This window comes from Nomascus leucogenys, chromosome 16 (assembly GCF_006542625.1).
Source record: "Nomascus leucogenys isolate Asia chromosome 16, Asia_NLE_v1, whole genome shotgun sequence".
NCBI classification, from domain to species: domain Eukaryota; kingdom Metazoa; phylum Chordata; class Mammalia; order Primates; family Hylobatidae; genus Nomascus; species Nomascus leucogenys.
In genome coordinates, this window is record NC_044396.1 from 54,759,377 (window position 1) to 54,830,985 (window position 71,609).

Genomic DNA, 71,609 nt, shown 5'->3' on the forward strand with positions numbered 1-71,609 from the left:
ATTTCGAGACCAGCCTGGGCAACATGGCGAAACCCTGTCTCTACTAAAAATGCAAAAACTAGCTGGGCATTGTAGTGCACGCCTATAGTCCCAGCTACTCAGGAGGCTGAGGCAGGAGAATCACTTGAGCCCAGGAGGTGTAGGTTGCAGTGAGCCAAGATCATGCCACTGCACTCCAGCCTGGGTGACAGACTGAGACTCTGTCTCAAAAAAGGAAAAAAAAAAAAAGAAAGAAAGAAAGGCTACTTCAGTCCCCCAGTAATGTCCCAGCATCCTCAGTTTCCTCCATGAGCGTAAGCACAGGCCTTTGAGCAAGGATGGCAGCCAGGACTCAGTCAGCAGGCAGCTCTGCCTAGCAGCTGATGTGGAGAAGATTTCAGGCCAATGAGGTTTCCCTGGAATCCAGTTTTGGTTTTTCTTTCCATCCCTTATTCCCTTCTCTTCCTTCTCTTGTCTGGCCTGAGGAGCCAGTTCGTGGTTCTTTGCTATGGCAGCCCGAGCAAACAGATACAAACTCTTTCCAGGTGGCTCCAGGATGGGCCCTTTCCCTCCCCTGCCCTGCCATGGGCATTAATCATGAACAGGAGTTGTATGTGTACCATGGAGAGGAAGAAGACATCGCTAGACAAGAGAAGTAATAAGAGCAGACATAGGCATTGGCAAGATACTCTTGCAGTGGGGATGGGAGGTGGGAGTTAGGATAACAGTGCTAACTAACATTTATCGAGCACCTTCTATATACAAGCTAATTCCAATGCAGTGTGTCTGCTCACCCCTGAAACAATTCTTTGGAGGTGAGTCTTAATATCACGTCCATTCTATCTACACCCGAGAGTAATGGCTTGGGAAAGTTAAACTTTATGTCCAAGATTAGATAAGTGGGGAAGCCCATGGTTTGAACCCAGGATCACAATGGTTTGTTTTCAACTTTCCAAGCACAGGAGAATAGAATTTGTGCCTTAAAGCTCACCCTGATCCTCCCTCGGGGGTTTAGCCTGGGGCTGGGTGGAGCCTCCTAGGATCAGCCTGACCTGAAGTTGTTCTTGCCTGTTAACCTCCATCCCAGACATGGCCACTGGGCAGGTCCAGGGCTAAACCAGCCAAACCAGAGCAGAGGAGTCAGGGCCAGGGCCAAGTTCTTGCTCCAGTCCTCTCCCACAGTGGCTGCTGGCCACTGCAGAGACCACCTAGGGTGCCTGTGCACTGGCCAAGAGATGCAGGGTGGTTTCGGCATAGCCACATTTACTCCCATTAAAAAGGATTTTCTGCACAGCTGCTAAAGAAAGCCTGAAAACAAAACCAAACAATCTCCCAAAATGTTCTGATTCCGAAAAAAAGGCTGAAAGCCTCTTCACTCAAGCAACAGCCCAAGGAGAAGGAGCCAGCTTATAGCTCCAGCTTCAGCTCCTACCAACAGTCAGGGACTCAGCTGTCTTGCCTAACTCTGGAATCTTTATTATCAAATAGCACATGTGTCACTCCAAGAACCGTGCCTATGAAGTCCTGTATGAGAACTCCCTTTTTTGCCCTTAAATGCAAAGGTCCCAAATAGGTCAGTCTTAAACGCAGACAGGATCCTTGTGGCTGTTGAAATACAGACATCGTCATTCTCATAAACACTTCGACGTGACAGTCACTCTGTGCCAGGCATTCCTATGCTTCCTATGTGCTAGTTAATTCCAACCTCATACTTCATTCTAACTTGCCCAAAGTCACTTAGCCAGTTATTGTTGGAATTAGGATTTGAAAGCCAACAGTCCAGAACTTGTGCTTTTAACCACCACTCTATGCTACCTTTCTTAAAATATTTGGGGAAGTAGGGCCAGGCGCACTGGCTCATGCCTGTAATCCCAGCACTTTGGGAGGCAGAAGCAGGCAGATCACCTGAGGTCAAGAGTTCGAGACCAACCTGGCCAACATGGTGAAACCCCATCTCTACTACAAATATAAAAATTAGCCTGGCATGGTTGTACTCCCCTGTAATCCCAGCTTCTCAGGAGGCTGAGTCAGGAGAATCTCTTGAACCTGGGAGGCGGAGGTTTCAGTGAGCCGAGACTGTGCCACTGCACTCCAGCCTGGATGACAAGAGTGAGATTCCGTCTCAAAAAAAAAAAAAAAAAACAACTAGGGGAAAGAGATTACATTTTACTCCTTGAGCATGTGTAACATCCTCACCATTGCAACTAGGTACCCGGCAGCAATTGCCAGTCCTATGTTCTTTCTTCTCTAGTCTGCAAAGCTGCTAAGGACAAAACTCTGGGGGCTGCTTGCTTCCCTGCTCCCTGCAGCACCTCCCAGAGGGCTTCACCCTCCAGTTGTCCATCCTACACGTAAGATGCTTCAGGTGAGAGGAGTAGATTATCACCACGAAATATTTGTGAATCCCAAAGTTAAGGCCTTAATTCCAGAAGGCCTCATGAGTTATCTAGATGGTGTCACTGCAATGATTAAAACAGTGGTTCATAACCTTTACTTTGTCTCCTCCAGCTCAACCATGGCTCTAGTGGTGTTTGAAGGGGGAAGCAGATGTAGCTTGCTCCTGTGTCTGGATAGACCAGGTAGACACTACCAGCCACTTTGCATCAGTGCTTCTTTGTTCAAGGTCCAGTGAGCTTGGATTTGGCCCCTCTTAATTATGCAAATATAAGGTACTTATTGTCAGGGAGGAAGAGTTTAGAGTTTTTTTTGTCCTTTAAAGTCACCTCTTTCAATACATTTTGATCTGCAGAAGTGGCCCTTGGAAGGAGGGAATAAGTTCACTCAGAATCAGTCTCATGAGACAAAAAGGATTGTATCAGTCAGGATACGTTATATAAGATATAAGTCAATGTTATGCTGCAGTAACAAATAATCCCTCCAATCACAATCACAATTAAACCAGCAAGGTTTAATTCTCACCCATGATTCCTTGTCATAGTTGCTCCAGAACTAAGGCTGACTAGCCCCAATATTGCTGGTCACCATAGTAGAGAGAAAGTCATTATTTCCATTCACAGCCCATTGGCCAGACCTCCCAGACACAAGGAGGAAGCACAATGCTGCCTTGTGTCTGAAAAGCAGAGTCTCAAATATGTATATATATTTGTTTTGTTTGTTTGTTTGAGACAGAGTTTCACTGTCATCGTCCAGGCTGGAATGCAATGGCACGATCTCAGCTCACTGCAACCTTCACCTCCCAGGTTCAAGCAATTTCCCTGCCTCAGCCTCCCAAGTAGCTGAGATTACAGGCATGCACCACCATGCCTGGCTAAAGAATCTGAAATATTTGATGAGCTCAGCCTTATGACCTCTGTAGAGATGGGGACTTAGGCCCCCTTTCTGTTTGAAAATCATTGCTATTAGAACCACACTGGCAAAGAATAGAATGGATGTGATGAATGGAATCAGAAGGCATCATGGCCGGGCCATAACTCCAACCAGCAAAGCTGACTAAAGCCTTGATTGAATGTTCCTGGTTGAACTAAATTTGGGAAGAAAATATATAATCTCTTAGAAAAATCAAAGTGAACAAATCTAAATATGGATTTAAAAAAGGACCATCATGATTAATGATATTGTTGGGAATAGAGAGAGGATTCTGAATCTGATTTATGTCCATAGAAGGACAAGCTTACTCTGGGGATAATTAGAGAAAAAAATGGATTGTCACAAATAATGCTTGCAAGCATGTAATGAAGGAAAACTTTGTTGAGGATAAAGAATATTCCATGACCAAGAAATACCTCAGTGCATGGTTGAAAAATATGACTTCCTATTGGCTGGGAGTTGCACTTTGCACTGGGCATAATGTCCCTTTGTGACATGGGCTAAGAGTATGGGAGCACTCAGCTCTCTAGGAAATTTACCAGATGCTAGAAATAGGAACTTCAGACCAGTTTACAAAAGACTGTTGTTGGTGGGCAGCTGTGGTGGCGCATGCTTTTAATCCCAGCACTTTGGGAGGCTGAGGTGGGCAGACTGTTTGAGCTCAGGAGTTCAAGACCAGCCTGGGCAGCATGGTGAAAACCCATCTCTATCAAAAATACAAAAATTGGCCTGGCTTGGTGGCGTGCATCTAGGGTCCCAGCCACCCAGAGGCTGAGGTAGGAGGATCACCTGAGCTTGTGGAGGATGAGGCTGCAATGAGCCCTGATGGCACCACTGCACTCTGGCCTAGGTGATAGATTGAGATCCTGTCTCAAAAAAATAAAAAAAAAAAGGAAAAGGAAGGAAGGAAGGAGAAATGGAGGGAGGGAGGAACGAAGGAAAGAAAGGGAGAAAGGAAGGAGGGAAGGAAAGGGAGGAAGGAGGGAAGGAGGGAGGGAGGAAGGAAGGAAGGGAGGAAAGAAGGAAGGAAGGAAGGGAGGAAAGAAGGAAGGAAGGAAGGAGAAGGAAGGGAGGAAAGAAGGAAGGAAGGAAGGAAGGAGAAGGAAGGAAGGAAGGAGGGAAGGGGGAGGGAAGGAAGGGAGGAAGGAAGGGAGGGAGGGAGAGAAGGAAAGAGGAAGGAGGGAAGGGAGGGAGGAAAGAGGGAAGGGAGGAAGGGAGGAAGGGCAGGAGGGAGGGAGGGAGGGAGGAAGGAAGGAAGGAAGGAAGGAAAGAAGGAAGGAAGGAAAGGAAGGAAAAAAATACTGCTGTTGGTGTATTATAATGGAATAATATAGACTGACATGTTGACCAATGCTATGATCCTTCCCAAAATTCATATGTTAAAGTCCTAGCCCCAGTACCTCAGAATGCGACTGTATTTAGAAATAGGTTTCAAAAGAGTTGATTAAGGGTAAATGAGTTCACTGGAACAGGCTCTAATTCAATATGACTGGTATTGTTAAAAGAAGAGATCAGGGCACAGACACAGGAGGAAAATCATGTGAAGACACGGGGAGAAGATGGCCACTCACAAGGCAAGGAGAGAGGCCTCAGGAGAAACCAATCCTGCTGACATCTTGATCTTGGCCTTCTAGCCTCTGGAACTGTGAGGAAATAAATTTCTGTTGTTTAACCTACCCAGTCAGTGGTTCTTTGTTATGGCAGCCCTAGCAAACTAATACGACCAGTATACCAGACACTCTTCTATTTTAAAAAAAGGTAATCAAAGCTTAGAAGTTTCAATACTATTGTCCCAATTAATAGAAATCTCTAGAATCTATATGTTCATTGTTCCTCTGACTTGCCACTTCCCAAAATATATTGTCCAATTAAAGAGCTAAAGTCAGCATGGAAACTGGACTAAACTGAACATTGTCTTCATTTCAGGGCTTTGGGGTCTTACTGCCTACTCTGTAGAAATACTTCACTGCCTGTAATATCCATTGCTAAGTCTGTGTTAGCAAATTATCCCAAAATGTAGTGGCTTAAGATAATTATATACATTTGTTATTTATCACAGTTTCTGTAGGTCAAGAATCGGGGATGGCTTAGCTACATTATTCTGGCTCAGGGTTGTCAGAGGTTACAGTCAAGATGTCTGCTAAGGTTGCCATCATCTGAAGGCTTGATTGAGGCTGGAAGATCTACTTCCAAGTAGCTGTCTCACTTGGTTGGCATCATGGTGCTAGCTGTTGGCAAAAGGTGTAGTTCTCAGCATGTAGAACTCTGCATAGACCTGCTTGTGCGTCCTCACAACGTGGAAACTGGCTTCCCTCAGAGTGAGTGATCCAAGAGGGATCATGCTGGAAACAATAATATCATTTATGAGGAGTCTTGGAAATTACATACCATCGTTTCTACACCATCCTACTGGTTATATAGATCAACTCTAGTCAAAATGAGCAGACACTACCTGAGGATGTGAATATCCAAGAGCAAAAATTATTGGGTGCCATCTTGGAAATGAGCTGCTTCATTGCTTTATCCCAATTTTGTGAACATTTGGAATTTGACCTTCCTCCCTAACAGGGACCACAACATGGCAATTTCTATACTGACGTCAGATTGCTGCCCCACCTATAGGGGCCTTTTCTGTCTTAATAATTGATCTGAGTTGTGGCAGTGCAATACCCACCATTGATATTTGGGCAGCCCTCTTAATGTTTGAACCCCCTCCCTCCACTGCCAACACCCCCCCAACACACACACACAGAGTTTTCAAGCCTAATTCTGTCTTGAGAAACAGGTTAGATGAGTGTTATAACCTCATTGTATAGATACCGAAGCAAAGCTGTGAAATAGTTAAATTACTTACTTAGCTTACATTTGTAGCCAGCATAGAAGTGATACCAGCAGGATGGCCCCATGACCCTAAGAGAAGCTTCTTTTCACAAGGCCACACTGTTTTACTTTGTCTAGTGGTAATAAACACTCAGTGCTTGTATTTATCTTTTCAGTGAGATTGTGCAAACTAAAAGGGTGCCTTTTTGAAACTGATATTCAAGCTTCACACAGCTTAATCAGAGAAATAGGAAACTGCTTCTACCACAGCCTGGGTCATCCTTTCTTCACTTCACATTATTTCTTAACTTTTCTTCTCAGAATTTTATATAGATTTTTCTAAACCCAGGCTGTGCCTCCAATTTAGAATTAAAAATTAAATTCTTCCAAGAAAATGAAAGAAAGATAAGGTGTCACCTTTTTATATTTTGGGACATTTTCTCCCTTTCAGCATCTTGCTGCCAAGCTGGTCAATCAAGGTCATGCAGGGATTGTTGGCATCCATAGTAGAGAGCCATGAATTTCTAATCTCTGTCAAGATCAGGATGCCAACTGGCAGGGGAAGCTTAAAACAACAGACGGCTCCATTTAGTTTTATTCCTTCCGTTAGAACAAGCCAAAGATGAGAGAGTTGTGCTTCCTTGGAATTCTGTGTCTGTCAATTTGAGGCCGCATTATGTGGGCAGACCTGGCACGGGTGTGGCCTGATGATTTCCTTGGGGCAGAGATGTTTTTGTCACTCATGCTGATCTTCATTCCCTTGGGCTTTTGAATTCCTAGAGCTCTGGGCATAACTTTATATCATTTTTAGCCCATGCTTGATGGGGCATCTGAGATTGGGCACTTTATCATGAATGAACTAAATTCAGACTTGGAGAATTCCCTGAAGCTGGGATCATTATAAAGAGAACAAAGGGATTTCGGTAAATTGACGAACTCAGTTCATACATTGGAGGCTTCTATGGTAACTCTACCCAAATGTATGCTCTCTAATTAAATGATGAGTACTCATGCTCTAGCTTTCCTCAGCAAATGGCCATGGTTTCATGCTTTATGCTTTCCTTCCCATTAGATTGGCCTCTCTGCAATGAGATTTACTGTAAATGGGTTACCCAAATAATTACCATACATAGGTAGAAATGTGGGCACCCTGGGTATCAAAATTCTCTAATCATCCAGTTCTAGGTGGCTTCCCTTTTTTAGAATTGGCAGCCACCCTCAGTGGGCATTCTAAAGCATCCACTGCCATGCGTGTGTTCCTAGACACGGGTGCTGTAATGGTGCCAGCAAATATCGAATGCATTATACTTTCCAGGGGCTTTTGTGTACAAAATCTTATTTGAACTCGTCAGTAGCTCGATGAGCTGAGTAGGGCAGGTGCATTTAGCCTCATTTTTAAAGGCAGACCCAGACCCAGAGTGATAAAGCAAGTTTCTTAAGGAATAAACTAGTTATCAGTGTAACCAGGACTAGAATCCAGGTGTGGTGTTTTCTTTGTTTTTGTTTGAGACAGGGTCTCATTCTGTCACCCAGGCTGGAGTGCAATGGCGTGGTCACAGCTCGGCAGCCTCCCAGGCTCAAGTGGTCCTCCTACCTCAGCCTCTAAGTAGCTAGGACTACAGGTGCGTACCACCATGCCTGGCTAATTTTTTATTTATTATTTTTATGTTTCTATTTATTTATTTTTACTTAATCCCCAATGTGATGGTAATGCCGGGCTAATCTTTTCTTTCTTTTTTTTTTGTCCAGATGGGATGTCCCTGTGTTATCCAGGCTGGTCTCGAGCTCCTTGGACTCAAGCAATCCTCCTGCCTTGGTCTCCCAAAGTGTTGGGATTACAAGTGTGAGCCACCACACCTGGCCCATGGTGGGTAATTTTATGTGACAACTCGATTGGGCCACAGGATGCCCATATATGTGGTCAAACGTTCTGGGTGTGTGTTTGAGGGTGTTTCTGGAGGACATGAACATGTGGATTGGTAGACTGGGTACAGCAGATTGCCCTCTCTGATGGGGATGGGCCTCATCCAATCAGTTGAAGGCCTGAATGGAGCAAAAGGCTAAGTAAGAGGAACCCTTGATGCCTGACTGCCTTCGAGCTGGGACTTTATTTTTTTTTCCAGCCTTTGTACTCAGATTGAAACATAGACTCTTCCTGGCTCTTGAACCTGTTGGCATTTGGACTAGAACTACACTATTGGTTCTTCTGGGTCTCTAGTTGGCTGACTGCTGATCTTGGGACTTCTCAGTCTCCATAATTACATGATCTGATTTCTTTTATTCAGTTTCATATAAGGAATACATATGTATATATGTTCTGTTTGTTCCATTGGTTCTATTTCTCTGGGAGAACCTTAATATACCAGGTCTTTTAATTTGATCAGTACTCTTTCCCTGATACTGACACCTCCAGGGCACAGTTACCTGTGTAAAAAATTAGAGGCAGTGCTCTTTGAAAATGAACTTTGTCATTTCTCAAGCTCTGCTTAAGTTGGTCAGCAAAATGCCAGGACCGGATTAAGGCATCAGAATAAAATTCCCTTAAGGTGTTGCCCAGAAGATCTCGTCTAGTTCCAGGGCTCTGCTGATGTCCAGTGCCCTTGCTGGAAGTCTCCATTTCTGTCTCCGCCTTATTCTGAAAGTCTTCTAAAGAGAAAGGGTAGGGTAAGAGCCAAGGCAACACTTTTCAGCCCTTCCAGGCTGAAGCATTAGACTCACACGAAGGGCCTTAGTGAGCCTAGTGTATGTCTGTCTTGATCAAATTTCTTCCCTGCCCCCTTAAAAATGCAATGAAGAGAATTCAAATGCCATGAGACTCTTTAAGAGTTTGGAAGGTGGAATAAATGGTCCTTCCAGTGCTAGCAAAGAATAATGGGAACAAGAAAAAGGCAATCTTCAGCTTCTCATCTCCTTTTTCTATATCCTGCACGTAACAACTTCCTAGTTGTTCTCCCTCCCTAAAATCGCACAGGCCTCTTCTCGGCTCAACTTTCAGTTTGGCAAAATTGTTAAGCCTGTGCTACGTGTCAGGGACTGTGCTAGATGCTGGTGATGTAGCAGTGAGCTGGACCCACAGGGTGCTTGTCCTCATGAAGTTTTACAGTCAAGGGAAAAAAGACATGAAGTAAAGGGTAATAATGATTATTATGACAGTGGAAATGTCAAGGTAAAAGGGCAGGGAAGGCCAGGTGCGTGGCTCATGCCTGTAATCCCAACACTTTGGGAGGCCAAGGTGGGTGGATCGCCTAAGGTCAGGAGTTCAAGACAAGCCTGGCCAACATGATGAAACCCCATCTCTACTAAAAATACAAAAATAAGCCAGGTGTGGTGGTGGGCACCTGTAATCCCAGCTACTCGGGAGGCTGAGGCAGGAGAATCACTTGAACCTGGGATGCAGAGGTTGCAGTGAGCCGAGATCACACCATTGCACTCCAGGCTGGGCAACAGTGAGACTAGGTCTTGCAGGGGAGGGCGGGAAAGGGTTGGGGGGCAGGGAAAACATTCCCAGCAGAAGACATAGCACATAGGAAGGCTCAGAGCTTGGACACAATGTAGAGTACAAGATGGAAAGTGGTGTGGTGGGAGGTTGGTAGAAGCCTAAAGGTGCATGGTCTTCTAGACCTGCTCGGTCTACTGCAGCAGCCACCAGCCACCTGTGGCTACAGAGCACTTGGAATGAGGCTAGTCCCTACTGAGACTAGACTAGATTTCAAAGATTACCACGAACATTAAATGTTTTTTAAATACAAATTCTAAATTTAAATATAAACTTTTTTTTTTTACTTTTTTGATGTGGCTACTAGAAAATTTCAAATTACATATGGCTCACATTATATATCTATTAGACAGCACTGTTCTAGACCATGTTATAAAACCTAGACTTGACTCTGAGAGCATTGGGAGATTTCTGAAGTGTTTTAAACAGAAAAGTGACATTATCAGGTCTGCATTTTCAAAAGACTCTGTTGTGAGGAGACTGGATAGTAAGAAGACAGGACAGAGGCAGGGAGGCCAGTTAGGGGTGGCTGCACTGGCTTGAGTGAGAGATGCTGGATTAGACAGGATGGCAGCAATGCAGGTAGAAAACACTTTAAAAAAGTAGTTACTAATACCAAACAGCTCTCATTCCAGTGAGAAATGATAGGTTGAACCATATAAAATTTTCATCTTCATTTATTAAAAATGGTTGAATACTGAAAGACCTAACAAGGGCCAAAGATGGAACAACTGAGTCACAGAATAGTAAGTATAGTGTTAGAACTCAAAGAATGAGATAAATATTCAAGTCCATGCTGACATTTAAAAAAACTGAATAAATGGAGAAGAAACAACTCTTACAGAATTCCAACTTAATAAATAATGAGGGAATTAGCATATCACAGTAATAATTGCCCCAGGCAACATTTCCATAAGGATACTAAAATAAACGGGGAAACGTGTAAGTAGAAACAGGTTATCTGCATAATCTTAAAGTATGTCCCTCTACATATTTAATAATTATAAAGAGAAAAATGGTAAATTTACAGTGGAAAATTCCAACAGATATCACCCTAGCCAAAGTGAGTGAGGTTAGCATCACCAGTAATGCATATGGACACCATGTGTTTGTGGGTAAGATGTGCTGAGAAGGGCATTATCACTCTGGGGCATCTTTCCCACATACCCCATAGCCTCAATCTAATCATTAATAAACATCAGACAAACCCACATTAAGGGACGTTCTGCAAAATAACTGACAAGTAATGTTCAAATGACAGGACTGAGGAACTACTACAGATTGGAAGAGGCTACAGAGACATGACAACTAAATGCAGTTTGAGATCCTGCATTAGGTCCTGTAACAGGAAAAAGTAGAAAAGCTAGTAAAAAATTAAGCTAGTAAAAAGGTGTTTCTGCTTCAACTTTTCTTCATTTTAGTATCCTTATGAAAACTTAATAGTATTGTACCAGGTTTAACTTATTAGTTTTGGGCGCCTGTAATCCCAGCTACTCAGGAAGGCTGAGGCAGGAGAATCACTTGAACCCAGCAGGCAGAGTTTGCAGAGAGCTGAGATCATGCCACTGCACACCAGCCTGGGCAACAGAGCGAGACCCTGCCTAAAAAAAAAAAAAAAAAAAAAAAAAGAAAATTAGATCCTGCTTCAACATTCAACTCAAAAACACTAACTCTATTTACAAGATTCCTAAGGAAAGATCTCAGATACCAACTAGGACTGCAAAGAATACAGCCGAAGGGTGGCATAGTTTCATGGGCCACATCATTACAAGGGACTGGGCATTGGGGGAGGCAGAGAATATTTCAGTCATCTTCCTCCATTCCCACTTCTGGAGACCTGCCACCATGAAAAGCTCTAAAGGAAGAGGATGGTCCAGGTGCCCAACACCAAAGCTACACCAGAGGCCAGAATGGCAAAGCCTCTCTCCAGCAGTGTGTCATACTCATGTGGTATTAAGTTTCCAAGAAAAGTAGCAAGAGGTGTACAGATGTCCCGATACACTTGTCCTACAACTGCTGCCAAGTGAGTACACGGTCTCTTACCATGGTGTTTGTTCAACAATGAGGCAGACTCTAGGTCACTGGTTAAGTTGGGCATTGTGGAAGATGTTCTCCTGACCACAAGGGGATTTCAGTGCAAGCTAAAATAGTAATCTACAAAATTATACTCTATGCACCAAGTAGCATTTACAGCCCTTAGTTCTTTCTACTGATGAGCGACTAACAAGTGTTTCTCTTCAGAGGTGGATTACTTTTCATGAGGCTTAAGTACCAATATGTTTATCGCATTTAAGGTATCACTTAATTGTCTAACTTCTAGAGGTAAGCAATTTACTCGCTATTAAGTCAGCCTTTTCATTTGCCACAGCAGTTTCATTGCTTGTAATTATTCACTGAGGTGTTCCCTTTAACTTGAATACTACTTAACAAGATTTTGGTTTTTTGTCCTTGCGATAGTTTGCTGAGAATGATGGTTTCCAGTTTCATCTATGTCCCTACAAAGGACATGAGCTCATCATTTTTTATGGCATCATTCTCAGCAAACTATCGCAAGGACAAAAAACCAAACACCACACGTTCTCACTCATAGGTGGGAACTGAACAATGAGAACACATGGACACAGGAAGGGGAACATCACACTCCGGGGACTGTTGTGGGGTCGGGGGGGGGGAGGGACAGCATTAGGAGATACACCTAATGCTAAATGACAAGTTAATGGGTGCAGCACACCAACATGGCACATGGATACATATGTAACAAACCTGCACATTGTGCACATGTACCCTAAAACTTAAAGTATAATAATAATAAAATTTAAAAAAAACAGAATGTAAAAAAAAAAAAAAAAAAAAAAAAAAGATTTTGTTGAGAGCTGGGGCTATATTTCAACCCCAAATCATCAAAATATTCAAGAATGTTTAAAAATTAGCACTTTGGGAGGCCAAGATGGGCGGATCACTTGAGGTCAGGAGTTTGAGACCAGCCTGGCCAACATGGCAAAACCCCATCTCTACTAATATAAAAATCAGCCGGGCATGGTGGCGCACACCTGTAATCCCAGCTACTCTGGAGGCTGAGGTAGGAGAATCACTTGAATCTGGGAGGCAGAGGTTGTAGTGAGCTGAGATCATGCCACTGCACTCCAGCCTGGGCGACAGAGTGAAACTGCGTCTTGAAAAATAAAAAACAATGTTTAAAAATTAAATGTGTTTTCTTAGAACTGGCTGGTTCACATATTACCTCACCAAATAGATATTTGGCCTCACTTTGTACACTCTCTTAATGGATTCATGTTAAAGACATACTCCTACAGTTCTAAATTTGAATGAGACCCTTAGAGAAATTCAGACACTAAGTCCTTGGATAATATAAATGATCAATGTCAAGGTGAGAGTTGAGAATGGTTTTTAAGAAATGCAATGACCATTCTATATACCAAAGGAAATTCTTTATTGTAAACAAGATATAAAGTACAACAAAAGAAATATTGTGCAAATTGTAAGTCACAAGGATTTTTTTTAATTAAAACTTTTGTTTTCCAAGGGTCCAAGTTTTGATGTCAGAAATCTACACCCAATATACAAAAACAATGTTAAATGGGAAGATATAGTGATGTTTTTCACTATATATTTGAAGCAATTTACTTGTTTTGCCACTGTGTATATCATCCACTATATAACAGAATAAAAGAGAAATACTGTTAACAAAAGTGAATGTTCTAATAATTTTCCTACCCAACTACCTCCACATCCCCAAAAAACTCCTATAAATTAACAGGACAACATTTGTCCACCTGTGAATAATGGTCACTAATTTTCTAATTCAATAAAGCACACATTATATCCTCATAACATAAAGGTACTTTACTGATGACATAAGCCATCTTTTTCAAGAAGTTATCTAAGATTCTTAATATCCCTTCTTTACAATATATATTTCATCTTCAGATTTTTTTTCTAAACAAAGTGCAGTATATCTTAGAGTCTACAGAAAACACATTGGTATACAATTTTCAAATCTACACAAGAAACTGCAGGCAAACTAAAGTTCAAAGCATAATGAAATGCCTAGATACAGTCATTTGTTAAACTTTCAAAACAAAAATGCAAAAACAAATTGTAGCTATGCTTCAAAGCAATTAAATTAAGGAGGATTCCAATTCTTTGGGCCCTCTTAGCAATATACAGTCGTTCAATTCCAAATATTCACAATAGTGTAAAAATGATAGTTCTAGATATATTTAATCACTACATCCACGATGTTGACTAGAAAGACTAGGAGTAATAAAGAAGATAACTCTAGAAAAAGATGACAATATTTGTAATAATACAAACTGATTTTACATCTCCATGTCTGTACCGTAATGTTTATTTCCTTCCAGCCTCCATATTCTTGAAACCAGTGCTTTAGAAGAATCACATTGAAAAGTTGGTCTCAAGTATAAACAGCAAAAGTAAAGTAACAAATATGCACACAGATTCAAAATCTGTGCTACCTGTGTTGACCTCATCTGAAACCTTCAAAAAATATTCAAAGGAATAAAAGCTTTCTCATCTCTCTTATGTGATAAGAAATGAAACCTGCCTTTCTGTGACCTGCCTGTGGCCGAAGCCCTTTTAGTCACCCAACCCAGGCGGGGCCTTCGCGCCAGGCTGTGGAGCTTCTGCTTTAAGCCCACGTTGTGGGGCCACAGACTTGCAGTGGAAGCATTTTTACATCACCACTGGCTCCCGCTGAGACCAAAGTTAGTTCTGACTCTTCACTTTCCGGTCTGTCACTGTGTGGGAGCAGGGGTTGGAGGTAGAGCAATGTCATTTAACTTGCTCACTTCCATCTGCCAGTTTGGTAGCTTCTTGGCTGACAGATGGCGCCGGGCATGCTTGGTCAAATGGTCACTCCTCATGAACCGCCGGTCACACATGGGGCACGCAAATTTCTTCTCACCCGTGTGGGTTCGCCTGTGTCTGGACAGTTCATCAGAACGGGCAAACCTCCTTTCACAACCTTTCCAGCTACAGCTGAAAGGCTTTTCTCCTAAAACAAAGACATACAAATCATTGTTATGCATAAGATTGCTATAAATTATATGTTCAATTCTATCTAAAAGTATATGAGAAGATACATTTTAAATAATAAAAGCTAATAAATCAAACTGTCAAATGAATATGAGATATGTATTGCTCCAATTTCAACTTGTCACTCGATCACATTTACAAAACTCTTCCCCTCATGAAATAAGGCAGCCAGGTGGGGTAGTATGCACCTGTAGTCCCAACTACTCAGAAGGCTGGGGCAGGAGGATAGCTTGAGCCCAGAAGTTTGAGACCAGTTTGGGCAACAGAGCAAGACCTCATCCCTTAAAAAAAGCCAAAAATGAAAAGACTTCCTGACTTCAACTATGATTCAAAGACTTTAAAGATGCCTTATTAAAGTAACTACTCAGACATCTACAGAATCATCATTTGAGAGACTGAAACAAAAGCACATCAATAAAGTGTTTACATACTTATTTTTAAATTATTTGTAGAGATGAGGTCTCAGTATGTCGCACAGGCTGGTTTTGAATTCCTATGCTCAAACAATCCTCCCACCTTGGTCTCCTAAAGTGCAAGGATTATGGCACTCGTGAGCGGCCTCCAATTAAGTCTTTTGGAGGACCTTGCACTGGTAAATACCATCCTCTAAACTAGCTAAGGCAAGTTATTCCTTATCATCCTGGGTTTAAATGTGTGATCACAGCCAAAACCTCTTCATTTAAACACTAAAGACATAAGTAAGAAGTGGCTGGTACCTGTGTGTGTCCTCGTGTGGGCCTTCAGATGGGAACTTTTAAAGTATGTCTTGCCACATCCTGGGTGGCTACAGATGTGACTCCTTATCCTTGATGAATCAATCTGAGGAGTGACTTTTGCTGCTGAAGGGGAAAACCCAGGAGCAGGGGCAATGGGAGAGAGTCTGGTGCCATTCGGGCTCACCACTGGAGGCTTTGAACTCTGCACAACAGGCTGGGGTACCACAAACATGACAGCGCCTTTGGGGACTTGTGTGCCCATGAACACAACAGGGGGGCAAACGGCTGGTGGCTGGCTGGGAGGAGTGCTGGGAACGACTGTTGTCACGACAGGGTTGTTGGCAGGAAGGGGAACCATCTGGCAGATGACCGGCATAGGTGGCACTCCCCCTGCAGATACTGCAGGTGGAGAGACCAACACTGACTTCTGTTGTGGGGACACAGGCGCTGGCTGAGACCTGCAGATGACCGTCTCTGAGGAAGGCACGGAAAAGTCATAAAGTGCAGCACTTGCTTTCTCATCAACATCTGCCACTGTGTTTCTCTCACATTTGGATCTGTTTGGTGACACAGCGGCACATGGTATGTTCTTTCTTGCAGCCTCAACATTTAGGTGGGTTCTTCTTCTAAAAGAATTGTCCTGATAGTTGAGGATGCTGGCTGCTTTCACTGGGCAGGACTGGTGGTTACATAGCTGGGCATCAGCTGTATGACGAATCACACTTGTTGCCTGAGCTTTGGGGAGTTTGGGGGCAGATACTGGGCTCTTTTCTTCCTCTTTGAAAGGTGCAGCAATGTGAGGTTTGGCAGTATCTGAGAGTGACTTGAAGTGTACAGTAGATGGCGCTGGTGCCATCAGATTTGACACTTGAGAGGGTTCAAAGTCAGAAGGACTGTAAGGTGGAGTCAAACACTAAAGAAAAGAGAAATATATAAGCATGAGAAATCTACAGTTTATTATGTAAATTTTAAGAAATTACATAATTTACATCTATCTTAAAAACAGTAATACTTACAAATGCTGGGATTGTATGAAAATCAGGTGTTCCCGGAAGCAGATTCTCTTCCTCTGACAAATCAGATACTGGGGTAACAGGTCTGTTTTCAACGTATTTCTTAAAATCAGACTTCCAACTGCAGCTCATTGACATAAGTGCTTCTACAGCTTCAAAATCACTTTTTTCTGCAGTTTTGTTCCAGGAATACATACTCTCTTTTGGCCTTTCAGAAATCATTTCCATTCTTTCCTCCTATAAAAACAAAAGAGGAACGCTTATAAGCATATTTTTTGTCATCCAAATGACACACAGAAAAATAAGTAAATATTACTATTATTTTTTTTTTTACAACTCACACACCTTTCCAAATTAAAATCAGAAATAATTTTCCTCTCACACTTACTATGATACTAAGGAAGTTCAGCTACACTTGTTAGGTAGGTAACCCAAAACTCACAGTAGAGGCAATAAAATCTTCCTCATTCTTTCTCTTAACATTTAGACTTTAACACTGATATAGCGATATCCGTTCATGGGAAAGAGGCACACCTATTACCATTAAGGGGACTAAGATGAAAATTATCAATGCATTTGTGATCCAAAAAAAGTATTTGGCTAAGAAGAAAAAAACTGTTTTATATAGACTTTCCAGAGTAGCTACCTGCAACTGGAGTCGGACAAAATAACTAAGGGAGGGTGCTGCGAAAAATTGATCTTTTTAAATATTACAGGTACGGTATGAGGTCTTTTGAGGTACAAATTGCTGATAGAAAATAAAAATAGCCAAAACCTTCTAATAAAGACAAAATGTAGTAGAGCTCTGGCCTGTTGTTATGGGTCTGATCTTTGGAAAGTCACTTTGCACTTTGGGATAAAAATCAAAAGATAAGGGATCCTCAGGGTATCTTTCAAGTTAAAATTGTATTATTTAAGATCTAAAATTATTTGATTATTTGATTATGGTAAAGAAAAATCAAGTGAAATACTTAGAAAAAAATTGTTTATTTTGATTAACTTTCAATCTCTTCATATTTGTACTCCCATTTACTGAATCTATTTGACACAATGGTTTGCCATACATAACTACAACATAGCTAATGCAATATTACTAAAAACTGGATAATCAAAAAATTTAATATTCTACTTGGAATTTGCAAAAACCGACTTTAAAAAGTCAGCATAATCAAAGTAGAATCTATTTTAATTCCTTAAAGAACTGCTTGATGACAAAATAACAGCACACGTTTTGCACTTATTTGTAGAACTCATACCTAATGTTTTATAGTAAAGTTCTTTGAACTACGCTAAAAAAAATGGTACTACTCACCATTTCTCCTATTTTCCATTAAAAAAAAACTGTCCAGACTTGTTTGGTCAAAGTAGAGATTGTGTAAAAATACCAAAAAACCTTCTTTACGTTGCAAGGTATTATTCTCAATACTAGTTTTTCAAAAATGCATGATGCCTTCGTGTTGAAATCCTAAGAAAACGAGCCATTGCTCTTGAAATATCGCTAACAATGCAATTGCATAATCGCGCCCGCCTTTATGTAAGCTGCAATGGACAGCGCGCGTGTGTGTAACAGCCCCAAGACGCCAATGCAAAGAAAGGAAAAAAGAAAGGCAGGCGGCAGGGAAGGAGAGCGTGAGCTGGGAAGGACAGGAAGGGAAACAGGGAGGGGAGGAAAGGGAGTGGGGCTGGAGGCAGGAAAGGGAAGCGCGGGCGGAGGCGCGGGCGGGGGAGGCAGACGAGGGGCGGGGGCGGACGGCGGGGGAGATCCTAGCTGGCGGGGACCGACGGATGGGGCCGCCCTAACCTCAATGGGGCTCGCGGGTGAGTCACTGGGAACATTCCTCGCCACTCGCACGTCCCCGCGCCGCTGCCCCCGCCATTGGCCGGCCGGCTCGGCGGCCCGAGCCCGGATTGGCTGTGCGGCCCGCGGCGGGGGCGTGGGCGAGGAGGGGGCGAGGCATGTGAACAAAGCGTGATCAGCGGCTGCTCCGAGAGGCGCAGGAAACGTGAACTGGGAATTGCCGCGCCGTCACCTTTCCCCTACTTCCTGAGCCTGCGGGCCCCCGCCCGCGCCCGACCCGGGGGAGGGGCCGCGGGCGCCGCCGCCAACCGCCCGGCCGTGCGCGCCGGGCCCGCGGAGAGGGGCGGGGCTGCGGGCGCCAGGCTCCGGGAGGCGCCCGCCCCTTCCAGCTCCCCGCGAGCCGCCGTTCCCTTAGGAACCGACAGCGGAGCCGGGCCTCGCTCCCGCCCCTGGCGGAGGCCGGGGCTGGGTCACTCGGGGACGAGAAGCTCCCCGGGCGCACCCGCTCCCGGCCCACCCCCGGCCTCCGCCTCAGATGCGGGAGGAGGAGCCAGGTCCCCGCGGAAACCCGGCCGCCGCCCTCCTCCCGCCGGCAGCCCCCGGGAACCCGGCCGAGCCCTCGGCACTTCCCGCCCACGCGGCCCACGGGACCTCAGACCACCCCGTCTCTCCCTGCAGACGCAGCGCCCCCTCCCCGTGGCTTCCGGCAGCTCCAGGCCCCTCCCGCCGCGCGTCTCCACGGGTTCCCAGACGTGCAGCCCCCACAGGCCCCGGCTCCAGACGCGCGGCCCCCGCGTCTCGCGGCCCAGCTCCCCCCGCCCACCTTCCCGCCCCAGCTGCTGGGTCCCGCTTCCCACCCTCCCGCCTCTTCCAAGGAGTCGTCAGAAGGCGGCCACCTGCCCCTGGGGTAAGAGTCCCCCTCCAGACGTCTGGGGGAGCAAGTCGTTCTCCAGGGCGGTCGGCGGACCCTCGTGTCATCCCCCCGCGCCGACGACAGGCGCCCCTTCCCCCAGCCCCGAGCTATCTGCTGAGCAGCCCCCGTCTTCCAAGCGTGGGTTCAGACCCCCAGGACGGGTAGCCCACTCGCCTCTCCTGTGGACACCCCGCCTCCCGAGTGCTTGCGAGCAGCCCCTTCCTACCCTGGCTCGCGTTCCTGAGCCAGACCGGGCATCTCTCCTCGGTGCCAGGTGAGGGTAGCCCCCTTGTCCCTCCCGCGACTCCCCTTCCACACCGTACCCCAACCTCGCTGCAGGGCAACGGCCCCCTCCCCACTCCTCCCCCGCTCGTCATCCTCCTCCTCACCAGCCCTCTCGGGTCTCCATGCGGAGTGGTCCCTTCCCCTCCTCAGTACATCTAGAGCAAGACCCCTGTCCCCGTCTCAAGATCCCAGCCCCCTGGTTCGACCCCCTCCCCAACACACACGCCCTCACTAATCCCCATAGTCTGCAGGCAGGAAGCCCTTTCCTTCCCCACGACTCCGCTGCAGCCCCGATTCTCAGGCATGGCTGATGTCAGGGGCTCGGGGTTCGCGCCCCCTTTGGCCCCCCAGACAAGACCAGGCGAGGAAGCACAGGGGCATCCCCAAATGACTTACCGCAGTCTGCTGGAGAGAGGCACCGAAGTTGAGCATGGTTGGCTGCTTGGCCGCCGGCGGCAAGCTGACTGGCTGCTAGGCTGCTGACTGCCTGGCCACAGACGGGCGCCCGGAGACACTCGACGACGCTCCCGCCGCCACCGCGCTCAGCGCCGTCTGCCCCCTCCCCATTCAGGTAGCCGCTCAGCCTGCCCCGCGCCGCGGGCGGGGGCGGGGGCGGAGCCTGAGGCCGGCCAATCAACGGCAAAGGTGTGTGAGGCGCCGGCCAATGGGCTCGCGGGGCCACGCGTGATCAGCGACTGCCCGGCAGCGTGAAGCTGGTGTCAGTGGAGCGTGTACACAATCCCCGGCAGCGTGTTCCCTCGGCCCTGCCCCAGGGAACTCCAGAGGCCACCTGATTGAGTGACGCCCCCCGCCCCTCGCCCACCCCTTGTCCACTCCTCGCCCACTCCTTGCCCCTCGTCCCCCGCCCCTGCCTAGAGAGGCGGTGCCGCGGCCGGGGAGGCGCGGCGACGGCAGCGCGCCCCGGCACTGCGGCGGGCCGGCCCCACGTGGGGGGTGGGGAGGGATGCCCGCTCCGCCCCGTCCCTTCCGCGCCGGGCCTCGTCTCAGCCCGCCACGGAGTGGGCGGGACGCCAGGCAGGCGGGGGACGCGGCGGCTGCCAGCCAAGGGGCCGGAGCCAAGAGATTTGCATTGGAAGCGCCATCCTCTTGAGCGGCTGATGAGGAAGCAGAACCCGGTGACCGGCTGAGCTGCATTTCTGAAGCATTTGCTGGGTTTTGCCTCGCTAAGCCTTGGGGAGCAGTGGGGCGCGGGATGGGGGACCCTGTCACGGAGCCGACACCTGCTCGCGCGCCCCTCCCCCGCTCACGCCGTGTCGCGGGCTCGCCCTCCCCATCTGCAGCGCCCGCAGCGCCTGCCCGCCCCGCCCATCCTTCCTCCTGGGCAACCCAGAGGATGGCGTGAGGACTCCTGGAAGCCCCGAGGACCGGACCAGGGGCGTGGTGGGGAGCCGTAGACCTGAGTTTTTATCCTTCTCTGCCGCCGACACTCGGCTGCGGAATCGAGTTTGAGCTCGGTGTAGCTGAAGTTTAAATTGTAGCTGTTTCAAAGGTAGACCCCACCTCACCCCCACCCCTGGACCAAGACCTCTGGAAACGTCCTGCCTGGAAGCCGCTTGTGGGGAGGGTTCTCCTAGGGTCTTCAGGCTCCCGCTGGAGCACGCCTGGAGGTGGGTTTGCCGGCCGTCCCCTGAAACTGGCACCACTACCGCCCCACCCACCCACTCCAGCTGGTGGGAGGCAGGCTGGGTTTCTGAAAGGAAGCCGCCCGTGTTTTGCGCCCGGGGGCTGGGGCTGGGCCTCCTGATCAGGAAAGCCCATGCCCCTGCTTTGGCACGGATTTGCCCCCGTTTGGCCATTTGTGCGCGATCACAGCAGCTGTTGTTGGAGAGGAAGGCAGTGATAACGGGGCTTAAAGCAAATCAGAGATCTTATCCGATTTGGACAGGCTGAATTTAAGGCAAAAATCAGTCTCTTCTGTGAGCACTCACGTCTCTATAACTGAATGAAAGGCTGGTAATGCAAATAGCATTTCTATCCCAATAATCACAGAATGAACATAGGAAGGGAATTAATTGTTTTAGAAACTGCCAATGCTATGCGTATCTTCCGATGGTTTTTTTCTAATATATCTAAGGCCCAGGCTAGCGAACAACAGCAATAATAATGATAATAATACTGTTGGCCAGGACCAGAGAGGCCCAGGGCTGCGGGGATGAGGACGGAATGGCCTCCTGTCACCGCCCCTCCTGAGTCTGCTGGAGAGGCGCCAGCTCAGCAGCCCGGCAGCTCTTCCTGCCTCTCCCCACCCCATGTCCCTGCTTCTGTCTGCGGGGTGTCCCTCACCACAGGCTTCCTTCCGCCTGGGCTGTCCCATCCTGTTGACCCAGCCTGAGGGCTGGAGCAGCTGGCCCTGGACACTGTGGCAGGAGAGGAAGCTCCTGTATGCCCCTCCGGCAGGCCTACCTTCCTTCCTGTCGGGCTCTGCCCTGGGGTGGCTTCTGCCAGACCCTCCAGGCCAGAACCCTGTCCCTTCCTCAGGAATGTGGGGCCTGCTGTCCTGGTTCCCCAGCGGGTTGAGAAGCAGGGAGCGGTCTTGTGAGAGTGATTCAAAACAGGAAAGAAAAGAGAAAAGGGGTAGGAGGAACAGTGTGGTGGTGGCACAATTCCTAGAGATTCAGAGAAAGATGTTTCCCGGGCTCCTCAGACTCAACATATCCAAAACTAGAATTGCTGTTTCTACTCCTTCCCGGATGCATGCCTTGTCTCCTTCCAGCCTTCACCTTCTTTCTCAAAGCCCTGGATCTGATTGGTCCCCAGGACCCAGCAGTTTTGCCTCAGAAATGTCTCTGTTCTCACTTTCCATTTCTACTCTCCAAATGTTGCACTAGATCAGTCTGTCATCAAGTCTTGCTCGGATTAAACAATCTGAAATCCCCCCACCCAACCTCCACCCACACTCCCGCTTATTTTCCACTGCCCAAGTCCACACTGTGACTGGAATGGCTTTTTAAAAGTCATGATCCAATCATAACATTCTCTCCTTAAAAATGATCCATGGCTCCTGTTGCCAGGAGATGAAAGGCCATTCAGTTCTGAGCTATCCAGTCCGCCTCCAACTATAGGACTCTCCCAACCCTCCCCACCTCGTTTTCCACCCAGACTTACCCTTGCCCACAGCCACAGCAAACCGCTTGCTGTTCCTCAAACATATGGTGCATTTTCATGTCTCAGTGCCACATCCTCATTCAGGAAACACTATGTTGCACATGCCTTTGTTCGTTTATCCACTCCATTCGACAACTATTTGTTGAGCATCTACTATGTGTTCCAGGCACTGTTCCAGGGACAGTAGTAGTGAACAAGACAGGCCAGGGGAGGCAAAGATAAGTACACGTCGAATATACACACACAGACACACACACACACACACACACACACAAAAGTACCATGAAGGTGGGTAAGTTGACTGCAGTGCACCAAATTGTAACAGGGTGATAAGACTGTGACTGGGCAACTGGTTTGGTATGAGATATAGGAGAAGCTTGCTCCAAGGAGATGTTTAAGCTGAGAACCTCACGAGAGGATAGGAGGATCCCGGGCAAATGCACCTAAGTAGAGGGAGTAGCTAAGTCTGTCTTACAGCAGGAAGGAGCTGGCCCCGTGGGGTGCAATGTGGCTGGAGGTGCAGAGGGTGTCAGGGAGAGTGGGAGGGGATAAGGTTGGAAAGTAAGGCAGGAGGAGCTAGACTACTGAGGAAGTTATAGGTCATGGTTTGAAATGGGGATTTTCTTTTCTTTTTTTTTTGTTTCTTCAGACGGAGTCTTGCTCTTTCACCAGCCTGGAGTGCAGTGGCGCGATCTTGGCTCACTGAAACCTCCATCTCCCAGGTTCAATCAATTCTCCTGCCTCAGCCTCCTGCGTAGCCGGGACTACAGGCGTGCGCCACCATGCCCAGCTAATTTTTGTATTTTTAGTACAGACGGGGTTACACCATGTTGGCCAGGATGGTCTCAGTCTCTTGACCTCGTGATCTGCCTGCCTCGGCCTCCCAAAGTGCTGGGATTACAGGCATGAGCCACCGTGCCCGGCCGAAATGGGGATTTTCTTTAAAGTGCAAGGGGAGGCCATGTACAAGAAATGTACATTTGCAGCCGGGCGCGGTGGCTCACGCCTGTAATCCCAGCACTTTGGGAGGCTGAGGCAGGCGGATCACGAGGTCAGGAGATTGAGACCACGGTGAAACCCCGTCTCTACTAAAAAATACCAAAAAAAATTAGCCGGGCACAGTGGCAGGTGCCTGTAGTCCCAGCTACTCGGGAGGCTGAGGCAGGAGAATGGTGTGAACCCGGGAGGCGGAGCTTGCAGTGAGCCGAGATCGTGCCACTGCACTCCAGCCTGGGCAACAGGGCGAGACTCTGTCTCGAAAAAAAAAAAAAAAAAAAAAAATGTACATTTGCATCCCTGAAGGCCCCCTTTGCCTTCTTGGCTTTCAAGGTCTTTGTACCACTGTCACTTTGTTGAAGGCTTCCTTCATAACGCCAGGATGAATTGATGGTTCTTCTTTGCTCTCAGCGTACATTGTCCACACCTTCATGCTGGGAGTGGATTAGTTATTTTGCAAGAAACAGTTTTTACGATACTGAATCCTGCCCATGCTCCATCCAGATCTGAACTCCTGAGATGGTGATCATGTATAATCATCTATACTTTTGAACTAGGGTCTTGCACTGTCACCCAGGGTGGAGTGCAGTGGGGTGATCACAATTCACTGAACCCTTAGCCTCCTCTGCTCAAATGATCCTCCCACCCTTGCCTTCTGAGTAGTTGAGACTACAGGTGTGTGCTACCACACTTGGCTGATTTTTTTTTTTTTTTTTGAGACAGAGTCTCACTCTGTTGCCCAGGCTGGAGTGCAGTGGCACAATCTCAGCTCACTGCAACCTCCGCCTCCTGGGTTCAAGTGATTCTCCTGCCTCAGCCTCCGAGTAGCTGGCATTACAGGCACCTGCCACCACACCTAGCTAATTTTTGTATTTTTAGTAGAGACAGGGTTTCACATGTTGGCCAGGCTGGTCTTGAACTCCTGACCTCAAGTGATCCACCTGCCTTGGCCTCCCAAAGTGCTGGGATTAACAGGCGTGAGCCGCTGCACCCAGCCTTGGCTGATTTTTTTTTATTTTTATTTTTTTATTATTTGTAGAGCTTAGGTCTCACTATGTTGACCAGGCTGGTCTTGAACTCCCAGGCTCAAGCAGTTCTCCTGTCTTGGCCTCCCAAAGTGCTTAGATTACAGGCATGAGCCACCACACCCAGCCTATAATCATCTTTTTGATCCAGTATCTGTTCTATACGAAGCACTCAAGATTTTTTTTTTTTATTGGAGAAAGTAATTGTAGATTGTCTCTGAAGACCCACTGGAGTTACAGACAGGATATGTGCAAACGCCTAGGTGGAAGTGTGGGTCCTTCTATGCCTTTCCCTTAGCTTGTGTCATTGCAGGGTCAGACATGGAAAACTGTCATCTTGGGCGTGTATATGGTTTGGATGTGGCTTGGCTCTGTCCCCAAATCTCACCTTGAATTGTAATCCCCATAATCCCCACTTGTCGACGGGGGATCAGATGGGAGGCGACTGGATCATCAGGGCAGTTTCCCCCATGCTATTCTAGTGATAGTGAGTAAGTTCTCATGAGATCTGATGGTTTTATAAGGCGGTTTTCCCTGCTCTTGCTTGTGCTCTGTGCCTCTTCCCCTTCCACCATGATTGTAAGTTTCATGAGGCCTTCCCAGCCATGCAGGACTATGAGTCAATTAAACCTCTTTCCTTTACAGATTACCCAGTCTCGGGCAGTTCTTTATATCAGCGTGAGAACAAACTAATGTAGCATGAGTAAAAGAAAGCTCTTGGGCAGTAGTAAGTAGTACCTCAGATAGATGCTGACCCTTCCTGCTGATGGTACTGGTTTCTCCTTAGATCAGAATAATGAAGGAAGTGAGAGGGGAGCCGACATGTAAAGATTTCTCAGGTCAGTTACAAATGTTAGAACACATTGTACCGACGAGACATCTTCTCTTTGCTCCTTGCAGTCAGTGGGTCTCATCACCATTCATCCATTTGTTGCCCCACCATATGCCAGGTATTAGCTGAACACTGAGGAAAAACCATAAAAATGACACTGTTCCAGTGTTGAAGGAGCTTCCAGTATAGTGGGAGAAGTAAATAGGAGAGCCAGCTGTCACTATAGACTCTGACAAATGCTAAGATAAGTACCTGCCGGTGCCTAGGGAAGGGTCAGGGAAGGCTTCTCCCATTTGATCTGTAAGCTGGGGAAGTAAAGGGATAGAGGTGGAGACTGGAGAGAGCCTTGGGGATTTAGGATGCCCTGGAAATTGTCTGGATCACAGATCTGAGAGGCAGGATGAGGAACTTAGGCTATTAAGGAAAGCAGCCCAGAACATGAAGTGCCTTTGCATGCCATGCTAAGGAATGTAGAAGTGGAACTTTTATCCTAAGGAGAAGGGGGACTTGCTGACAGGTTATAACAGGGATGATGGTATAGGAAGCTCATTCTGGCCCAGCATGGAGAATAGACCAGAGGAGTGAGGGTCTGTCGCCATTGAGAAGGCTTTTGCAAGCAGCAAAGATGATGCTGGGCTAAACTAAGAAATGGTGGCAGGTCTGGAGAGGATGGAATAGAGATGCCAAGAGCAAGCAGGATTCGGTAATTGATTGGATGTAGACATAAGGAAGAGGGTAGTATTGAGAACTGCCAGGTTTCTGGCTTGATTCACTGTATGAAATAGAAGAGGGCCACAGAGAGGTAGTGGGCTTTGATGGAAAGAAAGAAAATGCCATATTTCAGGTCTGGAGCCCAACAGAGAAAGATCTAGGCTGGAGATTAAAATTTTAGCCGGGTGCAATGGCTTATGCCTGTAATCCAAGCATTTTGGAAGGCTGAGGCAGGAGGACTGCTCAAACTCAAAAGTTTGAGACCAGCCTGGGCAACATAGGGAGACCTCTGTCTCTACAAAATATCAGAAAATTAACCAGGTGTGGTGGTGCGTGCCTGTAGTCCCAGTTACTTGGGATGCTGAGGCATTGCTTGAGCCCAGGAGGTCAAGGCTGCAGTGAGCTGAGCACTGTACTCCGAGCACTGTACTCTGAGCACTGTACAATACAGCAACACCCTGTCTCAAAAATAAATCAATAGATAGAAATAAAAAACAAAATGTAGGTGTCATCAGAGTCTAGGTGGCAATTGAAGCCAAGGGAGTAGATAAAATCCTGCAGGAAAAGAAAATAATGAGAAAAAAGAAGAGAACTGAGGGTGGGCCTCTGAGGAAGAAGCGGGCTGAAGGGGGCAGGCCTGTGGTGAAATGCTGGCAGAGGGCGTGGCAAGGATTTCTTTCCTGTGTGCGTGCTCAGGATGTCCTGGCCTCATGGCATGCAGAGTGGGGATGAGAGGCAAACTGGGGCTGATTTAGAAAGTGAAAGTGCCAGAGTAGAAAAAAAAAATCTCCTCTGGTGAATATTATTAGTTATTTTCATTATACTAATTACTATGGTTTTTAAGCTCGTTAAAAACTTTTTTTTAATCTTAAACTCTATTATGGGGAAAATTGTTTCTAAAGATGCCCACCACAACCCTTCCTGTCCCATGTAACCTTTTCTGCTGTGACTTTGCTATTTCTGCGTCAAGAGGTAAAGTCTGTTTCCCTACCCCTTGATTCTGGGCTGACCCTGCCTGTGACTTGCTTTGACCGGGAGAATCTGGGGCAGTGCTGTGGGACTTCCATGCCTAGATCTTAAGAAGACTTTGAAGTGTCTGTGTTTATCCTCTTGGAAACTAGCCACAAGGCAGAGGAGCCCAGGCTAAACTACTGAATAATAAGAGAACATGTGAAAGGAGAAGGGCCACATGGAGAAAACTAAGGCACCCCAACGAACAGCCAGTACCAACACTCCAGCCACGTGACCAGGGCCACCTGGGACCCGCCATCCCCAGTCACGCAGGCCCAGCTGACACCACATGGAGCAGAGATGAGCCATCCCCACCAAGCCCTGACCCACAGAATCATGAACAATAAATAGAAGAACAGCCCAGGCATCACTTCCTGCCTCCCCTCCACTCCACGGTCCCGCTTCTGTCCACAGGAGTGTCATTGGGTTTTGGGGTGGTTTGCTATACTGTGAGAGATAACTGAAATAGTCCATGTGTGTTTCTTTCAGTTCTGGAGGGACAGCTACAGTTTTCAAAATATTCCTTTTTATAAGAGTACTTTTTGTTTTCCTTTTTTTAAAAAAAGAATCTAAAATACCTTGGAGAAAGCCCCAGGAAGGAGAACTAGAAAAACTAGTAAAGTAGAAAAGGAAAAAAAATCAGAGCGAGGAAGAAATACATTTTTTTTACCTTACAGAAATGGGAAGTGGCTGGGCGTGGTGGCTCATGCCTGTAATCCCAGCACTTTGGAAGGCCGAGGCGAGCAGATCACCTGAGGTCAGGAGTTCGAGGCCAGCCTGACCAATATGGTGAAACTCCGTCTCTACTAAAAAAATACAAAACTTAGCCAGGCGTGGTGGCGGGCACCTGTAGTCCCAGCTACTCGGGAAGCTGAGACAGGAGAATTGCTTGAACCCGGGAGGCGGAGGTTGCAGTGAGCCGAGATCGTGCCACTGCACTCTAGCCTGGGCAACAGAGTGAGACTCTGTCTCAACGAAAAAAAAAGAAAAAAGAGAGAAATGGAGATCTGGAAGAAAAATATTCCACGCCACCAGCAAGCACTCTCTTGAGTGCTTTGAGATGGAAATAAATGTGTAATAGGAAGAAAGGGAGTTCACCTTGATGGAGCACCTGCTATACACCGGTTGTTACTTGGTGCAGTAAGAATCTGGAGGTCCTAATGTGGCCCACTGTATAAAGTCCATGATATAACACTATAGGGATTTATTTTTGTAAAAAAAAAAATTAAATTCCTCCACTCTCCATTTGCTCTTTTTATCTCCTCAACAGGTGAGAAGCCAGTTAAGTGGTTAAGTGGCTCTGCAAGGTTCCAAGTAGCAGTAAAATATAGTTACTTAACATTGTGATTTTTACCAAATGAACGCAGCTGTGTTCCCTTATTTTTTTTTAACAAAGGTAAAACATACTGATCGTTAAAAAAATACAAAAAGGAATAAAAAGATGAAAATCCCCTGTAATCCCACTTCCAGAATTAACCTCTACTGACATTTTGATACATATATTTTCAGGGTCTTTACTCTGTCTTCTCACTCCCCTCTGTATATATGTTATAAAACATGCTATCTTGTAACTTGCTTTTTCTTATTTTACTTAACCTATCATGAACATCTCTTTGCACATCAATAATTGTAAAGGTAGGGTTCTTACAGCTTCTTAAAAGTAGGACCTTTCATTTTCTCTGGATAGACCCAGTGACTTTTACCTGTTCCAGTGTCAGAATTCTGGTAATCTTGCCTAGCATCATGGGTGAAAGGAGGAGTGTTCTTTTTCAAAGGCCAAACATCTTCCATTTTCTTTGTGGGTTATAATCAAGATTATGATATAAAGCTGTAGAAGGGTGAGCAGTCAGCAAAAGCTATGGCTGCTGGTCTCTCTATTTAGCACGTGACATTTTTTTAACTGAAATCTTCTGAATGTTGAGACGATCTTCCAGAAGGAGGGCAAGGGTCATGCATGTTCTTCCTTGGGGTTCTTAGCCCCCACTGCCACCAAGCCTGGCTGTGCAGTGGAGTGCCGTCTTCTCAGGAGAGTCTTCGTTTCACTCCTGAAGACAAGCATATAGGCCCCTTTTGGTTTTAAGTGCTATGTTGCTACTGATAAAAAAAGTAAAATAAATCCGAGGGTGACATGAACCAACCCAAAACAACAATCAAAAACAGACTGGAGGATGTGATGAAGGTTGCAGAATCTGAAATGGTCCTTTTACAGGTTAATGAAACCTATGAACTCCTTCTCAGGATAATGCTTTTGAGCTCATAAAATGAAGTTCGTAAGATTACAAATGAAGCCATTATATTGATCACACATTTATGCAAATATAAAAAAATAGGCTGGATGAGGTGGTGCACGTTTGTAATCCCAGCACTTTGGAAGACTGAGGCAGAAGGCTCACTTGAGCCCGGGAGTTTGAGACCAGTCTGGGCAACACAGGAAGACTATGTCTCTACAAATAATAAAAAAAAAATTAGCCAGGCATGGTGGCACATGCCTGTAGTCCCAGCTGCTCAGGAGGCTGAGTTGGGAGGATTGCTTGAGCCTGGAAGGTCAAGGCTGCAGTGAGCCATGATGGTGCCACTACACGCCAGTGTGGGTGACAAGAGAAACTTTGTCTCTAAAAAATAAAAAAGATTACATATGTGTGTGTATATATATATACACACATATTCACATACATATATAATGGTATTTATGGTATTTTGGCATTATAGTGCTGCTTTAACACATTTGTTTATTATTATTGTTATTATTGTTATTTTTGAGACACAGTCTCGCTCTGTCACCCAGGCTGGAGTGCAGTGGCGCGATCTCGGCTCACTGCAATCTCTGCCTCCCGTGTTCAAGTGATTCTCCTGCCTCAGCCTCCTGAGTAGCTGGGACTACAGGCGCATGCCACCATGCCCGGCTAATATTTGTATTTTTAGTAGAGACGGGGTTTCACGATGTTGGCCACACGGGTCTCAAACTCCTGACCTCAGGTGATCCGCCACTCTCGGCCTCCCAAAGTGCTGGGATTACAGGCATGAGCCACACTGCGCTCCACCTATTAACACGTTTAATAACAAGATCTAGTATGGGACTAACAACTGAGGTAATATTGAAGTTATCATGAGCATAAATGAGATTTCAAGGTCTGCAGTAGTTATGCAATATGGAAATATCTGTGATTTCTCCTAGTGACAAAGTCACAGGTCACAGGTCCTGCTGAGGCTAGTGTGGTTTGTTTCCTGTAGTTACAGTAAAGAAAATGCTAGGTGTGGTAAGAGGTTAGTGCAAATAAAAATGTTAAATATTTTTCTCATCCAAGATCACAGACTCCTTGAATTATATCCACAGATGCCTTGGGAGTCTGAGGAACCCCAGATTCAGCACCCCTGCTTAACCTGCTTTTAAGAAGAAAAAAATGGAACTTGATAAACTTCACTCAAAGGAGAGACCCACTAATAACTCCACCCACCTCACACCCAGTGAAGGTCTGGCTGTCCCTCTCTCTTCATCTGTTCAGGCTGCTGTAACAAAATGCTGTAAGTGGGTGACTTATAAACAACAGAAATTTATTTCTCACAGTTCTGGAGGCTAGCATGTTCAAGATCAAGGTGCCAGCAGATTCAATGTTTTAGCAGGGCACTCTTTCTCATAGATGGAGCTTTTTCACTGTGCCCTCAGACAGTAGAAGGGACAAACAGGTTCCCTTGGGCCTATTTCGTAAGGGCACTAATCCCAGAGCCCACATGACCTAATCACCTCCCAAAAGGCCCCGGGTCCAAGTACCATCATCATCTTGGGAACTAGGATTTGAATCATAAATTTTGGAGGACACAAACATTCAGACCATAGCGTCCTCTGAACTCCTAACTGAGACTTGCAGTGAAGGTAGAGAAGGATTGAGGCCGAAAAACAGTGAGCATTTTTGGTCTCAAGCCAAATTTGCCATATTTCAGGTCTGGAGCCCAACAGAGAAAGATCCTGAGGGCCGCAAGACTTGCAGACCTTGCCTCCAGTAGGCAGCTGGAGTGAGGAAAAACGAGGCATGGGGTGAAAGGGATATAAACAAAGTATGACCTTGGGGGTTAAAAAATCTGTTTTCATGGGTCTCTTCTGGATATTCTTGGGCCAGTTATTTTAACCTGCTTAGCTTCAGTTTCCTCAACTGCAACGTAAGATTTACGTAACTATACCCAAGGAAATCAGGGGTGTTGAGAAGTGTTTAAGTGAGATAATCAATGTGAACATGTTTGGCAAAGACTGAAGTAGTGCTATTCAAACTGTAATGTGCATAGAATCCCTTGGGGATCTTGCTCAAAGCAGGTTCTGATTCAGTGATTCTGGGTTGGGCCCCAACATTCTGCATTTCTACCAAGCAGCATCCCAGGTGATACCTAAGATGCTACTCTGAGGACCATACTTTGAGTAGCAGGGTCCAAACTACCCTATAAATGTGCCTTATTATTGCCTTTTTTTTTGTTTTAGATGGAATTTCGCTCTGTTGCCCAGGCTGGAGTGCAGTGGCATGGTCTCGGCTCAGGGCAACCTCCACCTCCCAGGTTCAAGTGATTCTCCTGCCGCAGCCTCCCGAGTAGCTGGGATTACAGGCATGTGTCACACCCAGGTAATTTTTGTATTTTTAGTAGAGACGGGGTTTTGCCATGTTGGCTAGGCTGATCTCAAACTCCCGACCTCAGGTGATCCGCCTGCCTCGGCCTCCCAAAGTGCTGGGATTACAGGCTTGAGCCACCACGCATGGGCCTATTATTGTCATTTTAATATTCTACCCTCTGACCCAAGGAGAATGACAGCTGAAGATAGGGAGGAAGGCCCAGCTTATCTCGTGAGGCCAGTCTTCTGCTCAGCAGGACACTCTGGTCTTGCAACTCCACCTCCCCTTTGCTGCCTACCACCACCAGGTCATGATGAAGACTGGCCACAGCCAACTCAAAGAATGCTTCAAACCAAGTCAGTAGAAACTAGCCAAACATGGGCGGTGGGGGCAAAGACTGAATGGGATATTTGTGCAAAAAAAGAAATATATGCAGAAAATATTTTGCATTTGTAATGCCGAATATCTCACAAAATTCCCAGAGAATACAACATATGTTTCATCTTCTGGTTTTTCAAGTAAGATCAATCATTCCTGCACAATTCTTCAAAAGCATCCCCTTTCTCATGGTTCTCATGAGGTGAAGAGCCTTTGATAACTCCTGTTGGTTACATTTACTCTGAGCTTCTGTCTAAGAATGACCAGGAGCAGAAAGGTCAGTGCAGCTGAGAATGTGGAAGATATTATAGAACTCTTGGGCACTGTTGGAGGGAGTGTCAACTAGAACCAGTACCACCACTTGGGCAAGCAATCTGGTTTTGTTGAGATGAAGCATGCACATATCCTATGACCTGTGAAAAACTCTGGAATATATATTTTTTCCGAGGAAGTTCTCCCACAAGTTCATAAGAACGCTCATCATGAAATTGATTGGGGTAGCTGGATGTTGAAGGCAGCTTAGGTGCTTATCACTAGAGAAAGGGATTAACAAAATATGGCAGATGTAGACTGTTGAATACTAAGTAACAGTAAGAAATAACCAACTGGAAGTATACTGCAGCACTGTAGATCTTTAAAATCCAGGGGTAGCCGGGAACAGTGGCCCATGCCTGTAATTCCAGCACCTTGAGAGGCTTGGATGGGAGGATTGCATGAGCCCAGGAGTTTTGAGACCAGTCTAGGCAACATAGTGAGACCCTGTCTCTACAAAAACTAAAAAACTAAAAAAATAGCTGGGTGTGGTTGCAGATGCCTGTAGTCCCATATATGTGGGAGGCTGAGGTGGGAGGATCACTTGAGCTTGGAGATTGAGGCTGTAGTGAGCCAAGATCACATCACTGCTCTCCAACCTGGGTGACAGAGTGAGACCCTGTTTCAAAAAACAAAAAACACTGAGGGGTAAGGGAAAAACATAGGAAATAGGAAAGGATATATAGTACATTATCATTTTTGTAAAGACATCTCACCTAAAATAATATAACTTTTGTAAGATGGCATCCATGCATATCTAAAGATACATTAAAGTAGGTGCTATGGGGCGAAGGGAATATAATTAGGGTTTAGAGGTATAAAGGAAAAATAAAAAGTAAAATAAGGGAAGAACTTTGTTTGGATTAATGATGAAGTACTTAAAAACTGAGCTTTTAATTCAAATTTCTTCACCTGCAGTAGAAAAATATTAGAGCAAAATCACCCCTCACCCCACAAACCCTCTTCTACCACAATGTGTAAGGGTCTTCACAGTCCAGCCCTGCGTGACCTAAATCAAAGCTAGTTCTCTATCTCGGGTGCCATCTTCCTCACCATTACCTCACAACAGGTCTTGAACTCTTCCTCTTTGACATTTTTTGGCTAGAGTCAACTTCTTTTCATCTTAGCTTCTTGCTACATCCACCTTCAATATGTCCCTAGCAGACAGGGCTGAGTCCCAGTGTAATGTGGACAACTTCACACAAAGATGTGTTAGGGCCAGGTGCGATGGCTCATGCCTGTGATCCCAGCACTTTGGGAGGCCAAGGCAGGGGGACTGCTTGAGTCCAGGAGTTCAAGACCAGCCTGGGAAACATGGTGAAACTCCATCTCTACAAAAACCACAGAAATTATCCAGGTGTGGTGGCATGCGCCTGTAGTCCCAGAAGGCTGAAGTGGGAGGATTACTTGAGCCCGGGAGGCAGAAGTTGCAGTGAGCCAAGATCATCCCACAACATTCCAGTCTGGGTGACACAGCGAGACCCTGTCTGGAAAAAAAAAAAAAAAAAAGTTAGGATGCGTTAGATCAGGGATTTGTCTTCCCTGGGTTTGGTGACACCATTGATTTGACATAGAACCTTAGGAAGTCCCTTCATTGTGCTTGTCTCCCCTGTAGCACATTCCACACAGCATGGTCATCTATAATGCAGGTATCTCTGTTCTCCATTAGACTGTAAGTTCATGGAGGATCAGAACCTTAGTTACCGACGTCCACTGCCCAGAACTAATCACATAAGAAGCCTGTCTCTAATAATGTTTGAGAAATGAATGGATTCCCCAGTCCCCTAAACCAGATGGTGGAACAATTTGGCTTCTAACTAACTTACACATCTAATTCAAATCTTTAATTGGTTGTAGTTTCAAAGTGCTTGTGTAATGGTCCTAGAATATGCCACAAAATAAATATGCAATAACAAGGAGAGTGTTGCCCTAGTTCTGATGTCCGGATGCATAAAGTACCGTGTCCATATTTCCCTTTCCTTCAAGATGCTGAGACAATGTATGTGTGCTCCAGGAATGACTGGATGAAACAAAAAAGAGAGTCTGGATGCCATTAAAGTGTTTGACTATTGGATTTCCACAGTTTGGGTTGGGAAGCAGAACTGGGTGAAACTGTAGGTAAGTGCCCGTGTAGGAAAGCAGCGGGTATACATCACTGGCACCTTGCCTCTTTCAGAAAAGTCAAACCCGCCTTCTGTGCAGTCAGATCTGGTGTGCCCATTACCAGCAGGGTTGGATATGTGCCTGGTTGGCTGCTTATGGGAAAGTCTGCATTTTTTCCACTATTGGAGTGATAGATACACGCAGCGGCGGCCACATCCACCTCCAGCCAAACTGTACAGCACGTGACTCAGCATCCTGGGAATCTCCGGCCTAGCTCGGACTACAGGTGCACCCATCCTGATTGGCACATTCTCCAGGAGGTGGTCAGACCCTCTTGAGATCTGGAGGGAGTATGGCCTGGGAGTGGTGAGGAGCAGGCTGTCATGCCTGTGGGTAGAGGTCGCAGGCTGTCATAACCAATGTGGACGCAGTGCCCAGTACAAGGCCTTGGGTCTCTGGAACTGGCTTTTCTTGTACTGATCACTTTCTCAATAGGAAGTGTTAATTTTAAAATGTGCTTTTTCATGACTGCCTTTCTTGGACAAGGTGAAAGGCAGTGGGAAAAAGCACATTTTAAAGGACAGGACATTGTTTCACACCCAACTAAGTGGAATGAAAAGACCCTCACAGCCCAGGGAAGAGCAAGTAGGTGGTGAAACGGGTTCATCTAGGGCCTGGCTCTAAGGTCCCATCAGCACAGCAGCAGCGGTGTTCAGTTCCAAAAGTCATTTGTGGTCTGCTGGGACTCTGGGTGGCTGGCTTTTGCTGCCTGCTGCTCCAGGATAGAATCCAAACTCCAAGCATAATGCAGAACATTTCAACTTAAATTTGGGTATACGGCTGCTGCGGGAACGGTGTTTGTTTCCTGGTGCCTTCAGCTTTGAAGGCTGCCGTCTGTCCAGCTGTAAGCAGGCTGGAAGGACTAGGAACGTGCTGCTTGGAGGTTGTCTACCTCCGCTGTTCCCCACTCCTGGGTCCCCAACCCTCCCCTCCTCCCTTCCTCCCTCAATCCCAGGTCCCCAGCCCACCCCTCCTCTTCCCTACTCCTGGGTCCCCAGTCCCTCCACCCTCCTCCACTCCCTTCTCTGTCCTGGCCTTCCCTCCCCGCTGATCCTCCTCCCGCTTTCCTGGGTCTCCAGGTTCCCTCCCACCCCACCCCAACCCCGTCCCCACCCAGTCCCCAGCCCTCCCACCTTCTTCCGCCCACTGCCTGTGGCCTGAGTTCACAAAACTCCCTTCACCTTTTGGGGCAGTGGGCTTTAACAATTCTTGAGATATAGCAACACTAGAAAATGAATAGGATTAACTGGGAGGAAAAAGTGGAAGGGTGAGGAAAAGGGCTGTAGTGGAATGTGATATAGGTCCTTTTGCAAGAGCAAAAATTAGGAAAGATTAGTGTATCTCAACCTTGGCTGCATGTTAGAATCACTTGAGGAGGTCTTAAAAATCACCACTTCAGGCCAGGCACAGTGGCTCACACCCATAATCCTAGCACTTTGGGAGGCTGAAGCAGGTGGATCACTTGGGGTCAGGAGTTCGAGGCTAGCCTGGCCAACATGGCCAAACCTTGTCTGTACTACAAATACAAAAATTAGCTGGGTGTGGTGGCGCACACCTGTAATCCTAGCTACTCAGGGGGACAAGGCAGGAGAGCCCCTTGAACCTGGAAGGTGGAGGTTGCAGTGAGCCAACATCGCACCACTGTACTCCAGCCTTGGTGACAGAGTGAGACTCCATCTCAAAAAAAATCCCCACATCAGCCACATCCAAGACCAATGAAGTGGGTATCTCTGGGGGTGAGACTCAGACGTGTGTAATTTTTAGAGTGCTCCAAAGTGATTCCAACGTACAGCCAAGGTCGAGAACCATTGCTCCAGATTCAGGCAAGACATTAAGGAAAGGATGGTGGCTCTCTGTTTGTTTCTGTTTCTTCCTGCTAGTTAGCTAAAGAATTAGGCAACTGTCAGAACGATCGCTGGTGCTTGTGCACACTCTGTCTTCCCACATCTGACGATAATTGCTATCAGGCAAGGACATTTAATATGAATCCACTTAAAAAGAGAATCATGATTTTGTGATCAGTGTGAAAAATGTTTGATTGGAACTTCCTACTGAGAAGTGAAATTAAAAGATATTAAAATATATTTTCTTAGTTTAACAAATCTAGATTATAATTGCAACTATGCATTAATTGTTACAAAATGAATTATATGTTAGTTACTTTTCTCAATATTCATTTCCTAACAAACTTTTATATGATAACATCTTTCACTTGGACTTTTAAACCCTATCATAGAAGAGGTGGAGTTTTTTGGTTCTGTTTGTTTTGCAAAATAAGAGTTTATCAGCGTGGGCAACATGGCAAAACCCTATCTGTACAAAAAAGTACAACAATTAGCTGGGCATGGTGGCGCGTGCCTGTGATCCCAGCTACTTGGGAGGCTGAGGTCAGAGGATCGCTTGAGCCCAGGAGGCGGAGGTTGCAGTGAGCCGAGATCACGCCACTGCACTCCAGCCTGGGCAACAGAGCAAGACCCTGTCCCAAAGAAAAGAAAAAAAAAAAAAAACAAAGAGTTTATTAGTTTTCCTAAAAGCTTCTTTTTATCCTTTGATATTTAAATTATTTTATTTTGAAGGGCCTATGTGGCACCGTCTTTCTCAGCACTCTGCTCTTCGGTTGTGAACTGGTCTAAACATGCCAAATCTTTATTTGTCAATGTCTTTGTCTGAAGTTCAAGCAATTTGCCAATATTACTTTTGTCACCTTCATTAAATCCTGTATCTTTGGCAAGTTTTGCAGCTTCACTCTGAAGGCAATTTGCATAATATTTACGTTACATTTGCCGAATTTTTACAATGGCAAGAGACTGACCCACAGAGACCTAATCAGTGGGGCAGTAGTGTTAACTGAAGTGATGTTTTAACCTAATCAGTGGAGTATAGTGTTAGCTGAAGTGATGTTTTTTAATAGGGATCAGTTTTATAAGTGACTAATATATTCACTAATATATGTATTGTGAATAATATATTCACATATATTCACTAATATATGTATTAGTGAATATTTTCACTACTGAACTTCCTAACTTCAAGGAATTGGATAATGAACACCTAAGTAATGATAAATAGACATACACTTATTGCATATTGACCCCATATATACACAAAAGAGGTAAATGTGCACTGTAAAGTATATACTAGTTGACCCAGATTATTGTACCTTGTACTTAAATGTGGCATTTCAGACAATGTTACTATTTCCTGTACCTGAAGAAGTGGGCACGTTAACTGTTTTAATCAGTGTGTCTTCAGCAAGGAAGTGACTACTAGTTTTTCTATATGGTAATCATAATAATCTCTAACACTTATTGAGCTAAGGCTCTGCTCCAAGCCCATTACCGTATTTACAGCAGCTCTCTGACCAATATGAATAATGCTATCTCCAGGTTGCAAATAAGTTCACACGGATGCTCTATGTTGCTAATGCCTCTTGAAATAACTGGAAGCGTTCTGCAACTGGTCTTCACCTGTAGAAAGCCTCCCTCCTTAGTCCAGCCTGAAAAAGCATTTCCTTGGCCCTGGACAGGAAGAGAGCTCTGTATATATAGCTTTCTGGCCTGAGCATTCATCTCAGAACCCTGAGCTGGGTTGGACTCCTCCGGCAGCAGCTCAGACCCCTCCCAGCACAGTCCCTCAGTCCTGCTCCTACACCCCAGTGCTCAGATGCCCACCACCTCTCTAGGCACCTTGTTTTCTTTTTCTTTTTAAACAAGTATAATTGTTCAAAAGTTTTTCCTTGTGCCAAGATTTTTTCCACCCACCCCACCAATCCCAGTTCTGCTATTGGGGAATTACTACCCCAAACAAATAGAATTCCTTTTCTTTCTTCTTTCTTTTTATAGACAAGGGCTCACTCTGTTGCCCAGGATGGAGCCTAGTGGCTCAAACACGGCTCACAGCAACCTCAAACTCTTGGGCTTAAGAGATCCTCCTGAGTAGCTAGGACTGCAAGTGCACACCATCACACCTGGTTAATTTTTTTACTTTTGTAAAGAAGAGATCTCATTATGTGGCCCAGGCTGGTTTCGAACTCCTGGCCTCAAGAGATCCTCCCATCCCTGCCTCCCAAAGCATTGGGATTACCGGCATGAGCCACTGTGTCTGGCCTAGAATTCCTTTTCCGTGGGGATATTCTTCATGGAGCAGAAGGCACTGTCACCTGAACTGCGGCAAGATGCTCCGTGCTGTGGGTATACACCTCTGAATCACTTGTTCAGCAGGCTGTAAACCTAGAACCAGAGATTTTACTGGAATTGAGCAGTCAATTAGTGAAATAAATTAGGACCCATTGAATAAAGGTTAAACACAGGCCAATAAATTACTTGTAAAATGTTTGCGTCATCTCCAAAACAAAGGGTGGGTTTTTCCCCCACACACCACGTAGAAGGTGCCTAAAGCTATTAAGGAGAATGTGATAAAGGGTCACGAAGTTAATAACCCACTTCCCGGGCGTGGCTGCCTACAGTTTGAGATTCCCCTGGGGAAGTGCCTCTGCATCAGTTTGTTTTGACAGCTGACCTCTTTCTGAAGCAGAGGTTCTCTCAGAGATGGCCCTGGAGTCTCAGTGGCCACCATCTGGCTGACTCCTCCCTTTCAGAAGGATGACAAGCTTGGTGCAGGAGAAGAAGCAGCCTCGCAGTTCTATTTCGCTGGGCTCAGATGAGGAAGGCAGGTGGACTGTGTACAGAAGGGAGGAGGCCATTTTTAGTTTCCTCCTTTTCTTATGTTTTTTGAGACGGAGTCTTGCTCTGTCACCCAGGCTGGAGTGCAGTGGTGTGATCTCGGTTCACTGCAACCTATGCCCCTGGAGTTCAAGAGATTCTCCTGCCTCAGCCTCCTGAGTAGCTGGGACTATAGGTACCCACTGCCACACCCAGCTAATTTTTGTATTCTTGCTAGAGACAGGGTTTCGCCATGTTGGCCAGGCTGATCTCGAACTCCTGACTTCAAGTGATCCGCCCACCTCGGCTTCCAAAAGTGCTGGGATTACAGGCGTGAGCCACTGCTCCTGGCCTGCTTTCTCCTTTCCTGTGCTGAAGAATGTTTCTGGGTTTGGGAGTTCAGGGGCTTTTCTTTGTTCAGCTGTCTCCTCATCATTTACCTGGGGAGAGAATTGGCCTAAAGGAGCAACGTGAAGGATAGCACTCTCCTGTCCTCGTGAGGGGACTCGAGACCTGCTGAGGGCTCCTCTGTGGCCTACAGTATCAGTCCTCCCCACAGGCACATGCCTGTCCATCTGATGCCCCAGCTGGCACCCCAGCTAGGGGTAAGGGCAGGAAGAGTGAGGGTGCTGGAAGAGGATTCGGGAAAGATCTAGAGAAGAGAAGAGAGGGCAGGAGGCATGGCTGTCTTTGAGAGAAAATAGCAGTAAGATTGGCACTAAACCCTAAAATCAGGGTTTCAACCCAACTGTTTGGTCCCTGATGGAAGCTTCCTCTCTGGGCTTTACCACTCCCCCAAAGTCTCCTGAGCATGTGTAAAGCTTCCGCCGTGCCATCCAATCCTTTGATGCCAGGTCTGACTTCGGTAGAGTCCAGAAAAGGAAATTGAGAAGCTGGATGTGTTGCTAGAACGATGAGTGTGATAAGGACCAAACACGACTGCACTGGGCGCTGGGCTACATCTCTGTGAAGTTATCTCCCTTGGCCTCACCACAAGCTGCCTACGAGCCCTCCTCCACAGAGGAAGGAACAGAGATTCACAGAGAGAAGTCTAAAAACAAGTCACATTGCTGGTGTGTGGACAGGAGCCCAGGCAGGCTGCTCATTGCTTCCCCATCCTGGTGTGGTATGTGCCTGGGGACCACGGCCACTCTGCCAGGCTGAGCCCACCAAGTGCTCTCTAAAACCTGGAGTCCTTACTCCTGGTTACAGTAACAGTTCCCAAGCCTGGGTGATCATAAGCTGCTCATTAGGAAATCCAAATACAGATTCCTGAGTCCTCTCCCTAACTTCATACCTCTGGTGTAGGGCCTGGGAGTCAGGATTTTCCAAGCCCTCCTCAAGTGGTTTTGATAATCAACCAAGTGCAGGAACCACTGGGTTAGATCATTAGTGGGGCCTTTGTAATTAACCTCACCTAGGCCAGGCACGGTGGCTCACACCTGTAATCCCAGCACTTTGGGAGGCCGAGGCGGGTGGATCACGAGGTCAGGAGATCGAGACCATCCTGGGTAATGCGGTGAAACCCCGTCTCTACTAAAAATACAAAAATTAGCCAGGCGTGGTGGCGAGTGCCTGTAATCCCAGCTACTTGGGAGGCTGAGGCAGGAGAATGGCATGAACCTGGGAGGCGGAGCTTGCAGTGAGCCGAGATAGCACCACTGCACTGCAACCAGGTGACAGAGCGAGACTCTGTCTCAAAAAAAAAAAAAAAAAAAGAAAAAACCTTACCTAATTCCAGGCACCTGCTTTCCTGGACTTAGACTCAATTATAAGGCTGCAAAACACACTAGTGTATATCTCTGGAACTTTAAGTCTGGCTCTGGCCATTTAGTCACTTGAGCAATGTACATGAAATACCCATCTTGTACCTGTGCTGTTTCAGGAACAAGGATATACCAGAAGAGGCAGGGCTACTGCTCTCATGGAGCATGTAGTCTAGCAGAGATATACAAAACCCCTTCGCTTCCACTCCAGCACCTTCCTTTCCACCACCTTCACCACCTTGCATCTTTTTTTTTTTCCTGGTCTTCAGACCTTATGAATTCATAAACATTTTTATTAAAAAAAATTTTTTTTGAGACAGGGTTTCACTCTGTTGCCCAGGCTAGAGTGCAGTTGTGCAATCATAGCTCACTGCAGCCTTGACTTTCTGGGCTCAAGTGATCCTCCTGCCTTAGCCTCCCAAAGTATTGGGATTACAGGCCTGAGCTACTGCACCTGGCCCATAAACTTCTCCTTTCAAAGTGGAGTCTGTGTCCAATTCATTTCTAGACTGTCATTTTCTCCTGGACTCACCCCTACACCCAGTCACCTATACCTAGTATAATAGTTTGCACTCAGTGAATGTTTGTTAAATAAATGCATTTATTCATTCATCAAATATTTAGAGTGCCTACGATGTGCCAGGCATAATTGTTGGTACCAGGACAATGATGAGAGTGAAGCAAGCAAGGTGCTTAGGGTGCACAATTTAAGGAGACGCTTACTCTAGGATCATGCAAGTGCACCTGAGCCTGAGGACCTCCTTAAATGTTGTGCCCTAGGTGCCCTGGCTCTTTGCAGGGATATGCATGTTGCCTGTCCTAAATATTTTTAATTTGTGTGTGATCTGCCTTTTCGACCAGATTGTGAGGCCTTATTCTGGTCTGTCTCTTCCTCCTCTTCCTGCACCACCTCCTGCCTCATACGGTGTTTTCTAGAATGTTGTCCCTGATCATCTGCCTGGGAATCCTTGGTAGCACTAGTTTAAAATTCAATTTTCCAGGCCAGGCATGGTGGCTCACGCCTGTAATCCCAGCACTTTGGGAGGCCGAGGCCGGTGGATCACTTGACATTAGGAGTTTGAGACTAGCCTGGCTAACATGGTGAAAACCCGTCTTTACTAAACATACAAAAAAAAAAAAAAACAAACTAGCCAGGCATGATGGCATGCACCTGTAATACCAGCTACTCGGGAGGCTGAGGCAGGAGAAGTGCTTGAACCCAGGAGATGGAGGTTGCAGTGAGTCAAGATCGTGCCATTGCACTCCAGGCTAGGCAACAAGAGTGAAACTCTGTCTCAAAAATAAAAAATAAAAAAATAAGAAGAAGATAAAATTCAGTTTTCCAAGTCCCACCTATTGAGTCAGGTTCTTTGAAGGTGACACTGAGGAATATGCATCACTGACAAGTTCCCTGAGTGGCTGAGGCACAGTTGAGGACCCCTGGCTCACTGGTTTGTTCAGTCAGTAGGATTAATGCTGAACAATACTAGAAGAAGAACACGGAGAAGACGGGGGAACAGGGGCATTTAATATGCATCAGTGCCTTTGGATTCTGTTTACAGAGACAGAAAAGGAAGGCAAGGGAAGAAGGCAGTCTAGAGGTGTACATGCTGGCCTGGACTCTGCCCTGTATGCTCTGCAGAAAGATCGTGATCAGCTCACCCTTGCACTTTAGCTGGGCCACTCTGGGCCCTGCCCCATCTTCCTCTGACTCTTCTTCTTTTTTTCCTTTTTTCTTTTTGAGATAGTGTCTCACTCTGTCACCTAGGCTGGAGTGTAGTGGCATGATCTCGGCTCACTGCAACCTCTGGCTCCCAGGTTCAACCAATTCTCAGCCTTCCAAGTAGCTGGGACTATAGGCACGTGCCACCACCCCTTGCTAATATTTTGTATTTTTAGCAGAGACGACGTTTCATCATGTCGGCCACACTGGTCTGGCACTCCTGACCTCAGGTGGTCCACCTGCCTCGGCCTCCTAAAGTGTTGGGATTACAGACATGAGCCACCATGCTGGCTCTTTGACTGTTCTTGAGTTGTCCACACTGCCTGCCCAAGGAGCTAGAGGCTGACACTGTCAGCTGCTTTGGCAGCTGTGTCAGAAGTTTCTCTGGTGCAGGGTAGGGGCAGGTGGGTTTATGGCTGGCTGGGGGGTAGGTATGAGTGTGGCAGGGCAAACAAGGCACGTGGGGAGGTCTGTAAGTTCACCTCCGACTTCTAAGACAGGTAGCTATCATTTTTACATGCTTCCATGGTACACTGCATCAATGCCCACACACTTTGGGGTGACAGACACATATTGTTTAATGGTAATTATCTGGATGAGAGAAATCACTTGTGTGAGTTACCAGTAAACCCAGTTTGCAGGGTGGAGCACACCTTTGGCTTTCCCAATCCATTAGCCCCTTGGCGGTATCACCATGAGATTCCTCTTGCTGTCCAACCACACCCAGCTCCCTCATAGAAGAGTTCAGGTGTGAGTCTCGAATCTGCATTTTAGCTTGTTCTTAAAAGTATTCAGGCAGGGAGATGGAGGACATAAAGTCCAGCTCAGGAGGCAATTTGGGACACTGTTGGCATCTGGGTAACCATCCAAGTGTCCCTAAATGGCAAATTATTGATATAGGGCTTCCAACAGGAGGTCATTCAAGTTGAATTAATTAATAACCTATTATTTGCTTGTAAGGTTGAGGACAGTGGCTTTCAAGCTTTTGTGTGTATCAGTATGACCTATTAAGCTTGTTAAAACAGATGCCCCACCCCGGACTCTTAAAAGATGAGGCCTGGAAATTTATCCTTTCAACAAAACTCCCCAAGCACTTCACACACACACACACACACGCACACACACACACACACACACACACCACAAGTTTACCTCTGGTTCTTTGAACTAGGAAGTTCTGCAGTGTTTTTTTTTTCTTTCTTTTTTTTTTTTCTTGAGTCAAGATCTGGCTCTGTTGCCCAGGCTGGGGTACAGTGGCACGATCTCAGCTCACTGCAACTTCTGTCTCCTAGGCTCCAGCCATCCTCCTACTTCAGCCTCCAGAGTAGGTGATACTACAGGCACATGCCACCACACCCGGCTAATTTTTGTATTTTTTGTAGAGACGGGGTTTCGCCATGTTGCCCAGGCTGGTTTCAAACTTGTGAGCCCAATCCGCCGGCCTCAGCCTCCCAAAGCGCTGGGATTACAGGCATGAGCCATCGCACCCGGCCAAGTATTTGTTTCTTAATTAAGGCAGAGTATTCTCTCTCTACCCTCAGCCTTTTCTTCAAATATGATGGTTTGTGCTCTGTCCACTTGGCTAAGATGGAACTATCTTTTCAAGATCCCTTTCCCTGTACAGTTCTGAGTTAAATTTGGCCAGAAGAAGAACTTGTACCAGGTTTGGAAAATGTGAAGCGGTGGCCATTACTCTCGGAAAGTCAGCAGGGTTAGATATGGTGACAGACACAGAGAGGCCAGTGGGTTCCAGCTTGCTTTCTTGCTGTCCTGCACTCCACATCCAGTCTTCTTCCTGACTGCTGACTCCAGGACCGACAGCAGCCCCAGCCCCTCCCTCAGATGGCATTTCCACGGAGGAGGGACCACAGGGTTCTCTTTTCAGCCCTTCCACAGCAGCAGGATGTGCTTAGCTTATCGAAGGGACTGCTTGGCGGCTCCTTCTCTGATCCTCCCATTCCTCCGGGGCCTTTGCCTCTCCAGTTCCTCCCAAAGTTGTGTAATGTCCAATTCCTATAATAAGTGTGTCCTTTATCCCATAACTCCAAGGGGTTCCCTTCCCTGACTTAACCCTGACTGTTCAGTTAAGAAGTACTTCCCATGTCTGAAATAAATCAAGACCTGGGAAGTAGGACTTCCATTTAGATCCAAAGGGATGTCCATGGGATGTAAAGATGTGTAAACACCGTGAAGACAGCTAAAAGCTCACCCGTCGGTCTTACCTTCCATGATTATAGGGTAATTGAAATATATGATTTCCCCAAGTTCTCTACTGGCAAATACAGTACCTTGGGCATAAGCAGTAAAAGTCACCCTTTCCTTTTCCTCCTGACTTTTTCTTTATGCCAGTGTCCTTGTTCAGACCACAACGTGCATATGTGGTATGTATGTGGTAGCCTGTCACTTATTGCAAAGAAGCCCTGAGTCCAGCCTGTAACTGAGTCCATTCCTAGAATCATTAAGCATAGACAGGTCACAGAATGACCCCATCAAAAAGCTTCATGAAAGGATAGGCATTCTTTGGCTTCTTGTACAATTTTTTCTCTGCCCCAATGCCATGGGTAGCCATTCTTTTCTGACCACCCATGTGAACAAGCTCTGGTAGGATCCTGGATTGTCCCTACCATAGCCTTCATGATATTGTGCTGCTACTATTCACTGGATGTCTGTGTCATGCACTAGATGGAAAGTACTCTTAGGACAGTGTCTCTCATCCGGTCACTTGTCTTCCCAGTGTCCAGCACAGCACCTGCACAGAGAAGCATACAGTAAACATTTGCGGAATGAGTGATGGGCCATGTGGAGGTCACATCTGCTTTGAGGCTGAGACTTTCCTATCAGGCTTTATCCTCATTTGAAAGGGCCTGGAACCAGGGACCAGATCTGTGCCCCCTTTAGAGTGTGAGGCCCACATACCAGGAGATGGAGCTATAGAAGGGCCAGCTACTGGCCACCAGAGACCTGACTGGTGTGAGGCCTCCTGTGGTGCCTGGCCAATCTTGGCTGATCATAGCCTACGTCAGGTTGCTAATCATGTGGCACAAGAGCCCCCTGCTCCATTCTCCAGAGCCCACACTCCCTAATCTATTATGACCCTTGAGCCTTCTCAAGACAACACCTAGGCAGCTGCTACCAGTGATCAGAGTGGCAGCTATAAATGGAAGCCATTCTTCACCCTTGGACAGCCTCTGAGATCTGTCTCACCGTCATCCCTGCCATCTGAGGCATCACTATTTTTGTTTATGGGGAGGCATGAATACCAAACCAAAATATCAACAAGTGAAGTAGAAATTGAGTTGTAAATAAATGATACCAAGTTTATCCAACTCAAGCAACAAATAAACCAACCACTTGACTGGGAGAAAAACATTTTTCTCCCAGTCAAATGGAAAAGGCAAAAAGATGGCTTTGTTTGTATGCTGTGATGCCACTTTTATTTATTTATTTATTTGTTTTTAGAGACAGGCTCTTGCTCTGTTGCCCAAGGTAGTGTGCAATGGCACGATCATAACTCACTGTAGCCTTGAACTCTTGGGCTCAAGTGATCCTCCGCTTCAGCCTCCTGAGTAGCTAGGACTATAGGATGTGCACCTAATTTCATTTTTTTTTTTTGTAGAGATGAGGTCTTGCTATATTGCCCAGGCTGGTCTCAAACTCCTGGTCTGAAGCGATCCTCTTGGCCCTGCCTCCCAAAGCACTGGGATTACAGGCACAAGGCATTGCACCCAGTCAACGCCACTTTAAAAGGGGAGTTTGGTATGGACCCAAATGTCTGGGGACAAGACTGCCCCCAGTAGGGACTCCTTTACTGCAGAGAAACCTCCTCTCCCCACTCCACAGCCCACATGCAGGTCTGGTAGGAGTCTCCAAATCCCACCCGTCTCCCTGCACTGCAGTTGCCCTGCTTTACTTGCAGAGTTTGGCATCCGGTAGCAATGACTTGAACCCCTGGAGTGTCAGGTGAGGAGAGGAGAGGCCAGCGCTGTGGTACAATGGAAGGAGGGGACAGGAGGCAACCACTTGGCTTCTCGCCCCAGTTCTGCCACTTACAAACCATGTTACCTGTGACAAGTCAACATTTGGGAGCCTCCACTTCCTCACCTGTTGAAGGAAGTTGAGGCAGTGGTTATTAGTTGCCTGTATGTATGTATCTCGTTGGGATATTGATAATATCATATAACACTGAAAAGGCTAATGTGAAAGTGCTTTATGTAAGAAAGGGGAAAGTTTTTGTTTTGTTTGCTACTTTGTAGCACACAGCCTGGCCCATAGTACAGTGGGGTGTTCAGTAAAAGGTTTGTTGAATGAACAAATGTGAACACAAACATCTTGCTCCCCTGGGAGTGGAGAGGGAAGTGAGGTCAGGAAGGTGCACACAGGGGACCTCACAGGTGGAGGAGATATTATATGTGTGAGGCTGACGGGGGCTACATGCTACATGCTTTCTCGTTCCTCTCTGTGTTTGTATGTTGATGTTTTTTGTATGTATTCAACATCTAATGAAAGCATTTTTTAAAAACTAATGAACAAACAAACAAGTAGACAGAAAAAACCCCTGTGAAGTACCTTCCCAAAGAAAGCTATTATTAGTGCTAGTACAGCTTTTGCTCTGCCACTAAAACAGTTCTAAGTGATTTCACTTAATTCACAAAGGTTCTATGTTCGGGCCAAGCATTGCTGAAAGGTGGAAGAATTCATGGAAAGAAGGTTATACCAGAAACCAAGATGTGCTTTTTATAAGGGAGCATGTGCGCTCATCTTTTGGCTTGAATTCACTGCCTTTCACTTATGTGTGGTCCCTCCTGTGCTGAGTCAGCATGGGGTTCAGGTAAGCCATGGTACTTTGCTTGTGCAGTGGCCTCTGCCTTGCTTCTCCTTGCTAAGTCTTACTCATCCTTCAAGACCTTCCCCAGGTGTCATCCTTTCCAGGAAGTTTCTCTGAACCACCTCACTGGATTAAAAAGCATCGTGCCACCTTAGCACGTCTATGGCAGTGGATCTCAACTGGGGGTGGGTGACTTTGTTTCACTGAGGACATTTGGCAGTGTCTGGAGACAATTTTGATTGTCATGACTGGGGGTGGGGATGGAATGTGTACCACTGGCATCTAGTGGGTAGAGGCCAGGGATGCTACTAAACATCCTATAGTGCACAGCACAGCCACCCCCACAACAAACTGTCTGATCCAAAATGTCATTAGTGCTACTGTTGAGAAGCCCTGCTTGATGGTATGAAATTATCTCTTTGTGTCTCAGTAAGGACGCATATCAACCTGGGAAGACCCAAGGTTGATTCAGCCTTTTGTCCCCAGCACCCAGTACACTGCCTGTAACCACACACAGACACACACACACACACACCGTATAAATATGTATATATAAATAATGTGTATCTATATTGGGTGGGGTTTTTTTTTTTTTTTTTGAGACAGGATCTTACTCTATCACCCAGGCTGGTGTGCAATGTTGTGATCACAGCTCACCACAACCTCCACCTCCCCAGGCTCATATGATCCTCCTGTCTTCAGCCTCCCGAGTAGCTGGGACTACACAGGCATGCACCACCACACCTGGCTAATTTCTGTATTTTTTGTAGAGACAGGTTTTTGTCATGTTACCCAGGCTGGTCTCAAACTCCTGGACTCAAGCAATCCGCCTGCCTCAGCTTCTGAAAATGCTGGGATTACAGGCTTCAGCCACCGCACGTGGCCTTTTTTTTTTTTTTTTTTTTTTTTTGAGACAAGGTCTCGCTCTGTCACCCAAGCTGGAGTGCAGTGGCATGATCACGGGGCTCACTGCAGCCTTGACATCCCTGGTTCAAGCAATCTTCCCACCTCAGCCTGTCTGAGTAGCTGGGACTTCAGGCAAGCGCCACTGTGCCCGGCCAATTTTTAAAATTTTTTGTAGAGATTGGGTCTCATCATGTTGCCTAGGCTGGTCTGGAACTCCTGGCCTCAAGTGATCCACCCACCTGGGCCTCCCAATATGCTGAGATTACCGACATGAGCCACCATGCCGGCCTGTGTTGTTTTTTTCATTTGTTCATTCCTCTGTTCCGTGTAAAGTGTAGTACTTAGCTGGAGATGCACAAAACTAAGGTTCCTGCTCTTAGGAAGCTTGGCAATCAAATGGAGGAAAAGTTCATGTCAGCACCCAATTATTCACAAGACAGGTTGAAACAGGGCCCTAACAGAGGATAGGCAGAGTGCTCTGGGAGGCCTGATTATTAGGTTGAACCAAAGTAAGTTGCTGACATGCTATCTTTTTAACTGGAAAAACAGCAATTTTGTATGGTTCACCCCAAAATGTGGTTTAACCTATATGCTTTGGATTGGCTTGAGGGCGACGATCAGACTTCACAGAGGAGACACAGGAAATGTTTCCAGTCTTGCCTTCCCCACTGCATGGTCCTTCCCTAAATGCAAAGACCATGTATTTTCTTCCCTGACATCACACTTCCTGGGAGAGTGTCTTGCATTTATAAGGCCTTAGTAAATTTTTGTTGACTAGGGTTCAGGTAACTATTGGTATTGCAAGTTGTTTTTTATTATTGTGACTGCACTTTTACCCCCAGAAATTCTGAAGAACAGTGTTATACAGGCACAAAATTTGTAGTGTTTTCCTAGTAGCAATAGGTACAAGAAAACACAGTCCCCTAATACCACCCAAAGCCACAGCCTGTCAGGGGAGCCATCATGGAAACTGTCAGGAGCTAAAGGTCCAGGGCATAGCTGGTGGCCATGTGGGAGGTCAGCTGCCCCTGGCGGTGTCAGGCAGCCCCATGCACACCTGGCCATGAGCCTTGGCCACTTACTCACCTCGTGTTCTGCAGCAGGTGGTGGAAGATAAACAGCTCAGAGCTGGACTCAGAACTTGGCAGAGTCCTGCTTTCAACTACGTGCAGCCAGAAAACTCTGGAAAACTGAACTGTTTATTAGGGTCAAACTTTGGTAAGTCTGATAAAGTCTGGCTCCAGGTGTCAATCTAGTCTTTTGAAAGAATTGCCCAGAAGCTCGTTGCTGACTGGCTGGATGTTACCAGTGGCATACAGCCTCTGCTTGTAGGTGGAATCCAGCAGCTCGGACACCGCCCCACGGTTCCTGATGCAAGCCTGGGCAGGAGCTAGAGCTAGGGGCTTGCAGCCAAGGAGGAGATAAGCCCAGGGGAACCCTGCAGGCTATCCAACCATCTGCCAGCTGGACTCCCTCCAGGCCACTGGTGACCCCTGCCATGACACCGGACACCAGTAGCAAGAAAGCCTGCAATCCAGTATGCTTCTCGTTTCCTTTCTACAGGACTCCTAGAGAGTGGAGCTAGCTCCCGTCCTTCCAAATGCAGCAATGACATTAAGGACATTTGTTCACATGGATCACAGTTGGTGTTGGAAAGTTTTCCTACCAGGACATTGCTGTCAGAGCCATGGACTAAAATACTCAATTCTGGCCTAAATAAAGCAAGCTCTCGGTGTTAAAGACTTTTTTTTTTTTTTTTTTGAGATAGAGTCTGGCTCTGTTTGCCCAGGCTGGAATCTAATGGTGTGATCTCAGCTTACTGCAACCTCCGCCTCCCAGGTTCAAGCAATTCTCCCGCCTCAGCCTCCTGAGTAGCTGGGATTACAGCTTACAGGTGCATGTCACCATACCTGCTAATTTTTGTATTATTAGCAGAGGCGGGGTTTCACCATGTTGGCCAGGCTAGTCTCCAACTCCTGGCTTCAAGTGATCCACCCGCCTCAGCCTCCCAAAGTTCTGGGATTACGGGCGTGAGCCACAGTGCCTGGCCTTTTTGAGGATTATTATAAGTAAAAGAAAATTCAGACCACGAACATAGCATTCCTTTAGGTGTTTTGCATAGATACAGTTTTTTGCTTTACTATGGGTCCACTGGGAAAAGGTTTGTGGAAATCGGAGCAGCTGATGTTTGTGCGCTCAGATTCTTTGGGATCTATCTATGACACTTGGCGAGGCAATACGGCTTCCACCATTTCCCCAGGGAAAAAGTTACTCAAGGTTACTGAACTCATGAAACCATGTGGATTTCCAGCATGTGTTATTATAATCTCACTATCCTTCCGATTTTAAAATGCTGTAACTCTGTAATTTTTTTCTGTGGTCAGCCCTTCCCAAAGGTATCCACCTTCCAGTTTGTCCTGTGGAGCACGCTCTTGGCAGAGTTTGGCATTGTTTGTTATCAGGGGGTTTGATTTATGTAAAATTGTGTCAAATCACTAATAAGGAAGACTTTTTTAATTTGTATTTTTGGAGGGAAAGAAATATTTTTTGGTATAACCATCGTAAATCTTACCAGCTCATAAGTGGAGCTTCATTTCCAGATACTGTATGTTAAAGCCACCACTGTCTCAAGAGATTCTAGAGACTACGATGTTTGTTGAATGACTGAGTTTTCCAGCATCATTTCTAGCCTTCATCATATGTTACTACTGTCATAACAATAGTTATATAAGTTATAAAGAGTCTAAACCCATAGTTTGATAAGTGAAATTAAATATCCTTCATTTTTCGTAAGGTTTTCCAGCCTGAGCAATGTCTCACAGGTAAAGAAACAACACAAAATTAAGTCAATTACTTTATTTTGAACAAGGAAGTGGCATAAGCAATTCAGAGTGTGCCCCTAACATAGGAGCTGTTCCCCCATACCCCTCCCCATCCCAGAGTATAATTTTGGGAGAAAGAGGTGTCTTCTATGTGGTTAGTTATCTACTGTTGCACCTTCTTTTTTTTATTTGTTGAGATGAAGTCTCACTCTTGTCACCCAGGCTGGAGTGTAATGGTGAGTTCTTGGCTCACTGCAACCTCCGCCTCCCAGGTTTAAGCGATTCTCCTGCCTCAGCTTCCCAAGTAGCTGGGATTACAGGCGCCTGCCACCATGCCCTGCTCATTTTTGTATTTTTAGTAGAGACGGGGCTTCACCATGTTGGCCAGGCTGGTCTTGAACTCCTGACCTCAGGTGATCCACCTGCTTTGGCTTTCCAAAGTGCTGGGATTACAGGCATGAGCCACCGCACCCGGCGCACCTTCTTATAAAGTAAGCATCACGTCATCTCTAGAATGAGCATCTAACTGCCCATTGGGAGATGAAACTTTCATTCTGGTTTGACATGAATGCATGGACTCACATAGGGCTACTGAACCACTAGTCTTGACTGAGTTAGAGAGAATGAAAGTAACATGTTTATATTTCCAAGTTGCTTCCATTGTAAAAATCAGTTTTATAGCTCCTTTTGTTAGAAAATATTCTGGTAAAATAATCTTGCAAAGGGAAGATAACCTAGCCTCAAGTCTGTCATATAAAAGCAAAGAGACAATGATTGATTTTCTGCTCAGTTATCACGTTTACGACTTTTACAGGGCATATGTTAATTCCCAGGGAACACTGCTATGCTGTTTGTGCCAGAAATTTCCTGTATTGTCCCCAGGCATCAAAAAGGTCACCTGGCCGGTTGTACACAGTCCACGCTGGGTCTCCCACAAACAGCCGCATGGCCTTCATATAGATCTTTTCCTCCAGCAGGAAGTGATAAATTCCTGCGGGGAGAGTTATGATGTCTCCTTACTCCAGAAAGATCCCCAACCATTTGTACTCTTTTATCTCTCACATCAAAGTACCTGCTGCAGGAGGCATGGTGGCTCGGCTCACCTTGTAATCCCAGCTACCTGGGAGGCTAAGGTGATCCCTTGAGGCCAGGAGTTAGAGACCAGCCTGAGCAACATAGTGAGGCCTTATCTCCAAAAAGAAAAAAAAAAAAAGGCAGGGGCTGCAGGGGGAAGAAAAAGAAAACAAATGTAGCGGAACTCATCATCCAAGTGCAAATACCCTTCATAAAACATCTTAATCTTTTCTTCATAATTTGATAGTTTATCTTTGCACATGGTTGTTATGTCCATCTAGGAGTAGTTTCTCTCCTTTCTTATTGTTCTAATTCTGAATCATTCCGATATTGGTAGCATCCAGCTTCTAGTAGAGCACCCGAGGCAACACAGCTGCTTTAGGCCCATGAGCAGAGGAACGTGGAGGCTCAGGGGGCTCATCCACGTGTGAGGACTGACCAGGGCCTCAGATGCCCTGGCAGAGCAGGCTCAGCAAGCAGAGGCTGCCCGGGACAGCGACTGCTGGAGAAGGGAGGGGTCGTGGTGGTCCAATCTGAAGGTCCGCAAGCTCTCTGAGAAACACTTTAAAAAAAAATCTAATTCATCTATACTAGAGGCTACTGGGACTCCTATATTCCTTGGCAATAATCGTTGTCTCTGTGACTGGCTTTCTGTGCAGCGAGCAGCAGGACCTAGACCAACCCCCTGGTGTTTCGCTAACAGCAGCACCTGCACTGCACAGAGGCAGGTTGCCAACAGTCATCTGTACAGATGACTCAGTAATTCACATTGAATTGGTTATTTTCTGTCTCCCTCACTGCCACCTCTCCAGGCCAGGCCAAGCAAACACTCATCCACACGCGAAGTACTGGAATGACCTCTTAAATGATTTTCCTTTTTAAAATTTTGTCCTTTAATCAGCCCATTCTCCAAACAACTGTCAGTCATCTTTTAGACAAAACAAAACAAAAGATCTGATGCTGTGTGACTTCTCTGCTTTCAAACATTTAATGGACTTCCATTTTCAATAATATGGTGGGATAGGCTTCAGACGAACCCTCCATTGTGCAATACATACTCAGAATCTTAAAGGTATCAATGACTTGGCAGGATAATAAAGAGTTGTCTGATAGGTTCAAATCCAAGTAAAACTGGGAAGCCAGAAAAGTAAACAGAGGATGGGAGCCACTTTTTTTCCTGAGGAGATTTGCCATAACTGGTGAACTCTGTAATGCACAGTATTGTCCGGGAGTGATATTCAAAATGACATCAACAAAGTCAAGCCTAGACCAGATCTGGCCTCTAGACTGCAAGTAGGTTAGGGGGAAAATGTGGATGATGGTTGGTGTTCCCTAAACTCTTGAGTTTGTGTTTATTACCATTGCACTCTTGATACTGACTCTCAGAGATTTCCCTAAACCCTTGGCTCTATGCCTGCCACTTAAGGAGATTTCTTCTAAACAGGTGAGAGAGTTACATTAGAGAGGATTATAGAGTCTTTACCTTCTAAATGTTTTTTAATTCTCTGGCTTTCTTTTCCCTTCCATGGTTTCTGAGTCATTTCTCTGTTGTTAGGCAAGGTGCCCAACACTTCATAGCTTGTAATTCCTCTTCACTTTTCAGGAAGTGACTAGACTTTTCAAATCCAGTCTTAGGGCACAGCCTTCTGCTGGCAGAGCTCCCTCACCGGGGCTTTGGAGCTGCACGGAGACAGAGATGCAGGATATCCAGGTAGACAGCACCTTGTTGACTGAAGGGCTCCTTCAGAGGACTGGGGCGTATCCGTGTTTCAGTATCTCTGCACCCTAGCTTAATAGAGAGTGTGGACAAGGTGGACGGACAAAAATCCAAGAAGGAAACAGTGAAGATCTGAGAAGCAAAATGGTGCAATGTAGACATTAAGAATCTGGACTTCAGGATAAAAGAGATCTAAGACTAAATCCTGGCTCTGCCACTTTAAAATGGTCTGATCTTTGCCAAATTATTTAAGCCTCAATTCTTCCATCCGTAAACTAGCAATATTATGAGGTTAAACCATAGGAAGTGGCTTTTACGTAATTATTTTCAAATTATTGCAAAATATTTTCAACTTCATTTGGGCACAACCTGATAAGTTGGTACCTACCTCATATGGTTGCTGAGAATGAAAGATCATTTATTAAAAAGGGCATAGCAGGCCAGGAATGGTGGCATGCATCTGTAGTCCCAGCTACTCAGGAGGCTGAGGTGGGAGGATTGTTTGAGCCCAGGAATTCAAGGCCAGCCTGAGTAACATAGAGATATCCTATCTCTAAATAGATACTGAGAGAGGAAAACAAAGGGCCTAGGGCAATGTTTTAGTTTTTTTTTTTTTTGAGACAGTCTCACTATGTCACCCAGGCTGGAGTGCAGTGGCTCAATCTTGGCTGCAACCTCCACCTCCCCGGTTCAAGCAATTCTTGTGCCTCAGCCTCCCCGAGTAGCTGGGATTACAGGCGTGAGCCACCACACCCCACTAGTTTTTGTCTCTTTAGTAGAAACAGGGTTTCACTATGTTGGCCAGGCTGGTCTTGAACTCCTGGCCTCAAGTGATCCGCCAAAGTGCTGGAATTACAGGCATGAGCCACCACGCCTGGCATCCTAGGACAATTTTAAAGAAGTATTTGAGTAGAGAACTGAAGGAAGTGTGTGAGCAAGCCGGGCAGAAGGAATGGTGGTGCTGCAAAGTCTCCAAGGCCAAGGCAGCATGTTGACAGTGTTCTAGGGACAGCAAAGAGACCATTGTGGCTGGACGTGTGAGGGAGTGGGCAGGGCTAGACCACACAAGGCCATGTCGGCCAGTGTGTGTGTGTGTGACTCAATGATGAAAACAAGAGCTAGTGTTTATTGTGAAGGATATTCTGAACACTTATGCAGCACAAAGTAAGTGCTCAATAAACAAAAGTTCAAGAAGCCGAGGATGTAGATGGTATGTAGGTGAATGAGACAGAGAGAAGAAGGAGCAGTGACTCTACATAACACTTTGAGCTAGGCAGCACAACTTGGGACTTGCTAGGGGAGGAGCTGCGTATTGTGCTCCCAGGTACTGTAAAGAAGGACCCTCGGTCCGGGGTCCAGGATAAAGGGCTGTCTCATGGCGCTTGGCTCATCACACACTGAGGGCAGGCCAGGAGGTTATTCATGGGTGATTAAAGCTGGTAAATTTAGCATCTTTAGCTATTAGGCACACAGACTCTCAACTCAGCTCTACCAGTTACTACTTCTGTGACACTGGGCAGGCTACTTAACCACTCTGAGCCTTAGTTTCCACTTTTGTAAAACAAGAGTAATGATGATACCTCCCCCTTCTGGAGCTGCATGAGGATTAAATGGGATAACTCGAGTAGAGCTCATTGTAAGCAGTCAGTAATTGTTATTATTCCTGGATGCCTCCAGCCCATTAGCTACTACTTATATTCAGGCACTGTGTGAGGACCAAAGGCTATGTCAGAAGAAACCTGACAAGCATCTCCAGGGCCCAGGAAAGCCTGGATAGGAAACTGCAGGCCTTCAGGACAGGCTTCAGGTCAAGCACTGGGATTAGGGGAGAGAAAGGAGTTGTGAGAAGTGCTTGGAGAGAAATGTGGACTTTATTGCAAACTGAGATTTGACTTTTTGGACCATGAGTTAATGAGGAAGAGCAAATCTCCCCTGGCTTGAGGGAGAATGTAAGGGGAAGGGGGTGGTATGTGCAGAAACATCCTGTGCGCCATGCCCTGTGTATGCCCCTCATTTAAACCTGGCTAAGTGTCTTCTCGCCTACATAAGGAAACTCAGGCAAAGAGGCAGAGCCAGAAGTTGGAATCTACCAGAATAATACTTACAGCCTAATATTTATGTGAATAACAAGGAGATCTCAGATATGACCCCTATGAGTTAAGATTCTGTTGGTTGCAAGAAGCAAAAATTAATTGGAGCCAGCTTAAGAAAAAAGAAAAAAAATAAAGGAAATAATAATAATATTTAGGGGAGGATCCCAGGAAGAGTAGATCCACCAAATTTCAGAAGGAACAGAAATGATGGAGAGAAACTGATGGGCCCAGCTGTGTCGAGGGACAGGACCTAAAGGACCAACATGGCTGCTAGGCACCGCGTGCCTTGGAGCTGCTTCCAGAAGATGGGAATTGCTGGACCTGTGTGACATCCCCAGAGCAGTCTGAGACACAGTGGGTTTCTGCAAGATTCCAGAATGGGACTAGGCAATAAGAAAATAACTCCTAATTTTTTATTAAAAATAAATTTAATTACTTTTGAGTTTTAGTGAGTTTCATTATATAAATTTATTCAGTGCCAATGGATAAAGCACAGATCACCCAGATGACATTGTTGAGGGTTCACCTGTGAGTCTGGGGGATTATCTGGAAAGTACAGGTGGTAATGTATGAGGGTACTGCTCTGGTGATACTACCTGGAGGTTGGGGGACAGTGGGGCAGTGTCTGGGGACATAATCTGAAAATGTACTTTCTGAATTATGAAGACATTATGGAAGTCACATGACAGGAATTTAGAAAGAGGAGAAAAATGTCAGCCATAACTCCATCATTCTTGTCACTTCAGTTGCCATCACAGTGTTTGTGTAATTGTTTAACCTGCATTTTTCCCATTGGCATGAGCATTTTATGCTGCTCATAGTCTTCACACCCATGACCTTTAACAGCAACACAATACGAATGCACTTTGTATAAAATGAGCAGACTTGGCATGGGGAGGGCAAATTTGACATTTTTGTCAAGAAAACACTAATGTGAATGAAAAGTCCTAAACCTGATGCCATCTGCCAACCAACCTGATTTTTAAGTTATCACCTGTTCCTGAATTCTTCATGGCCGTGCTCTTCCTGCCTGTCCTATTGTGATCTGTGTCCGGATCTGTTGCTTCAAGGTGGGAGTGTGCAAGGCATAGAAGGTAAAGCTGGAATGAGATAGAATCCCTGCAAATTGTCTGGATGTCTAGATCGGTTCTCCACTAGAGGCACCCACCCACTGAGTGAACATTTGTCAATGTCAGGAGATATTTATGGTTATTACAACTTGGGGTGGGAGAGGGGTGTTGCTGGCATCTAGCGGGCAAAGGCCAGGGATGCTGCTAAACTTCCTACAGTGCACAGGACACCCCCACAACCAAGAATTATCCCATCCAAAACATCAGTAATGTCAAGATTGAGACACCCTGATCTAGACTGGAGTGGAATTTCATTTAAAATGTTAATGGCGGCGGGGTGCAGTGGCTCACGTGTGTAATCCCAGCACTTTGAGAGGCCTAGGCAGGCAGATCACCTGAGGTCAGGAGTTCGAGACCAGCCTGGCCAACATGGTAAAACCCCGTCTCTACTAAAAATACAAAAATTAGCTGGGTTTGGTGGCACTCACTTGTAACCCCAGCTACTCGGGAGGCTGAGGCAGGAGAATTGCTTGAACCTGGGAGGCGGAGGTTGCAGTGAGCCGAGATTGCGCCGTTGTACTCCAGCCTGGGCGACAGAGGGAGACTGAGTGTCCAAATAAATAATTAATTAATTAAAATAAAGTAAAATGATAATGGAGCCAGGCGCAGTGGCTCATGCCTGTAATCCCAGCACTTTGGGAGGCCGAGGCAGTTGGATCACTGGAGGCCAGGAGTTCAAGACCAGCCTGGGCAACATGTTGAGAGCCCATCTGTACCAAAAATACAAAAAAATTAGCTGGGCATGGTGGTGGGTACCTATAATCCCAGCTACTCCGGAGGCTGAAGCATGAGCATCTTTTGAACCTGAAAGGTGGAGGTTGCAGTGAGCTGAGATTTTGCCACTGCACTCCAGCCTGGACGACAGAGCAATACTTTGTCTCAAAAATAAATAAATAATAACATGGTAATGGATGAGCACACCCTAAGTTTTGTTTTCTGCTCTTGCTTCATTTGGGAAGAATTCTGATTTTTATTTTTTATTTTTTTGCTAAGGATGATGAGAATGAATTACAATAGGTTTGCAAAGGTCTTGAAATATAGCACAAGGCAAAATAATGCAGAGGTTAAACATAATGACTTTGGAGTCTGAAATAATTTAATAGTTGAAATCTTGGACCACTGAGTAAGCTTTCTAAGGCCTGCAAAATGGGATGATAATGCCTGCTTCCTAGTGCCACTGCGGGGACCAAATGAGGTCATGTGTGTAAAGCACCCAGCACACTGCCTGGTGGGGAGTGAGTGTGCCATAAACGGTGGCAGGGGGGATTATTGTGACAAAGCTCAGGTTCACAGAGTTTATCACTTCCCTAGCCTCTAAATTGCATTTGGTAAATTCTTATTTCAGGAAGAATAGGTTTTAACTGATTTTTGTGATCTGGGCTTTTGAGATCTAGGCAATGTAGAACAGATATCTGACCTACATAAATTTTATAGTGTGAACCTTTTGGGTGTGAATCGTCTAACTGAAATATCTAATATATTTTTCTGGTGATCTTTCTTTTAAATAACTTGTTGTGTATTCTCAATTAAGAATTCCTGGGTTTTGGCCTGGCACGGTGGCTCACGCCTGTAATCCCAGCACTTTGGGAGGCCGATGCAGGCGGATCACGAGGTCAAGAGATCAAGACCATCCTGGCCAACATGATGAAACCCTGTATCTACTAAAAATACAAAAAATTAGCCGGGCGTGGTGGCAGTTGCCTGTAGTCCCAGCTACTTGGGAGGCTGAGGCAGGAGAATCACTTGAACCTGGGAGGCAGAGGTTGCAGTGAGCCAAGATTGCGCCATTGCACTCCAGCCTGGGCAAAAAGAGCAAAACTGTCTCAAAAAAAAAAAAAAAAAAAAAGAATTCCTAGGTTTTTGTTTGTTTGTTTGTTTTTAACATTCTTCATTGGCTGTTTTGTATCTATTGAGAATTTAAGAGTGGGCCAAGCTAAGGTAAAGATTGCCAGGTATCTAGACAAAATTATGGTCCACAGATTCAATTAGAATCTTCAGTGCAGTGTAAGGAGATCTTTTATCCCCATCCTGAGCTAAGTGTCTGGTTATCAAAAAGCAGGAGGAGGGCTCAGTGTAGCCTGAAGGTTTGCAGTCACTTTACGTTGTATAGCTTGTTCTTGTGTGTCTGAGAACCCATGAGGGGCATTGAATATCCCTTGTAAAAAGCATCCCGGGCTTCCTGGGGGAGGCACAGTCCTGAGTCCCAGTAGAAGGAAAGGGCACACCCAGGAGAGCCTGGTGCAGGGGCCGTTGCTGGAGGCTGAAATGGGTGCATTGAACAGGCAAGGGTGGAGAGGGTAGGGTGGGGCATGCAGGAATTCTGGCCTCCAAAGAAGAAAGAGGAGAAAGGAGATCCACAGGGTAAGAGCTGCTCCTGACTCAGGGCGAACACTGGTCCTGGAGAAGGAAGACACAGCCAAAGAGCACGGGGGTGCAGAAGTGGGGGCTTGGGGATTAAGCCTGTTTTTGCCTTTGGAAAGCTGACTCATAGCAGAATATTCACAGCCTTTCCAAGCCGGCATGTTCCTCCTTTCGCTCCTCCTCTCATCCACCCTCAGCATTGTCATGAGGCTCCGTGCTGTTTTTATGAGTTCCTGGATGCTTTGGATCCCCTGGAGTCCTGGTTGGGACAGAACACTTCTTTCTTCTTCAGCTGGCCTGTGCTTTGGGGCCCACTGCAGCCCCTGGAGGAGGGCAGAGGAGCACCCATGTGTCATCTTCATTCATAGCTTTGATCTATCACATTTCATTGTCTTTTTGTGAGCCATTTCTGTTCTCCCCAGAACTTTAAGTGAGCTGAAAAGATAACGGATATGCAATAATTGGTTTGGGTTCTATAAATAGTGTACAAGAAGAAAAGGGAGAGGGTTATAATAAAAAACAATGTGTGGGAACGTAGCTATTGAAAAAGTGTGAAAATCGGGGGTTGAGAGAAGGGACCAAAGTGAAGCAAACAGTGGAAGAAAGACAATGTGTCTGCAATTCAGCCTTGGTGGAATGAGGCGAAGTCAAAACCAGCAGGCCTTGGAACATGCTCCTGAGAAGAGGAGGAAGCACTGAGGGAGCCCGGCCAGAGGATCCTGGAAGTTTTGCATTAGCCTGAGGCCACCTAAGCTGTAAAACTACAGATCATATAGGATGCTTGGGGAGCATTAGAGCATCTTTCAGGAATTCCCAAAAGTTGTTGGAAGATTTGTGTGTATTGGCAATTTGTGGTTTTTCTAGGATGAGGGTACAGAACCACCCGTGTTAGTCCATTTGTGCTGCTGTAACAAAATACCCAAGACTGGGTATTTTATGAAGAACAGAAATTTACTTCTCACAGTTCTGGAGGCTGGGAAGTCCAAGGTCAAAGGAGCAGCATTTTCCTCGATAGTAAGGGCCGCTCTCTGCTTCTGAGATGGTCCCTTGTTGCTGCACCCTCTGGAGGGGAGGAAAGCAGTGTCCTTGCTGAAGGAGGAAGGGCAAGCAAAGCGGGCTGAACACTGTGCAGCATGAAGCCTCTTTTATAAGGGCCGTAATCCCATTCATGAGGAGTGGAGCCCTCACGACCTAATCACCTCTTAAAGACCCCCCCTCTTAATACCATCACATTGGCCATTAAGTTTCAACATCTGAGTTGTGGAGGTGACATATTCAAACCAAAGCACCACCCAAGTGGCAGTTGTATGCAGAAGCCTGGATCACGAGTGGAGCTGGACTTCCAGATTGGGAGAGTGGTCAGCATGGAGGTGGTGGGGCAGGCCCTGTGTGGGTGGATGGTTCTGGATGGGTCCAGACTGAGAACAGAGCCTCAGATAGCCCCTGGTAAACAAATAAGAGGCCGCAAGTGAAAGGGGATCCAGAAAGAGCTGGAAAGCTGAAAGGGAAAAACCTGGGAAAGAATGTTATACAGCAACCAAGAGAAATGGGAGTTTCATAAAGAGAGAGTGAATAACAGATCAGATCATATAAGAAAAGACCTACAGGGGTTTATTGGATGTCAGTAACGGTATGGTCAGTGGCATCTGTGGTGGGAGCTGTTTCCCTGCAATGGTGTGATTGGAAACCAGGTGGGGGTATAAAGGGAAATGCCAGGAGAAGGAAGGATTGAGAGCTAGTGCCAACTGCTCTTTGAGAAGGTCAGCTTGGAAAAGGAAACCTACAACACTTACTGGGAGTTGGATGCAGGATCAAAGAGTTATTTTTCCTTGTCTTGTTTTTTTTCTAAATAACCAGTCTTAGCATGGATACGGGCTGATGGAAAGAAGCCAGGACAGGCCAGGGGAGAAGGGTGCAGGAAGGAGAGTAGACAACGGTAGAGCAAAGACCCGGAGCAGGCCATATGGAATGGGATGGAATGCAGAGCCCACGGTGCAGCTTTGTGCATCGGCACAGAGGATGACAGTTGAGGTAATTCATGCCCGGTAAGCTCTCCTTTCTCCGTGAAGTAGGAAGTGTGCTCACTCACTGAAGGGACTGGGCCAGGGAAAGGGTGAATTGCCCAGGTAATTGGGGCAGAGTCTACAGGACTGAGCAAGCAGTTGCTACTGGAACCCATATGTTGGTGGCAGCGCCGGTATCTTGCCTGGGGTTTTCTCCAGCAATGAGACTACCATGGATGCCCCATTCTACCAGCCAGGCTCCTCCTCCCCAGCCTCCCAGGGCCCAGCCCCTGCCTATCTACCCACTGCCCCTTCAAGAAAGTGTACTAGGCTGGGCAGGGTGTGTGTGTGTGTGTGTGTGTGTGTGTGTGTGTGTTAAAAGCCCTGTCAACACCCCATTGCCTGAAATGAGCCCAGCCTCATTTGAAAGTTCTCATAATGTTGACCCAAAACCCACTTCCCAGACAGTCTGTGTTTTGGAGTCCTGATAACTTCCACAAAGCTATTCTAATTCTACCTTCCAAAGTCAGACCAATCTAGGTTTGAATCCTATTTCTTCCCCTCATTAACTCTCTTTCCTTGGGCAGAGTTTTACATAACTGTTTTCCAGTTTCCTCAACTGTAAAATCAAGATAATAATACCGTCATATGAGGTTGTTGAAGGATTAAATGAGAAGGTGTGTGAAGCATTTTGTACAATGTCTGGCTTATAGTGTGAGATCAATGCACGATCACCATAATAAAAAAAAATAGAGATGATGCCTAATGTTAATCTTATTAAGGTTAACAATAATTATAATCACAGTTCTGCAAATATTTGATGTCAGTGATGTTGCCATGAAACTCTTTTTTCTAGTTTAAAAGTCTTGACTTCTTTTGACATTTTCTGCTGGGGAAGGTTTCAAACAGCAGCTCTGTTGGAAGGAAGTGGGTCCCACGTCTCTGGAGGAATTCAAACAGAAAATTGAAGGCCACTCGGCAGGGATGGGACTTGAACTTGTGATTGAGGCTCCAGCTGGAAAACCCTAGGGGCCCTTTCCAGCCCTATGTCCTTCCAACCTTCTGACTTAAAAACAAGGTCAGAAAATGAAGTGTGTACTAAATGCTACCCAGTATCATAATAGTTATCATTGTCGAGGCCAGGGTTTTAATAGAAATGTCTATCTTCTAAACTCTAAAATTAATGGAGAGTGGTCTTATTCATCTACAAAACCTCAACAGCATCATGCTTGATTTCTAGAGCTGTAAAGGTATGTAAAGTGTTACTTTTCTGGATAAAAATAGTAGAAACACTTGTATAGTACTTATCCTTTAAGTTCTGCATATTTCACATGTATTAGTTTCCTTAGTCTTCATGAAAACCGATAAGGAAGGTACAGCTGTTATCCTCGTTTTATAGAGGGGGAAATTGGGGCTCAAGAGGATACATGACATGCTTTAGGCCACCGTGCTGGGGAGTGCCACAGCAGGGCTTGAACCCAAGCAATCTGGCTTCAGAATCCTTTCTTGACCACTAAGCTATACTGCCTCTCTGGTGAGGATGGAAATTGCAAACATTTCATTTTGAGTTTTTGTTCCTTTTGCCAGAAGAGCTCAAGCCACTTAAACCAGAAATGAGTTCATTTTCTAGCTACAGTCTTTGAAACCACTTTGTTCAGCCCCCATATCATACATGAGGATGCTGAGACTGGCTGAGTTTGGGCCTTGCCTGGAGCCCAGGTCTTTGGTTCTCTGCATAGTAGCTTCTCCACCCACCATGCTGTTGATCTTTGTCACTTCTCTTCAAGGGGGTTGAATCCGTCCCCCGCTTGGGCATTGAGCCCCCTTCTCTGACCTTGCTGGGTGCTGGCAGAGAGGGTCAAGGGAACACAGTTTCCCCATCTCAGAGACTTTCCAGAGGAGTGAACTCAGTCCTGTTAGTCAATAGAGGCCCCTCTAACTGGGCACCTTAATTCAAACAGGCCCTTTCAGGCCACACTGGGTGGCTCTTTACTGATATGCCCCCAGCTTTATCTGTTTGTGCTGAAACCAAATAAACAATCTCACCACTCAGGAAGGGTTAGGAGTAAATTGGGAAATCACTATCAGAGGCACAACTTGATTGGGAACAACTCCAGATGAGTAATTATGACTTCAAGGGGAATTCGCTGAGTCGCTGCAGCTTTGGAAGGGGACTCTTCACGTGTAAATTGGGCCATCTCACAGCTTTGAGTCTAATAATTTAATTAGCTCCATAGATAGTTAGATGTTATCAAAGCCAGTGCAGCATGTCAAATAGACAGTTTTACGATCGCTGTGCGGGCGCCTTCATGATCCGTGTTTGTGAATAACAGACATCCCGAGCTGTCTGCAGAGGTTGCAGTGCTGATCAGGGCTCCCCAGGGCTGCACCAGAAACCCTCTTAGCATCTCACCAGGTACCTGTTTTCCATCTGATCTGAACTGGGAAAACTCTGCAGTTCAGCTCTCAAATTTTAAAAATTAGTTTTATTCATTTGACTGTTTTCGGAACATTTTAAACATACACAAATGTAGAGAGAAGGGTCATGAAGCCCCATGGACTCCAACATCCAGCTTCAATCGTTGTCCACATTTTTTTCCCACTGCTTTTTGTTTCCTCTGGCATTCCCTGCCCCCAGAACAATTCTGTTTAATTGCTTGTTGGTTTTTGCTGGAGTATTTTAAAGTGAATTCCTGAAGACATATCATGTCATCCGTAAATACTTTAGGATTGATCTCTAACCAACAAGTCCTTTAATAAAAACATAACATGCCAGGTGTGGTGGCTCATGCCTGTAATTCCAGCACTTTAGGAGGCCAAGGTGGGAGGATCATGAAACCAGCTCAATGGTCCCATAGAACTGATGTTTATGGTTTCTTTAAATAAACACAGAAATTAATCCTCCCAATTTTTTTTTTTTTTTGAGACAGGATTTCTCTCTGTCATCCAGGCTGGAGTGCAGTGGCACAAATGTGGCTCACTGCAGCCTTGACTTCCCAGGCTCAAAGGATCCTCCCACCTCAGCCTCTCAAGTAGCTGGGACTACAGGCACTCACCACCATGCTCAGCTACCTTTTGTAATTTTTTGTGGACACAGGGTTTCACCATGTTGCCGAGGCTGGTCTCAAACTCCTGCATTCAAGCAATCCACCTGCCTCAGCCTCCCACAGTGCTGAGATTACAGGCCTGAGCCACCACGCCTGGCTGGCCCCTCCCAGTCTTAAAACTTGAGAAAGTTATGTTTGTCTTATCTGAGTTTCTTTCTCAAAAAAACTAACCATCAAGCCTCCCAGGTGGTATCAAGGAGCTGAAATTTACCAGATCACTGCATCCTGACAATAAGACATTAGACGCTTCACCCCTCATGATTACCTAACGGACCACCTGCTTCCTGTTAAACAACTTATCTTCCTTACCCCTCCCTAATTCCTGTTTTCCCACACATGGTTAAATTTCTTCCTTGCTATATCGACCCCTAATTTTAGTCAGGGAGATGGGTTTGAGACTGGCCTCCCATTTCCTTGGTGGCAGCACCTGATTAAAGCCTTCTTCCCTGGCAGTACTCATTGTCTCAGTGATTGGCTTTCTGTGCAGCAAGCGGCAGGACCTAGACCAAACCCCTGGCATTTTGGTAACAGTCACTTGAGGCCAGGAGTTTGAGACCACCCTGAGCAACATAGCAAGACACTGTCTCTGTACTTTTTTAAAAAAGTATTTATCACACCTACCACCACCCGGAACTCCTTAACATCATCTAACATCCTGTCTGAGTTCAATATTCCCCAGTTGTCTCAAAAAATGCCTTTTAACAATTGGCTTATTTGAATAGAATCCAAACAAGCTCCACATATTGCCTGCCTGCCTCTTTCTTTCTTTCTTTCTTTCTTTCTTTCTTTCTTTCTTTCTTTCTTTCTTTCTTTCTTTCTTTCTTTCTTCTTTCTTTCTTTCCTTTCTCTTTCTTTCCTTCTTTCTCTTTTTCTTCTTTCTTTTTTTTTTTTTTTGCATTACTTAAATGCTTATTAAATCTGTAACAGCTTCCCCTCCCCAACCCACCTCTATTTTCATGCCATGTATTTGTTGAAAAGCAAAGGCATTTGTCCTATAGTTTCCCTCACTCTAGGTTTGGCTAAATGCATCTTTATGATAGTTAATGTGTTCCATTTCCCCCTGTGTTTACCATAAAATGAGGAGACTCAATTGAGTCAGGTTTGGTTATTTATTTATTTGCAAGAATTCTCCATAGGCAGTTCTGGTTTGTCTCCATCATGTCACCTCAGAAGGCACATGGTGTCTGGTAGACTCAGTCTTTGAAATTCAGATTGATCAGGGGCTTCAGATGGTAACAGCCTGATCCATCCATGCTGAAGTCACCATCATTGCTTGCATCCATTCCTTTATTAGGGTTTGCCCAGTCTGTTCTAATAAGTCAGCCAGACTTACTTTTACCTTTAAAGGAGAATAAACTTAAGTTCCTATTAGTTGTGATAGTTCATTTCTAGCATCAGGGTTCTTTTGCTTTATAAATTCTGTGTGCCATTTTAAATGCCCTTGCAGAAATGTTCCCCCTTGGGAGAGCAACTCTGACTTCTCTCCTTCCCTGGGGCTGGTGAGCTGGGACCTCCATCTGGGGAGTCCTGCATTACATCAAAGCTAACTCCACAGCACCACCACCAATCCCAAGTCGATTTTGTTAGAAAATCAAATTTTTTGACTGTTTGATTTCCTTTTTCCCTTCCGTTCCTCCCTCTGTGGTGTTAGATTGACGAGACAAAGAGTATTTTCACAGAAAGTCTGAATACTTGGGTTTCTCATGTCTTGACCCACAGTTCAAGTTGACATTTGTTGAGTACATCCGTGTGCTTGGCTCTGTGCAAAGCATGTTCTCTGTATGTTCTTGCTTGATCACCACAACATCCTTGTGATGTAGGGTATTCTCACTAGCCCTGTTTTTCCAGTGGAAAAACTGAGATTCTGAGAGATTCAGACTCTAGAGCCCATGCTCTTAGCCACCATGTCACTGTTTCCCTGGCTATGCTGGGGGCTCTGTAGAGCTGTGTCTGCCTGTTTTCCAGGAATGTTTACTCTTGGTTACAGGAACCTAATTCAGAGGTCATGAGGGCTGCAGAGACAGTGAGGAGTCAGACAGAGTGCCCAGCACTTAAGCCCTTAATAATAAAAATGTGTTGAATGAATGAACTCAGTTCTGATCCTTAATTTGTTTATTTTGATTGATTGATTGACTGATTGACTGATTGAGACAGAGTCTCGCTCTGTCGCCCAGCCTGGAGTGCAGTGGCGTGATCTCAGCTCATTGAAACCTCAAAACCTCCTGGGTTTGTGCTGTTTTCTTGTCTCAGCCTCCTGAGTCACTGGGACTGTAGGTGTGCATCACCATGCCTGGCTAATTTTTGTATTTTTAGTAGAGACGGGGTTTCACCACGTTGGCCAGGGTGGTCTTGAACTGCTGACCTCCGGTGGTCCACCCACTTCGGCCTCCCAAAGTGCTGGGATTACAGATGTGAGCCACCGCGCCTGGCCCTTAATTGGTTTATTATTTTTTTAATGGAGATTTTTAAAAGATCTTTTCAGGGTTGTTATAAGATTCAGTGAGATGATAGCACAAAATAGGTGCTGGGTAACTGGAAGCTATCATCATATGAACAATTTTTAAAAAGCAGATAATCTCAATTATCCCTGTATTTAGCTTTGGAACTAAATTGCCATGGTCTGAGTGTTTGTGCCCAAATTCATATGTTAAAATCCTAGTCCCCAAGGTGATGGTATTAGGAGGTAGGGCTTTTGGGAGGTGATTCGGTCATGGTGATTAGAATTAGTGCTCTTAGTAAACGATACTCCAGAGAGCTAGTTAGCCCCTTCCACTGTGTGAGGTTATAGCGAAAGGCAACTGTCTAGGAAGTGGGCCCTCACCAGACACCAAATCTGCCAGAGCCCTTATGTTGGGCTTCTCGGCCTCCAAGAACTGTGAGAAACAAGTTTCTATTGTTTCTAAGCCACCCAATCTATGGTGTTTTGTTATAGCAACCCAAATGGATAAAGCATGCATTTTCTGATTTAGGCAAAGTTTCACTTTCCTAATTAGGTTTCGTCTGGGCTGGTGCCATGAAAGCCTGGTCCATGAAATTCTTGAGATGATCTGCATGTGCATTGCTCTAGCCAAAGAGCACAGTAAATGCTCTGAGCAGGCTGGTGGCAAACAAAGCTATTTAAGTCAAAGTGTCCCAAACACTTAATTATGGAACCCCCTTTTAAAGTAATACTCACTGAAGTCCTACCAAATTATTTTCTGTAGACCACTGTTGGATAATGCTGGTTTAGACAAACGTTAGAGTCTTTTTTTTTTTTTTTTTTTTTTTGAGATGGAGTCTCGCTCTGTCGCCCAGGCTAGAGTGCAGTGGCACCATCTTGGCTCACTGCAAACTCCGCCTCCCAGGTTCAATTGATGTTTGTGCCTCAGCCTCCTGAGTAGTTGGGATTATAGGGGTGCGCCACCACCCCCAGCTAATTTTTGTATTTTTAGTAGAGACAGGGTTTCACCATGTTGGCCAGGCTGGTCTCGTATGTCTGACCTCGTGATCTGCCCGCCTCGGCCTCCCAAAGTGCTGGAATTACAGGCGTAAGCCACCATGCCTGGCCTTATTTTTATTGTAATTTTTAAGCTTCCTATTTATGGTGAGTGACACTGGCTTTCCACTTATAAAGTACTATAAAATTCCATTTAAATGTATTTCTCTATATTAAAAAAGGTGATATGATTTAAAGGAGGCCCAATGACACAGATCTTTATGTATCAACCCAATGATCTCCAGGACATGTTTGTTAAATGAAACAGCAAGATGTGGAGCTGTGTGTATAGTATAGGTAAAAATGGAAATAAAATAAAACAATTATACATATTTACTCTTAAATCTAGAAGGACACAGCAGATGACATCAGCCACTTCTGGGGAAAGAGACCGTGTGACTTGGAAGTAGACATGGAAGGAAGATTTTTTCACTCCGTACCTTTTTGTTTTGTAATTATTTATTGGGTCTCACCCTGTCACCCAGGCTCTGGAGTGCAATGGCATGATCATGGCTCACTGTAGCCTCAGCCTCCCAAGCTCAATTGATTGTCTCACCTCAGCCTCCTGAGTAGCTTGCACTACAGGCGTGCACCACCACACCTGGCTAATTTTTGTATTTTTTGTAGAGATGGGGTTTTACCATGTTGCCCAGGCTGGTCTTGAACTCTTGGGCTCAAGTGATCCACCCACCTCGGCTTCCCAAAGTGCTGGGATTACAGGTGTGAGCCACCGCACCTGGCTGTTTTGTAATTTTTAAATTTTGAACTGAGAAAATTGTAGAAGGCAGAATAATGACTCTACAAAGATGTCCGTTCCTTAATCCTTGGAACATGTGAATATGTTATGCTACATGGCAGGGACGAATTAAGGTTGCAGATGGAATTAGGGTTGCTAATCAACTGACCTTAAAATAAAGAGATTATTCTGGGTGACCCCAGTGTACTCACAAGTGTCTTACAGATGAAAGATGGAGGCAGGAGAGACAGTGTCAGAGTCAGAAAGAACTGAAGATGCTACCCTTCTGGCTTTGAAGATGGAGGAAGGGGCCAACAGCCAAGAAATGCAGGCAATCTCTAGAAGCTGGAAAAGGCAAGGAAACTGATTCTCCCCTAGAGCTTTCGGAGAGAACACAGCCTTGACTACACCTTGATTTTAGCTCAGTGAGAGCCATTTCAGACTTTTGACCTCCAGAAATCTATCACAATAAAGTGGGTTTTTTTTTTAAGTTATTATACTTTAAGTTCTGGGATACATGTGCACAACATGCAGGTTTGTTACATAGGTATACATGTGCCATGTTGGTTTGCTGCACCCATCAACTTGTCATTTACATTAGGTATTTCTCCTAATGCTACCCCCCGCCAGCCTCCCACCCCCCTACAGGCCCCAGTGTGTGATGTTCTCATTGTTCAATTCCCACCCATGAGCGAGAACATTCAATGTTTGATTTTCCATCCTTGCGATAGTTTGCTGAGAATGATGGTTTCTAGCTTCATCCATGTCCCTGCAATGGACATAAACTCATCCTTTTTTATGGCTGCATGGTATTTCATGGTGTATATGTGCCTAAAGTGGTGGTGTTTTAAGCCACTAGGTTTGTGGTAATTTTTTGCAGCAGTATTAAGGTGACACTTATTTTAAATACACACACATACACCTACATACATTTATATATTTAAAATACATAGCATAATGGTTAAAAGCTTGGACTTGGATGCCAGAATTATCTGGGTTTTAATCCTGGCTTTCGTAACTGTGCAACTTGGGCAAGTTGCTTAACCTTTTGTGTCTAAGTTTTATCATCTATAAAATGAAATACTAACATTTATTTATTTAGCAGGTAATATCTGCATCAAAGTGTTATTGATGGTTAAATGAGTTAATATGTGCACTTCCAACACAATATGTGCACAAAGAAAGTGTTAATAAATGTTGACTGCTACTAGGTTTAACCATCTTCTCGGATAGGTTCAGTTGCTGAGAAATAATTCCCATTTTAAATGATATAAGTGGAATAATCTAATGTAAATTACTGTATTCAAAAACAAAAACAGAAAAGAAACCAAAAAAGTGTTTCAAGAAACCATCTGCAGGTATCTTCAGAATCTGTTCTGAAGGTCTAGAGTTATTTGGTGATGTCCTAAAGTGGTGGAATAAAAGTTTCCTTGTATATTTAACCACGGCCAGTTTAAGGAAAAACTTATGGAAGCCTTTTTATTAAGTCTTTTAAGTGTCTTTTCCTTTGCTTTCTTTCTTTCTTTTTTTTTTTTTTTTTGGAGATGAAGTCTCGCTCTTGTCCCCCAGGCTGGAGTACAATGGCATGATCTAGGCTCAACGCAACCTCCGCCTCCTGGGTACAAGTGATTCTCCTGCTTCAGCTTCCCAAGTAGCTGGGATTACAGGTGCATACCACCACACCCGGCTAATTTTTGTATTTTTAGTAGAGATGCGGTTTCACCATGTTGGCCAGGCTGGTCTCGAACTCCTAACCTCAGTGATATGCCCGCCTCGGCCTCCAAAATGCTGGGATTACAGGTGTGAGCCACCGCATCTGGCCTTAAGTGTCGTTTTCTAACACATCTTCAGATGAGTTAATAGCCAAGTCTTTCAGGCAATGGAAAAAAAAATCTTGACTCAAATCAAAGTCTGTGGCACCAGATTTGCCCCACATTTTAGTCCCTTAGTCTTGAGTGGGGAGTACTCCTGCAGCTCCTCATAACCATATAGCTAGGGGTTTAGATGAGCAAGTAGATTAGTTTACAAAGCCAGACCCATTCAGTCATAATACCTCACAAAGGGAAAGTTTTCTCTCTCTTTTTTTTTTTTTGGAGATGGATTCTCGCTCTGTTGCCCAGGCTGGAGTGCAGTGGTGTGATTTTGGCTCACTGCAACCTCCACCTGCTGAGTTCAAGCGATTCTCCTGCCTCAGCCTCCCAGGTAGCTGGGACTGCAGGCGTGTGCCCCACACCCAGCTAATTTTTGTATTTTTAGTAGAGACGGGGTTTCACCATGTTGGCCCAGCTGGTCTTGAACTCCTGACCTCAGGTGATCTGCCTGCCTCGGCCTCCCAAAGTACTGCAATTACAGACATGAGCCACTGCGCCTGGCCTCACAAAGGGAAAGTTTTCTAAGAAAAAGGAAGTAGGCCAAGCACAGGGTCTCGTGCCTGTAATCCCAGCGCTTTGGGAGGCTGAGGGGGGTGGATTGCTTGAGGCCAGGAGTTCAAGACCAGCCTGGCCAACATGGTGAAACCCCATCTCTACTAAAAATACAAAAAATTAGCCAAGTATGGTGGCGCACATCTGTAATCTCAGCTGCTTGGGAGGCTGAGGCATGAGAATCGCTTCAATCTGGGAGGCAGAGATTGCAGTGA

At 45.8% G+C, this 71,609-nt stretch overlaps 1 protein-coding gene and 1 long non-coding RNA gene across 2 annotated transcripts; one reads left to right on the plus strand and one right to left on the minus strand.

Moving 5' to 3' along the window:
* Positions 1–13,053: 13,053 nt before the first annotated feature.
* KLF10 (Kruppel like factor 10) lies at positions 13,054–20,015 on the minus strand. The gene is made up of 4 exons (XM_003256077.3): positions 19,820–20,015; positions 16,431–16,664; positions 15,415–16,327; positions 13,054–14,657 (listed from the first exon to the last, which is right to left on the minus strand). The coding sequence occupies exons 1-4, from the start codon at positions 19,853–19,855 to the stop codon at positions 14,398–14,400; spliced, it is 1,443 nt and encodes a 480-aa protein (XP_003256125.1). The 5' UTR covers positions 19,856–20,015; the 3' UTR covers positions 13,054–14,397.
* A 497-nt stretch (positions 20,016–20,512) lies between these two features.
* On the plus strand, positions 20,513–50,528 carry LOC105739975. Its single transcript, XR_001115977.2, has 5 exons — positions 20,513–21,051; positions 30,459–30,595; positions 34,396–34,527; positions 47,376–47,550; positions 49,557–50,528. It is a non-coding gene; the product is annotated as an uncharacterized LOC105739975 (long non-coding RNA).
* Positions 50,529–71,609: the final 21,081 nt, after the last annotated feature.

What these genes read in the sequence shown, in the direction of transcription:
- KLF10 (XM_003256077.3), bottom strand. Translation starts at nt 19,855, where the DNA reads ATGCTCAACTTCGGTGCCTCTCTCCAGCAGACTGCG. An exon ending in CCTCTCTCCAGCAGACTGCG is followed by an intron (nt 16,665 to 19,819) that starts GTAAGTCATTTG and finishes TTGTTTTTATAG; the next exon opens with GAGGAAAGAATGGAAATGAT. An exon ending in CCACACGAGGACACACACAG is followed by an intron (nt 14,658 to 15,414) that starts GTACCAGCCACT and finishes TCTTTGTTTTAG; the next exon opens with GAGAAAAGCCTTTCAGCTGT.